Here is a 68,702-nt window from a genome sequence, read left to right as displayed (position 1 = left end):
AGGTGGCATCCCAGAAGGGGGGTCCAACCCATCACACACACACAATATCCCCTGATGCACAGAAATCTGAAACCTCTGCTTCAACAGGCACCAGAATAATCCATTAACCTTTGCATGAATGGTGAAGGGGAGGAACATTATGAAATTAAATGCAAAGGTCCAACCATTAACAACCAGTAAAATGGAAACCTCAGAGCATTAGCAAGTTCAGGTAATTTATTTTTAATCGCTGCTCTTTATTCAAATCCCATGATATTTTCCCCTAAGCGTGACCCTCTCAGCCTGGGTCCTGATTAAGAATAAACGGCTTGGTCAGAAATTCACAGAGCCATGAGCACGGGTGTGTACCCAGCGTGGTTCACCCCAGTCACTGATACCTGTCCATTTTGTGGCGTGAGGGAGACTGTGGCGCATGTCTATCTGGAATGCACCACGTTGAAGCCCATTTTTCAGCTCCTCCAGAACCTCTTGTTGAGGTTCTAGCTGCACTTTTCCCCACACCTCTTCATATACACACACCCTGTCTGCGGCTCCATGAAGTCACGAGACCTCCTCGTCAACCTCCTCCTGGCGCTGGCCAAAGTTGCCATCTACAATACTGGGAGGAGGATCCTGGAGGGGAGGTGCTCTGTGATTGTGGGGCCTATTCCATTCCTTCCTTGTCTCATGCATCCAGGCGGAGTTCCTCTGGGCGGTGTCTGCTGACTCCCTACACAGCTTTGAGAAGTGGGTGCTGTCTGGGGTGCTCTGATCAGTGTCCCCCTCTGGAGCCCTGCTTTTGAACTTATGACCCCCCACTCCTGACCTGTTATTCCTTAGTTGTCCCTAGTATTCAGTTGAGTCCTGGGTCTAGTGGATCCTCCCCTACGGTTTGAGGAGGGGCCTTTAGAGGTGGACAGGCTTGTGCCCGCCTGCCTCCTGGAATTCAATAAGGCAAGCAGGAGAAGGCTGGGCTTGAGTTAAACTGTGTGGACAGCAGCAAAATCTGAATGTTTCTAGTTTCACCTCTCCTTTTCCCCTGCCCCCAGATCCTGACAGTTTCTAAAATAGCTCCTAACGTGTTCCTTCAGTTGAGTGCTTCACAATATCATAGAGAACTCTGGTTTCTGAGAAACCATTCTCTGAGCTCCATGTTTATGAAACCTACAGTGCTCACCGTAGTCGCTATGCTGTGTCTCTGCTTTCATCATTACGCAAGAAGAGCTGAAAGGAGACTGACACATTTGAGGGGTTCCAGTATTTTGTTGACATTATCTTCCGCTGTTATGTTTTCCTCTCACTGGTGTCACAGCAGTCCCCATCCAAAGGTCTATAAGTTTCCTCCCATGCCACAGTCTTGTGGCTCTTCCAGAAGTCTGACATCTACAGAAGTGTTTGTATTTTTGTACCTTTCTCAAGCTTCTTTTGGTTGTTTTATTTTCCAACCACCAGTAATTTTGATAGACAGCAACAGATAAGCTACAAATATCAGTAATAAGGAAAGATAAGTGTTAAAATTAAATGGTAGCCTTTTAAAGCACCAACCCCAATTTTAATATTAAAAGAAAAGTGCTGTGTTTTCAGCAGTAAGGGTGAATTTCCTTTATTTTCACCAAACAATATGTGGCCTTTACTTTCCCAGATTGGGTGTATTCCTAGATTAACAAAGCAAGAAAGGCAAAATGCATGGATGAAATCTGAAAAATATATTCCAAGTCATATGGATAGCACATGGATTTTGCTTAGAATATGAAGTGATTCCTTCAAATGCTGCTGATATTTCATGGAAAATCATCATCTGGAAAAGTGAGTCTGCCCTCTTATCTTATTTCACATTTTCTGTACTTTTCTATGCTTCTTTTACTTCTTTTCCAAGGACACTGACATAAAAGCAGGAGGGTTATTTCTAAAAAATCCTTGTGCTCTGGTGAGCTTCACCTAAATTTCTCCCTTCCCTGAAGTCAAACTCTTCTGTTTGTAGTATCATATTCATGTCCATAGGAATATAATAAGTACTGTGATCATTCCTTTATAATTCTGAGCTGTACAGTGATTCTGACTGGCAACCAATTGTGATATTAGAGAGGACTGTGAACTGATTGGGAATGAACAGCAGCAGATGAACACTTAAATACACGTCTTCATACAAATGTTCTTAAATAAAGAGCAAAGAGAAAGAATATATAGAAACAATTATATCTAAACAAGATACTACATTAAAATAACATTAAAGTTGTAAAAACAGGCACAAAGGTTAGGAAGTGCTAGAATTAAGAGGGAGATAAAATTCAAGTGGTAAATTGCAATAAATTTACTTCACTCATCTTTGCCCACTACTCCAGAACCCTGGGGCTTATTCTAACTATTCAAAACCCTGAGCTGCTTCAAACAGCTACCATTTAAAAAAAAAAAATCAACAGTCAGAGAAATGCTTTTGCCTCCCACCAAAAATTTCCAAGATACTCATCTGAGATTTGAAATTGGGACAGTGGAATTACTCTATATGTTGGGGTATCCACTCCCTCCTACAAGCCTGAAGAGAGAAAATAGGCCAATTAATTTTATCGGCTGCACCTGGAAGTCATGAGGCCTAATAGCTGATGAAGTCCAGCTGCGGGAGGAGCTGGGATAAACTTATAAAAAGAAGAAGTTGTAGGTAAGAGACAGCTGGTCTGGGCTTGGGGTTGCCAACTTTCTAATAGCACAAAACTGAATACTGCCACCCCTTCTCTGAGGCCCCACCCCCCTCAATCCATTCCCCCCTTCCTTTCACCTGGCTGAGGCAGGGGACTGGAGTGTGGGAGGGGGTATGGGCTCTGGGCTGGGGGTGTGGCCAGAAATGAGGGGTTTGGGGTTCAGGAGGGTGCTGTGGGCTGAGATCAAGGGGTTTGGAGAGTGATCAGGGCTGGGGCAGAGGGTTGAGGCATGGGAGGGGGGCAGGCTTCAGGTGGCACTTACCTCAAGCAGCTCCCAGAAGCAGCATCATGTCCCTGCTCTGGCTCCTAAGTGGAGGCACAGCCAGGTGTCTCTGTGGCATGCTGCCCTGTCCACAGGTACCACCATCCCCAGCTCCCATTGGTCATGATTCCTGGCCAATAGGAGCTGCAGAGCCAACACTTGGGCTGGGGGCAGTGTGTGAAGCCCCCTGAGTGCCCTTACATGCAGGAGCCAGAGTGGGGGCATGCTGCTGCTTCTGGGACCTGCGTGGAGCCATGGCAGGTAGGGAGCCTGCTTTAGCCCCGCTGTGCCACTGACTGGACTTTTTAACGGCCCAGTCATCAGTGCTGACTGGAGCCACCAGGGTCCCTTTTTGACCAGGTGTTCCGGTCAAAAAACAGACATCTGGCAACCCTAGAGAGGACTCTGGGTTGGGGCAGAGGATTGTGGTGCGAGAGGGGTTTTGAGGTTCAGGGTCCTGGTGGTGCTTACTGCAGCTCCCAGGAAGTGGCCGCCAGGTCCCTGCAGCCCCCGGCATGTGGGCAGCCAGGGAGGCTCATGCCCACAGGTGCCGCCCCCACATCTCCCATTGGTCATGGTTCCCAGCTAATGGGACCTGCTGAGCTGGCACTCAGGGTGGGGGCAGGGTGTGGAGCCTCTCTGGCCCCCCACGCGCCATGGGGTTTCAAGGACCTGGCAGCTGCTTTTGGGAGCCACGCAGAGCTAGGGCAGGCAGGGAGCCTGCCTTCGCCCTGGGCCCCCGCTGCATCGCTGACCAGCTTTTAATGGCCCAGTCAGCAGTACCGATTGGAGCCGCCAGGGTACTTTTTTGACTGGGCATTCCGGTCAAAAACTGGACGCCTGGTAACACTAGCTGGGCTATGGAACTGTGGCTGGTTGGCTGGGGTAAGTTGAGAGCTTGTGCTGGCTGAACAGAGCTGGAAATACTGGCTGAAAGAGAAAGGCTGGAAGTTATGTTGGCAAACAAGGGAGAAGAAGCAAGGGATGAGGAATGGCTTCAGAGCAGGAAGAAGGGGGGGAGGAAATAGAAATATCTGTATCTGAAAAAACCGGGAGCGGGTAGGGAATGGGAAAAAAAAGCAAGGAACAGGATCAACATTTTAATCAATAAATCATTAGCGGAAGATAGAATCATAGAATCTCAGGGTTGGAAGGGACCTCAGGAGGTCATCTAGTCCAACCCCCTGCTCAAAGCAGGACCAATTCCCAACTAAATCAACTAAGATACAAGAACAGGAGATGTTAATCCCTTGAAAAAAGGAGAATGGGTCAGATGAAGTATTGCAGGTCTATTAAGAGCTAAAAGAATGCAGCTTGGAGACTTATTTGCCAGCCACTTACATTTATGACAAGCAAGAGTGGTAACATAGGGATCCACTAGGTATGACTGAGGACTAAATTAAAAGGGTATAAGTGAGGACCAAGTGCTGTTTGTTAAGTGACCTATTAGCAAGAGAGGGGAGAACACACAACATCTACAACTCTCTGAATAACATTCAAAGGTGCAGTGCTGCCTGATAGGGTTAATATAGGATATTTCCTCTTCTGGGTTTGTCATGGGTCTACCCTCACTTGAAACTGGGGGGTTTCAAGGTGAGGACCCGCATGTCAAAGGTCTCACCCCCACTTGGAACTGTTGGGCTCCAATGTGGGGACCTGACTTGGTTTCCCTCTAAACTAAAATCCTAGTTTAGATCTAGTAAGCTGCCACCATGTCATGGGATCTCACCCCCACTTTGAGCTTGTGGGTTCAAAGATGGGGACCCGCATGTATTCTGCCACCATGTCCTATGGGATCTCACCCCCACTTTGAGCTTGTGGGTTCAAAGATGGGGACCCGCAGGTATTCTGCCACCACCCTAACCCTTAGGGTAGGGTTCCTTCTCGCTGCCACCACTCAATTAGAAAATGTGAATTGAGACACAGTCCTTCCCCAAAATCCTAGGGGATTCCAAGAGCCCCAAATCCATGGAGTTCTTACACCCAGGAGAAACAAACCATTCCCCCTGCTTCCTCCCCCCTCCCTTTTCCTAGGAGAGATACCGGGATCCAACTACAGAGGGATACCTCCCCCTCCCCTTTCCCTGAGAATCCACCCAAGGAAAGACCAACAAGTCCTTAATAGAAAAGAATTTATTAAAGAATAAAAAGAAAATACAGAATCTCTATGAGCCCAAGCTGGACACTCATAGGGTATAACCTTATCAATCTCTGGAGAGAATCCCCTCTCCCCCTTTTCTCAGTAAAAGCAATATCAGCAAACAGGAATAAAGCATTTCCTTTAGCAAACACACAATGGCAAATATAGAAATCAAATCATAAGACTAATTCGCCTTTCTAATTAATACTCACTATTAATTAGTAGAAACTACTCCAGGAGAACTTGGAGACATGACTGTCCTCTTAGATCCAAAAACAGTTCTCTCACAGACAAAGGCTTCCCTCCACAGAGATTTGAAAAAATCTTATCTCTGATTGGTCCTCTGGTCAGGTGGTCACCAGGTACTGCATGTTAACCCTTTACAGGTAAAACAGACTTTAACCCTTAACTATCTGTTTATGACAGGGTTAAGATGCCTAGCCTGGCCCCTTTGAGATGTTATAAATGTCAAAGATTTGGGCATGTGGTGGCTCTCTGTAAGGGGAAAACAAAGTGTGGGAAATGTGGAGAACACTTGTATGAGAACTGTGTAAGAAACAACTAAAATGCAGCAGTGGTGGGGATAAGCACAGTGCAGCATACAAAAGGTGCATGGCAGTGGAATGAGCTAGAGAGATACATAAAACTATCCATAAAATAGCCTATGCAAAAGCTACCAAAAATATTCAAAGCATAATGCGGAGAAAGAGGAAAATGCTAATGAGGGAAAAGAGCTACTGGTAAAATAATATGCAGTTCAGGGCAGGAAAGATAACATAAGGAGAATAGATGAAGATATATAGCTTGTAGGTAATGAGAAATTTATAGCATTTATGATAGGAGTGATTAATTGTACTGTACAGACAGGGAAGAAGACTGAAAGAATAAAAATTATAACAAAAGCCACAGGAAAGTATTTGCATATAGCCAATCTTGTGATAGGCTGCATGCATGCAAATTTAAACTAATATAAAAATGTAGTTTAAGCAATGTGGTTCTAATGGTGGGGTTTTTGTTTTTGCTGGAATGCACATAGTTTAATAACACATGGACAGGAATTAAAGAAAACAGTTTTCTAAAACAGGAAAGCAAACCTGACGTGATATGAGCACAAGAAACCTAGGTAGTGAGAAAGTTACATTTGTTTAAACTGGCAGCATACGATATCCTCAGATGTGACCAAGAAATAACAGGAGGAGGGGTGTGTGTGTATATTTATAAAGGAAGGTGTTTGCTATATTCACATGGATATACGGAATATAAATTTTGAGTTCAATACTGTTGAGGATCCTCTGCAGAATAATAGCACCTTAATATGTATCTAGGATGTTTACAATCCATGTAAAAAAACTAGACAATCTAGAACTGGAAGAGTTAGTTAAAGGTGTCAAAGGCCCATATATTATTTGTGGAGACCTTAATAGCCATAATGATTTATGGGGAAGCAAAAAAACTGATTATAATAGCAAATGCCTGGAACAGTTCATTGACGTACACAATCTGATATAGCTCAATACTGGAGCACCTTCTAGGTTTAATTCAGTGGCTGGAACATTTTCATGTTTAGAGCTGGGAATTGCAACAAGCGATGTAACAATTAAATGTAGCTGGGAAATCTATAAAAAAGATGGAATGGGAAGGCCTCTGCAGGAGTTCCTACCTGGAGCCTTAGAAATTAAAACTGGGGACTCTTAAAGAGTAAGTGTGCTGAGAATCTAAGTACCAATTGTATAAGTAAAAATCTAGAGGAATTTCTATGATAATATAAAGGGAGTTGTAGCAGCATCCAACCTATAGGTAAGACATCAAATTGCTATAAAGATTCCAAGTTTTCAGAGTTATAGAAATAAGTTAACAGAATGAATGGAATATGAAGTAAAATCAAATTTACACCTCTCTATTATAAATGATAAAGCTGAAAGCTCTACCTTGGGTGGGGAGGGCCAAGGCTCTGAGGTGGGACCAAGCATTCTTTCTCTCAGGTGCTTGGCTAGTGGGTTTCTTTTCACATGCTCAGGGTCTAACTGATCACCATATGTGGGGACAGGAAGGAATTTCCCCCCAGGTCAGATTGGCAGTGACCTTGGGGTTTTTTGGGCTTCCTCCGCAATGTGCAGATGCGGGTCATTTGCCAAGATTATCTGCATATATCTCACTTAATCATTTCCCTGTCTTTGTGGGGGCCAGAGGCATTGGTGCTCCCCAGGCCCTTCTGTTCTCTGCCAGGGGCACATAATAGTCTAGCCTTCTGAGAGCTTAATACTTTGGTCCAATTTTTGGTTGTTGTGTTTAGTGTGAGTGGTGGTGGCCTGTCACGTAGAGGAGATCAGACTAGATGATCTAGTGGTCCCTTCTGGCCCTAAACCGACTCTAAGTATAAACACAGAATTTGACCCCCGGTCAGATGTTGAGCTCTGCATGTTTGGATACAAAGTTCACGCTTACATCTGCAATTCCAAGTGCAGATGCCATGTGGGTTGTTTATTAAGAACCCTCTGAATGGACAGAAGTATAGTACTACCGTCATTTATAGTAGCTGGGTACTATAGATGACCAAAAGTCTTTTAGAACTCTTCTGAGTTGGGGGAGGGGAATGCATGGAGTCAGCTTGTGTAACTAGCACATAATCGGGTATTACTTACATTATTTGGAATTTGTTATACTTTGTGTAAAAATAATTTTCCTAACTTGTATCTTGCCTGACTGACTGGGATCATATTCTGACTTAACACAATAGTCTGTGTAAGACTCTTAATTTCAGCATGGTTGCATGCGGTGCAAGTCCAGGCAGAGTTTGGCTCATATGTTTTGTTTTTATAATAAAACATAAGACATTTCCATTGTTGTACAAAGAACACTGATTCTCTTCGAATGCAGCTGGATAGTTAAGGACATGATCCTTCAAGGTGACTCTAAGAAGGGGCACTTCTGAAAATCAGGTCACTTATTACATTCCCAAATATTCATTTTGGAGCCAACTTTAAGCACTCATTTTTACTATTCTCAACTGAACTGTGTCAAGGACATGTGACAGGATACTAGTGTGCCAGAAGTGGGACATTTGTATCCAAAAAGGCCTGTCCACAAACAAATATCAAGGAACTTGATTACACCATGTTTGTCCCCTAACGAGGTAATAAAATGGTTCCAGTTTTGTAGTATAGACTGGATCTTAACCTTGTTTCATAACTAAGCTAAAAGCTTGGACATTGAGACAAGTCTTTAGATGTTTTTGCTGAATGGATACCATTTGGAATACAGGTTTCAGAGTAGCAGCCGTTTGAGTAGAGACTTAATGAATTAATGGACACAAATCTGACATCAGGAATCATAACACTCAAAAACCAGTAGGAGAACACTTTAACCTGTCTGGTCATTCAATGACAGACCTGCGGGCGGCAATTTTGCAACAGAAAAGCTTCAAAAACAGACTCCAACGAGAAACTGCTGAGCTGGAATTGATATGCAAACTAAATACAATCAACTTAGGCTTGAATAGGGACTGGGAATGGCTGAGCCATTACAAACATTGAATCTATCTCCCCTTGTAAGTATTCTCACACTTCTTATCAAACTGTCTGTACTGGGCTAGCTTGATTATCACTTCATAAGTTTTTTCTCTTACTTAATTGGCCTCTCAGAGTTGGTAAGACAACTCCCACCTTTTCATTTTCTCTGTATGTGTATATATATCTCCTCAATATATGTTCCATTCTATGCATCCGAAGAAGTGGGCTGTAGCCCATGAAAGCTTATGCTCAAATAAATTTGTTAGTCTCTAAGGTGCCACAAGTACTCCTGTTCTTATTTGGAATACAGTACATTGTGCATGAATGAAAAGCACAATTATTTTTTATTAATGCATTACAACAAAAAGTCATACTAATTTGTGACTTATTTTAAATCATTGCCAAAAATGAAGGAAATGCATTTTTCTAATGCTTCTAATGCTTCTCTACAATGTCTGCTAATAGGTATTCACACTGAATAATGATGAATGTACTTAAGTTAATTATTGAACTGTAGGAAGCCACATTTTTAAAATATTTTACTATCCATGAAGAGTGAAATTACTGTACTTGTGAACATTATTCCATTCCCAGTCCAAAAGAAATTGGGATTTTAAATAATTAAGCACTTTGAGTGGAAAACTAATGTGTGCAGGAAGCCATGACTTCTGTTTTTAATTAATATATTGCTCTTCTGGCTTACCACTAAGGGCTTTAAGAAGTTGTTGCTCTTTATATTTCACTTCGAGTTTCTTAAACTCCATTAAATGAACTATAGCAGAATAGTGACGTTGTTAGTGTTGGTCAGTAACCAAGCAGTCTGAGGATTATTCAGTTTTCCTTCCTGGTACAGATAATGTGTGAGATGCTTCTACTTCTTGCTGTTAGCCAAGGAATAATACAATATACTAGCAAAGTGTGCATCACATTCCCCTCTAGAAGCTCACCCATCACTGCAACCAGATCAAGGGCTTACTCCTTGAAATCTGTGTTGTAATGATGACCCATGTGAGAGGTTCATAGTTTTGTGTTACTGCAAGAAGTGGCTTCCCTGGATTAAATCCTGTGGCAGCATGAGACAGCTTTCAACAGAAAGAGAAAAAATGGGTTCCATTTTATGTATTCTACTGATGCAGATGCATAGGGTCAGAGACTCAGCTGAGAGAAATTGATGTAGCTTCATTGACTTTAGTAGTGCTACCCTGATTTATACCAGATGGGGGGTTGGCTGTCAATCTGTATAACACTATTCATGACAGAAACAAACATGTTCACACTAAAATATTAGAATTTTAGATGCACTTTAATTACAAGAGAGAGAGAAGGTTTTATTTTACAATGCACATAAATTCATGTAAGTACTTTTTGTCTCATGGATAACTTGACCATTTAATTATATACAGCAAATACCAAACAGTGGCTACAAAATACCGTATTACCACAAATTATCTACATGAATAGTTGTCTTTGATACCAGAGAGCAGGTTACATGGCAATTGCTTCTGTACAGCCTTTCTTTTGTACATTTTAAAGTGCTTTAGCAGCCAATAGAAAATGGAAATACAGACTACAATTTTATTACATTGGTTAGAAAAGCATAAATGTTACGGGCTTGGTTTTAAAAAATTAATTTACTCGCAAAATGTAACTTTACTGTTTTTCTTTTTAAAAAAGGCCTAAAGTGTGTTCTGTATTTGCTTAAGCTCTTCACAGATTTAATAATAGTGATTTACATTTTATATAGCTCCTTTCATCCTGAAGGATCTCAGAGTGCTATACAAAAAATGAGTATTTGGATGAGTCTGAGATGTTGCTGATTGCACAGTTGAAACTGGAGAAACTAGTTCAAAGAGAATGTATAAACACACTGTGCTAGCTCTGAAAGGATTAACAATGTACATATAGTCACAATGGAATTTACAGAAAAAGCTGCGGTCCCTTTATTGATCAATTTTACAAGCAACAACAACCCAGAGGACCATCAAACCTTCCCAACTGTTATTCCCACTTACTTCTTCCTGAACAAAGGAGAATGCATTATTTTTATTATTAAAATATTTGTGTATGCTAAAAGTGGAAGAGGAGGTTACGGTTTGGGTTTTTGAAGTGAGCATTGAAAAAAGTGAGTAATTTTCCATTAAAATGCTAGAAAGGGACATACTATTTTGAGAAAGTTATCTGTGTCACACAGGTAGCTTTGATCTCCTTTGTTACTGTAGATGACTTAGTGATGATTTTTCATATAAAAAACATATGTATTGTAACCAATACAAGAAACCACCATTATAAACCAAATTTCTAGCTGAAACTGTTCCAAAGTATCCCTAGGTGTGTTGTATGCAATTCTGCTTCCATTTATTAGAAAATCACCTCCATTAAACAGCCTATATTTGCCCATCCCTTGAGTTTTTGCTTCTAACCTAATGCTACTGTAACCCTTCAGAGCAAAACTTGGGCCATCTGATCCCAGTAATGTCCTGTAGCCCCCTTTTAGATAAATGTATATATTCTGGATGAATATGTATATTTTTGTACACTGGAGCATGGTAAACCTTCATTTCATCTGACTCTGCCTGCTATTAGGTTTCATGCTCCTGTAACATGCAATGCAGAGTTGCCATAGTGGCAAATCACTTTGATGGATCTTAAAGCAAGCACTTTCCTCCAGGGGGGAAAAAGTGTCTCCTACACATTCCCCACAAACACACCTTGGCACTGGTGTTGTGATTGCTTTGAGGGCTATGCAGCAGGAGACCCTCTCATGGCAGTGGTGTGGCTTCAGCTTCCAGAAGTTCCAACTGAAAGGAAAGAAATTGTAAATACCATGAGTACTTCATTGATTTCCCCTCCCAGGTGTTTCTTGCAAATATTTTTTTGGGTGAATTTACCCAGCATTTGCTGCTACTATCTCACTGTGCAAAGCTGAAGGCAAGAATTTCCTTTCAGTTTACATCATGAAGGTAAAGGAAACTACCACAAAAATAGTGGTTTTAGCTTCAGGACTATACCTGAGAAGATCTTTAAAGAGAAATATGCACATTCCTAGTTGATCTGACTCTGATTTCAACAGAAGTGTAGTTCTTCCACTTAAAACCTCTTGCTGGTTCTCAGTAACATAAGGTGGCAACAATTGTGTTCATTTATTTTTTTACCCACATATTTGAATGGGCTAGAACCTCAGCTGGTCTGAATCAAATAGTGAGTTATGTTGATTTACACCAGCTGAGGATCCAGCCCAATATGTTTACAACAGGGGAATTAAAATAGAGAAACGTCTACTCCATGTCATACACTATGTTACCATGTTTAAACTAGAATACATTACGTGCCAAGCACATAATGGTGGCAGTTTTCTTTCTATACTGAGAATCCTATGTGAATTTCATTAGTACATAACAACTTTGGTCCTTTCAATGCACTCTTTGCAGACATTGCTGAAAAGTTAGTGTTCTCTGTGATACATGAGCATCTTCTTCTAAGATTTTTGCTTCCTATTGTGCCAAATACAATTGTCACTCTGCTAAGTTAAGAGTTTTAACTTTTTAAAAGTTCCTCTGTAATAGTCCAAAAGTTCAGTTTGAGACTGAAAAGATGGGAACTAAACCCCCTGCCCACAAAGCGCCCAATAGCATATACATATGGTAGATACAGTTTTTATGTGATCTGTGATGCACCTGCACAGAAGTGCACTACCAACAATTTCAACAGCAAAACCTGCCAGTTTTTCTCTCCTTGAAAGCCATTGATCATTTCTATGTTCTGACAAGGGGCTGTATTTTTCAAGGCAAAACACCTTGCAAGTGAAGTGTTTGTTGCTCAAGAAGTAGAGCTCCTGATTAGATTTAGACCACTGGCTAAAGCGGCTTGAAACAGGAAAGGAGAAGCTCTCCCTGCACCAGTCACAGAGGAGGAGGAGGTGCTTCAGGGCAGCCCTGCTCACCCAAACGAACCTCTAACTTTTCTTTCAGCACGGAGGTGTTTTCTTTAACTCTTGGTTTAAAATATGATCTGAAGTCAAATCCAAGCTCAAGTTCAGGTTTAGCAGTGTCAAAATTTCACCAGCTTTATTTCAGCTCTGTCTGCAACTCTGTGGTGGAAATTCCATGAGCAGCTACTTAGTTAGAAATGGATTATAATCCTCAAATCTGAATATCCCTATGCTTTGGGAAAATGTGCATCCAAAAATGAATGTTGTGGCTTACGCCCATCTCTAAGTTTTACAGATCAGATAAAGCTTTCCATTTTTCATATACTAATGACCATGTATGTTTCCTGATCATTTAGTTAATTTCATACTTTTAAAAAATAGCTTCAGCAAGTGCGTGCATTTTTATAAGATAATCAGTTAGTTCCAGTCCATCTAGTGTCATTTATTCTTGATTTTCTTCATGAGTAGCAAGCCAAACAGATTTGAGAATCACATATATTAGAGAAAAAGTAATGGGCTCATTTCTAGAGCCACTCCATGTACAACAGCTATCAAGCTACAGAATAGGGGCCAGTTCTAAAGATCTGTTGAATTTAGCAATAAACATACACAAAATGACACTTTTCTGCCAAGGTTATTTAGGAGTATTCCATTAGAAAAAAACACAATGCTTTATAGTAATCGAAGTATGCTATTATTTATAGTGTGGCTATGCCCATTCTTTAATAATATAATACTATAAGGCTCAGTTCTCCCTTAAGATATACAAAGCAGAATTTGATCCACAGCATACTTCTGAGATGGTGCAAAATAATTTAATGGGAAAAACGATGGTGGCTACTCTACCTTGCTAACACAGGGCATAATGCAAGGGTGGCATGCTCAGCTCCTGGGAGATGAAGCAACTTGTGCCACTCTTCGGTGATTCTCCCTGGATGACTGAAAGGATGGAGCTGATGGGTTCTGAAGTGAGTACTTGTTTAAACCTCCTTGGTTAAGGGAAGCTTGGCACACTTTCATTTTGTTTGACTGTGGGGCTGTGTGTAAAAGTATAAATGCACTTACAGTGATGTGTAAGTGAGGAAGGAATAAAAAGTGAAGAAGGAATGGAGGGATCCCGAGGAAATTCCTTTCCCAAAATAAAACTGCTTAATGTTAAAGTACTTTGGACTCTTCTCTGAGTGACCCAACATAGGTTTGGAGTATAAAGGAAAGGCCAGACACTCAGCTGGTGTAAATGGCATACTGGCTTTTTGTTGAATTTGATGGGACTATTCTGGTTAATATTAGCTAAGAAGCTAGTCCAAAGATTTTAAAACCAGTTCTTACCCCAGTCAGGTGACCATTATCTGCAAGATTCTGTTTCCTAGGTTAAAATCTGCTTGAATATTTTTCTGCACCAAAGATGCTAATGATCCTATTGTTACTGAAAAAGACCTTTTTATTATTCTTTTTTGCCAGCTGCTGATTATCTTAACAAAGATCAGCTGTTAATGAATTGTGTTGATGATTGCTGAATTCTGAAAAGTCCAATTCATTTTGATGGATTCATTTCTAGCTAATTGATTAAGTCATCACCACAGTATCTAAGCAGCTACTTCAATGAACGCAAGTGAGATCCTGCCATCTTTTCAGAACAATTCAATGAATTGTCACTTTCTGACACACAATTCTTTGTCAAATTCCCAAGAAGCTCTAGTGTCAAGCACTTTGGACTTAATGTTGCTGGGGTTTTGAGTGCCTTCAGTTCTCATTTAGTGAGAGTTAAGAGCATTCAGTCAGCACTTTGTTAGGGCCCTGTCTGTTCCACTGAAAATGATATGAATTGTGTTGAGCAGTCTAAGGGCTGGTCTGCATGGGGGGGCGGGAATCGATCTAAGATACGCAACTTCAGCTAGCGTAGCTGAAGTCGAAGTATCTTAGTTCGACTTACCTGGCCGTCCTCACGGTGGCGAGTCGACTGCCGTGGCTCCCGTCGACGCTGCTTACTCCTCCTGCCGAGTGGAGTACGGGTGTCGATTCGCGGATTGATTTATCGCGTCTAGACGAGATGCAATAAATTGATCCTTGATAGATCGATTACTACACTAGAAAGGTTTGTTGATATAGCTATAGTGATAGTTGTTCTGTCAAACCTCCTAGTGTACTGTAGATGCAGCTGATACTGGAAACAGAGTGCTTTTGCTGATTAAGGGCCAGTCTACACAAACACTCAGGTTTGCAGCAAGTTGGGGAGTGAATCTATCCTGCATTAGCAGGTTTTGTGCCCTTTTTCTTTTGTATGTGAATTGTAAAGAAGACTCAGAAGATCTTGAGGTTTATTTTTCTGCTTCATTTCTTTGATTACAGGAACGTTTAATGTTTTTCTTTCCCCGTGTAGTTTCTTGTTTCCCTGGGAAGACTCAGATGTGGAATAGAAGCTCTCAGACCTAATTAAAGGGGCATGGGTGTTGAATCACTAACAGAAGAGCTTCTCATCCAGCAGTTTGACAATTGAATTAAATACGTGTCAATAAAAAAACCACAAAACAAACCCCAGCATTTTAAACTGCTTGAATAAAAATCTCTTCCCCTCTCAGTAAATCAGGTTTGATTTCCTTGGTATCTATGATGCCATAAACCTACTAGTTCTTTAAGGCCAGACTTCACACACAAGTTGTACTGCATTAATTAAACCAGTATAGCTGAAGTGGCACAGACACCTCCCCCACAACAAGTGTGGACACGGTTATACTGTCATAAACTTGGCTTGCATTATAATAACTTATTCTTCTATGGGAAGGGGTTACAAAGCTTCTTTATACTGGCAGAACTGTGTCCACACTGGGGGTTGCACTAGTATAACTATATTGGTTAAAAATATCACACCTCCAACCAACATAGTTGTACTGGTACAAAAACTGTGTGACGACTGGGCCCAGGCTTGCATAGACTTCTAGGAAAAACAGAGCCTTTCAGAACTTCTTCATACACCATAAAGAAGCAAAAGGATTGCGCAAATATATTTTCTGCCTTTGAAAGTCACCTTTAAAATGGAAGGAGGATAGAGATCTATTTGGCTTACCACCATGCACTAGTGGTGTGAATTGAAAAGTCTATGATCCGTCATCCGTCAGTCACAGAATGTTCATAAGTTGCAAACATTCTGTAAGTAAGACCATTCAGTTTCTTTCTCTGGTGTACTCTGTGTGTACTCTGTGTGTGTGTGTGTGTGTGTGTGTGTGTGTGCGCGTGCGTGCATGCACACACAACCACACACACACACTAGGCCTGATCATGCAAGGTACTTTTGAGAACCTCTTACTTCCAAACTTCATTGGGTATTGTGAGTGCTTAGCATCTCACTGGATTGGGTTGTATGTACATGTACACCAGCTGTAAAGATAAACCAAGCTACCTCCTGATAGCTATAAATCAGTAAAGACTGTAACTTCAGAACACATGTCATCTCCAGGAGGGAGGCCTGAATCCAGAGATGACATCTCCACTGCTAGTCATACCTGATGGTTAGTCCTATCCACAGTATTGGCAGTGGAGGCATGATCACGAGTGTTTTGTCGGATGCGGGTGGAGTTTTGTTGCTCAATAGTGGAGGAAGTGGGAATGCAGAATTCTCTGAAACATCTTTTGAAGTTTTCATCTAGAAATGCATAAAGGACTGGATTAAGGCAGCTATTTGTGTATCCTAAAGCGATACAGAAGTGCCAGGAGACTGTTTGGAACGTAGTTTCTGGAATATTGATCAAGGCTTTAATGATGACATAAATGTGGATGGGAGTCCAGCAGACAATGAACACCGCCACCACTACGAGGACCATTCTTGTGATTCTCCTCAGGTTCCTATCCTTCTCTTTGGAGCCAGACAGCATGCGGACACTCTTCAGGCGTAAAATCATCAAGCCATAGCACACGGTAATGATCAGGACTGGCATGATGAAGGCAAAGATGAATACACAGATTTTCAGTAGGTTCTCCCAGTACCAAGCTGGGTGAGAGAACGTAAGTGTGCAGTCAATGGAACCTAAAGTAAAACAAAATTACAGAGAAGAGTGAACAGTTCAGTGTTTAACTTGCTTTGCTTTAGTCTCTTCCTCCCCCTATCCCCCTGCCCTGCAACATTGTACAGCACTTTGATGCAATTTTATAAAATGAGTAACTGAACAAAACAGCTTTGAATGGCTGATGCATGTTTGTTGACAGCCATGCAGGTACCTTACCACAGGCCAGTACATCTTCTGAAGAATGCAGTGTTATTGCTAGAGATTTGTGATGTTTTCGTTAGAAAGCCAAAACCAAAGGATTCTTGGTTTATTTTTGTTTGTCAAAAAGTTCACTTAGGGTTTGGAAACAAACTTGGGCCAATTTTCAGTTTCAGCATGAAATCTGTTGAAATAGGGCAGTTTAAACAGTGTTTTGTCTTGAGGGTTTGGGGGTTAAAAGGACAATGAGGAAGAAGGATGGTTTTCCAGCTGTAGAAAGCAGCATGAAAAAGACACAAAAGCAAGAAAAAGGGAGAAGGAGACCAAAGGGAGCAACAAGATGAGTGGGTGAAGCAGAGGGAATGACAACAGATGAGTTGCAGGCAAGGGACCTCAAAAGTCAGGAGAAATTTGAATTTTTTGCAAAATGAGACAAGACGGCTTTGGAGGAATTTGGGGCTCAGTCCTGAAAGGTGCTGACCTGCATGCTGTCCTGATCCAGCAAAACACACAGATACATGCTACGCACACTGAAATCAATTGGACCATTGTAACAGGGCAGGTTTGCAAACAGTCTTGGATGCCTCTTTATTGTCAACACCTCTGTTTTCATTTGTTTCCTCCACCAAGCTATCATCAAAATTCCTGTGCAGCACTTCCACCTACAGTGTCCTTCAATCCTCAGCCCTGTCTCCAGGGAGGAGGAGAAGATAAAGCAATCTCACCAGCCAGCAACCTGGCTTCCCTAGGGCCCTGCTAGCCCTCTCTCCTCCCTTTGCACTTCCTTCTTTTGGTTTTTAACTATCTTTTTAGCGCATGGGATAGTTAGCCTCATAGCTCATCAGCCCACGAACTTCTGCCCCCCAATCAGGCACTAAATACTTTCCCCAGCGAAGCCCTAAGGGTACGTCTATGCAGGGATAAAAAACCTGTGACTGGCCCAAGTCAACTGACTCAGACTCACAGCTGAAAAATTGCTGTGGAGACGCTGGGCTCGGGCTGGAGCCTGAGCTCTGGGACCCTGCAGCCTGAGCCTTTCAGCCCAGAGCCCGAGCCCAAGTCAGTTGGCCCAGGCCAGTCACCATTTTTTTTATCCTTGTGTAAAAGTGTGTTAAGTAATCAGAGTGCTGGGCCAGCTGCTAGCTCCCAGCAGTCTGTCACAGTCACCTACATGCTCACAGTAAGCATGTGCTTAAGTCCATCCCTAGTTACTACAGCATTTAAATTTGTGCTTAAGAGCTGTGTTGAATCAGGATCAGAGAGGTCAGCACCTTGAAGGTTTGAGGCCTTAAAGAAGTGCATGGATGCTCAAGAGAGGGAAAGGAAGATTAATTTAGTTGCTGATTGTTAGAGTAGAGAGGCAAGAGCCCAGGAGACTGGAGAGGAGAGGGTTATACAGTCTTATTAAACATGGATAATAATATACACATTCAAAAACATAACTCACTGGCTGAAATGATCAGTAAGATGACATCAGTCAGATCAAATGTGATAAATATTTCCACTGAATGTTGGGAGTGAAGGTGATTTTGTGTGTTTATATGAAATCCAAAATGGTAGAACTCAAGCGTTCCCATAAATATTTTTGATAGTGTTTTCTTTGCAATTTAATGTATTTAACACACATGAAATATATTGGCAAGGCAGCTCTTCTTCTGTTATCCATATAAAGGCAGCAATTGCAATGCAAGATTTTCCACACTGCCCTCAAACCATAAAATGGGTCTCTCCACACCTGTGGATTTTTCAGATTTCTCTCTCATTTGTGTTATTGCTACACATGGAGTTCTTAATCTGCATTTCTACATGCGTGTTTAAATTATTTTAATCATGCCGACTCGTGTGTTTAACTCTAAATTGTGACAATAATGGTGGCTACGTTTGTTCCAATGTGATGTTCCTTTCTTTTGTTTGCGCTGGATCTACTTCTGCATTTGCTAGAATTATTATGCAGATGAGTTTTCTGCATGGCACCGGTGTTGTTCTGGGTAATATTTCCTGTTAATGTGCTCGTTAAAAAGAAATTCTGAAGTGCTAATATGCTATTATATTCTCGCATACGAGGGAAATATAATGTTTTATATTATGGTGAATGTAAATCACTAGGTGGGTGTGCTTGGTTACAAAAATAGGTTCTGTAATAAAAACGGAATATTCTTATAAAGGAAGAGTAGGCAAAGACTGGGTTGTATTGTAGGTGCTTTATATGTCATGGGAGAACTTTATTTACAGCATTTCTGTGCATCTAATATGTGTGTGCGCGTGCATACGTACATACATACATACATACAGTGAGAACAAAACTCTTTAGTGACCTAAGCCAAAGTTCTCAAATATTTAAAGATAGAAAGTGACATACAACCCCTTCCATATATAATATACACAAACAAATTGTGCACACAGCTACTACCATAATGCAAGTTAACATAACACCTTACAGTTTCCATATGAGGACAGATTAATAAGACTGGGACTTTTCAGCTTGGAAAAGAGATGGCTAAAGGGAAATATGATTGAGGTCTATAAAATCATGACTGGTGTAGAGAAAGTAGATAAGGAAGTGTTGTTTATACTTCTCATAACACAAGAACTAGGGGGTCACCAAATGAAATTAATACGCAGCAGGTTTAAAACAAATAAAAGGAAGTATTTCTTCACACAACGCACAGTCAACCTCTGGAACTCCTTGCCAGAGGATGTTGTGAAGGCCAAGAGACCATAACAGGGTTCAAAAAAGAAGTAGATAAATTCATGGAGGATAGGTCCATCAATGGCTATTAGCCAGGATGGGCAGGAATGGTGTCCTTAGCCTCTGTTTGCCGGAAGCTGGGAATGAGCGACAGGATGGATCATTTGATGATTATCTGTTCTGTTCATTCCCTCTGGGGCACCTGGCACTGGCAACTGTTGAAAGACAGGGTACTGGGCTAGATGGACCTTTGGTCTGACCCAGTAGGGCCATTCTTATGTTCTTAAACCATATCTTCAGATTGTATGCAGTATCACTAAGCTAACTCATGCTCTTGTATCTATAATCCTATTCTTTCTATCATCCTTCCTCTTCCCCCCGCTTTCATATTTTTACTTAGACTTGATCTGCTATATGGGACTCCTGAATCCCATGAGGAGTTCCAATAAAGTCAGTGCAGGCAAATCTGTTTGCAGGATTAGACTATAAATGCTTTTGTTTGTACTAGTGATGCCCTGTACACTTTCTGATAGTTAAGGCTTGATCCAGTGCATTAAGGCTCTATCCTGCATCTTTGAAATCAGTGGGAACTTTGTTACTAGCTTCAGTTGGCTCAGGATCAGATCCTAGGTCAATGAGAGTCTTTCCACTGATTTCCTTGGGCTTTGGATGAGGCTCTTAATAGGTCAATAATAATTTTTCTTACATGAAAACTGGAAGCATATTTTAAGAAACAAAAGCCCTTGAAAGTATGTTCCTTACTTGTCAACTATAGTTTGTGGACATCTCATGATGTGACAGGCTTCATCTACATACATGTTCATCTGCAGTACTTGGTGTATCTTTTGTATAGATAGATTTTTGATTTTTGGAGGGGCAGAGTAGATGTGGAGGATAAGACTTTATACCACAGAATCAAGTATTGTCCTTATGGAACCCCACTGGCTCCAAAGGACTTGCTTGACTATAATGGAGTGCCTCAACATTGATAGCTTACAGTGAATGCTAAAGCTGGCCAACATTTTTCTGAATTGTGACGAAATATCAAAAATTTGAAATTCAAAAAATAAACAGGAAAAATTTAGAGAATTTTTAAGAAATTCCCCTGCCTCCCCCACCACACCATTTTTTGACCAACTATAGTGTTGGTTGAAAATAGAATTTGAAATTCAAAAGATTTTGAATTTTGAAACTATTACCGTTCTCCCCGCCCCCAAATTCACAGTTCCCATCTTATTTCCTGCATCAGCTTTGGTGAATACACCGCTGCTTACATATACCCTCTCTTTTGTCAGCCAAACCACAGATCTCATTTTGTTTTCCCCCGATATGACAATCATCATAGGTCTAGAATACCAAACTATACTTCATATAGAAAGCCTTTCTATAACATTACTGAATTTGTGGCAGGTATTATTTTAAACATGTTGAAGGGGCCTGATGCTGCTTTCATTTCCACTAATTTCATACCAATGATTTCTCCTGATTTATACAGCTGTGAGGTCAGAATTGAGGCCCAAACCTCTAAAATAAAGAGAGAAAGTGCTTAGGTCTTAAGAAAGAGAGTGAGCATTTAAACATTCAGTTTAACTCAATCCCAGTTATGAAAGTCAGACTCACCGTGCCTGTATTTTGTGGTTGCCATGAACATAACCGGCAGACCTATGGTTGAAGAAAGAATCCAGTTGCAGACATTGACAATTTTGGCATTTCTGGGAGTGCGAAAATCAAGAGCCTTGACTGGGTGGCAAACAGCTATGTAGCGATCCACACTCATGGTGCAGAGTGTAAAGATACTTGTGAACATATTGTAGTAGTCTATGGACATAACAATCTTACAAAGGACTGGACCAAATGGCCATGTTCCCATCAAGTAATTCACACTCTGGAATGGCAGAGTACTTGTTGCTAGGGCATCTGCCAGGGCAAGGTTGAAAATATAGATATTGGTGGCAGTCTTCATTTTGGTGTACCTAGAAAAATCAGCAAAGTGGGTGAATGAACACAGCTATCAGTATTAAATAAAATCAATACCAATGACTTACCTGTAGGAAGCATCTGTGAAACAACAGTATTGGCTTTGAGATTTTCAGATTCAATTTATTTAATCAAGCAACTGTCTAATGCACAGGCTTCAAATGAAATATTTTTAAACACCTCCATGAATGTTTGTAAAACAAAACGAAGCATTGTTCTAATAAGTGACAGTGCAATCTAGGAGAAAATTTGCAGAAGAACCATTATGGCTGAAGCACAATTGAGTCAAAAACTGATTGAACAAATATCTTTTAGTATTCACTGGGCACCACACTAGATGAAAAGAACTGCTGTATCTACTAAGTATTGGAACTGTGGTACATAAAAATGGAGACCTAAATCATATATATTGTGGCGTTGCAATGAACCAGATTCTTGGTGAAGTAAACAAAGAGAAATGTCCAATATGTCTAAAAATCCAATTTTATTTTAAGAGATTTTGGCCTGCTACTAATTTTAGGAAAGTTATATTTAAAACTTACAATATTAAATAACAAATTTACTATAATTAAGTTACAACAGTGGAAAATGTAAGACGATCTCATATCCTGAGCTGGTATGTTGGTCTGAGTGACTTACATAATTAGGAAAAATTGAATGAGAAGAGAGCTGCTGTTAATATAAGGACTAACTCTTTAGAAGTGTAGTTAGTTTTAAATCTATCAAGTACCTTTCAATCACAGCAGAACAGGGAGGGTTTTGGGGTATTTTTTTTTGTATTTTAATTTGAGTTAGGCCTAGTCTGCACCTCAAACTTAGGTTGACCTAGCTACATTGCTTAGGGCTGTGACAAATGTTGTGCCCTATATGACATAAGTAGGCTGACGTAATCCCGTAGACACAGCTAGGTAAATGGACAGAAGGATTCTTCCACCTAGCTCCAGTCTCTCTAGTGGGTGGATTTACAGGGATGGTAAAACCCCTTCCTTTACTGTAGCAAGTGTCTATGCTATAACTCTCCAGCAGCATCGCTGCAGCGCTATAACTGTGCTCCTGTAGTACTTGTAGTATAGATGGACCCTTAATATTGCTCTGAGTGGTGCATTAACTTCCTCTTTGTTTCATTAACCTTTGTGAACATCCTATAGTTTAGTATTCACTAAGCCATTTGATACTGCATGAGGTCACTGAGTCTAAAAGGTTTGCAGAGGTAAAATGAAACTTTCTCTCTCAAAGTAAGTTTCAGGCTATTCTGCTCTGGAATCTGATTGCTTCCTAGGTTGCTAAGCCCATTGTTTGTCCAGTTCTCAGTGGGTCATATGATTTTTTTTTAATTAAACTCCTTTGTGGTCCCACAAAATAACATATAAAGTGTCTTACCAAACAGAAAATGTCTTTACATTTTAAGGACTGATTTGTAAAAGAAACAAATTACTAAAGTTCTTTTTAGGAGGCCCTCCGGGGAAAGACGTAAAAGATGTAAAGGAAGATATTCTATGTTTCTTTCTCTTGCCTTGCTCTGTTTAGAAGTTTTACTGAACAGCAGCTGGTTGTAAGGAATTGGCAGCCACCATTAACTAGTTTAGACAGATCTGCACAACCTGAACATGGTCTCAAGAACTTCATTGAAAACTTCTGATCTAGCAGAATATCGGAAGCAGCTACTAATCTCCTAATTTTCTCATTTTATAGTACTGTGTATCTACAACCATAAGCAAACTACATTTAATGTTTTTGTTTTTTTAATAGATTTCTAATAGTTTAAAACTAAAACAGCAAGCTGTTGGAATCATACTCATAGTGCTCTTTTGGGAAATTATGATACATAATTCTGTATCTAAATTATAAACCTAAGCACAGAATGCATTCTGAAACAAAAAAGTACCCAGGCTGCTCATTCTACTGCCACTCCCCACTCTGCCAGGACAGAATGGTGAGTACTTATGTTACTCAACAAACATAAACGTGATCTGAGAGATGCATAGGTTCTGTGCGAGATTCTCAGAGTACCCATACTTCTTTCCTGTGGAGAGGTACTTAGACGAAGCTGCTGGGATCCTAAGTGATACTGAAGCTGTTGTGGGAGATTCCATGTGGGAGAGATTCAGAAAAAGCCAGAGCTATCAAAACAACAGATAGGGAGGAGGGAGAAAAAATTGGCTGGTAGGTGATGGTTTGCTGGAAGGAAAGGGTTAGTATGTGCCTGAGAGCCAGTTAACCAGCCTGCTTGCACCAGAGGGTGGGCCAGGCCTAATTGGAAATAAATCTCAGCTGGGGGAGAATATAGCTTGTTGCCATAAAGAGGTGGGTGAACCCACCTGAAGGAAGAAGACCCACAGGAATGGAGGTGGGAAGTGTACAGTGTACTCACTTGTGTATGTACATGCTTGTGCTCTCTCTCTCTCTCTCAAGCAGCCTGAAAGAAGGCTGAGATGGAGGAAGGAGAGCAGATAAGCTACTCCAGGGGTGACAAGGGTCTTGAGAAACTGTAGTCTCCATGAACCCCTGAGTGAGGGGAGGAGTGTGCCAGCCCCTGAACAGTGGGGATGTTGAGGGAACAGGAGCCCAAGGCTTGGGGTAGGGACAAACGGTAGCAGATGAAAGCTACTTGTGAGGAAGAGGTGGCTGGCTGAGCCCAACTGAGCTGAAGGTTTGGTTTTCTATTTGTTTTTTGTTGGACTTTGGTAAAGGAAGCTGCACCCATGACAGGGGTGGGGCTCTACAAAGTGGTTTGGCTGAGGGCCAAGGTACCCCAAAGGATGGTGGGTGGGAACTGAGGTAGCACTGCCGCAATGCCACATCTGGCCACAGGGGGCAAGCTGGGACAACAACATGCCATACCACATAAAAGGGCTTTTCTACACTTTAAATGCTGCAGCTGCACTGCTGTAGTGCTTCAGTGAAGACACTATCTGTGCCAACGGGATGGATTCTCCTATCAGTGTAGGTAATCCATCTCCCTGAGCGGCGGAGGATGGATCGATGAGATTTTTTACACCCCTGTGCAATGCAGTTATACCGATCTAATTTCCTAGGGCAGACCAGGCTCAGATACTTTCATTCTTGCTGTCATTGTCAGTAGGGCCTTAAAAGTTCGTAGACTGTGAATTATTTCATTTCATGAACTATATAAACCACTGATGGAGGATCTTACTTGATGCACTATGTAATCGTCAAATATCTAACTGATCTGTTCTTAAATATAAAGGAAGCAGAGCATTCATGCTTACTGAAAGCATTTGGCTCTCAAGAGCCTGATCAGGTCTTAAATATCTGTCTCTACTGTACATTTTAAAGATTAAATCAGGGGTTGGCAACCTTCAGCACATAGCCCATCAGGGTAATACCCCAGCGAACCACGGCCACTGGGAGCTGCGGGGGGGCCGCACCTGTGGATGGTCAATGTAAACAAAATGTCTTGCGGCCCACCAGCCGATTACCCTGATGGGCCATGTGCTGAAGGTTGCCAACCCTTGGATTATATAAATGGCTTTTTTCTAAAAGATGCACTGCATTAAAAGTGATTATTTGTCCAAATAAGGGGATTATTCATATGTCCAGCATCATGTCGGTGTGCAAATAGATTACTGAAGTAACTGGTTTAAAAGAATTTTAACATCATACAAATATAACAATAATTCCCTAAAATATAGATCTCCAAAGACTTCATCACAGCTGTTATGTATGTTTTCTGTTTAGGTATCAACCTGCTTGTGTGAGTATTGTGCATAGACTCTTCTGTTATCCAGTCCTACGGGCAGCTATGATGAGTTACAGTACCTTGAAGGTAAGTATGTGTGTATATGTGTATTGTAGGACATCTGCATAAGTTAAAATATATGTAGTAACATTTGTAAAGTAATATGATAGGGGGTTTAAATTATTAAGAATTTAAAAAGTTGGAATTTTATTTAAGGCAACTTTGAAGCCTGAAAAATATCTTTTTCATTTAAATGCTTTTGCATTTAAAAAAAAAAAAGCTTTGCATCAAACCTGTGAAAATTTGAATGTCAACATTTGGCATATGGAATTTCAACAGCTGAAATTCTGAAAATGCTGAGGAGTTTATATCGCAATAGGCCTGTTTGTAAGAAAGGGCAGGATTTGACTTTGCAAAACATTACTTATATTTTCACAGAATTGCAATACTTCAAAAAAAAATTGAGGTTGTGAAGAGGGGCGTCTCTAGCCATTTCGCCGCCCCAAACATGGCGGCACGCCGCGGGGGGTGCTCTGCCGGTCGCCGGTCCCGTGGCTCCGGTGGACCTCCCGCAGACGTGCCTGCTGATGCTCCACCGGAGCCGCGGGACCAGCGGACCCTCTGCAGGCACGTCTGTGGGAGGTCCACTGGAGCCGCCTGCCGCCCTCCTGGCGACCGGCAGTGTGCCCCCCGCGGCATGCCACCCCAAGCACGCGCTTGGCGTGCTGGGGCCTGGAGCCGTCCCTGGTTGTGAATATTTTATCCCAGTGCTGGTTTTAATACTTACCAATCAGACAGACCACGTGCAAATTACAATATCAGCATCCATTAATAAGACTTTAAAAAAAAATCTCATCTTTATTTAATTTTGAGAGCATTGTGGCCAGACTTAGCACAAGAAAAGGTGGTGTACCTTTCTAAAGGGGCTACAAGGTAAATTCTGCCCTCATTTAGCCTTCAGTCCAGCAGAGTATTTAAAATACTTGTTTAGCTTTGAGCATGTCAGTAGCTCCAATGACTTCCATGGGACTTCCTGTACTTAAAATGAAGCATGTGCTTTGTTGGATCACTGCCATGCTGCAGGAGAAGAATATTAATGGACACAGACATCCCAGCTCACCATGCATAAGATTCCAGACAACTGGAAATTATTTGACTAAAGCAGATGGCATGGCCCATGTGGTCTCAGTGCAGCAACAATGGGAATACACTGGTATTTTGGAACAAAATAAACGCGAATTTTAAAACTTGTTGTAATATTGATGAGACGTGAGTCATCGTTTGTCAATCTTCCTTGGCAATTTAATGCATGACTATTACTTTAAACCACTTTTATCTTCACAGTAGGCCTTCAACTCTATTTGTCATGCTTTAAGTTGCATTCCCTTCTCCTGCATAGCTGACACTCACTCTCTTACTGCTTATGTAAAAACTTATTCTACTAGCAATGTTGTCTCCTTTTTCAATGAAAAATGGGAACCAAACTACTATTCTCCTGGGTACCCTTAGGAAATGGATCCAAATTTCTACAGGACAGAAATGCATTCATTTTTTTAAATTGAAACTACGGGTTGCAGGTGTTGAAGTTTCTTATTTGTAACAGGTTTGCTTCTCCAATGCCTTGCATCTTGTTTAGTTGTTTATATCTGTCCAAAAATGGGCCAGATCCTAAGCTGCCCTCGACATCATCTCAATACAAATGGGGGCAAGACGCAGCAGTGTGAAAATCGCAGCTTTCATTAAAATACACATTAGGTTTCTCATCCTCAGGATTGCACAGAAATGCTTGAAAATATAAACCCTAGAAAGATTCAGAACTTAAAGCCAGAAGGCAACTAAAAAGTAGCTTAAGTATCATGATTATATGACTTTTCCAGGCTTGACGCATGCATTTTGAATACTGCTCCTGCCTCACCCAACTTTGTTCCTAATGTTCCCTGGGTGTGCTTGTCACATCAGAGGGGGGTGGAGCTGGTGGAACTCCAAGCTAGAGGAATCCTTGACTGTCCTATTAGAGCAACTTTCTGGCTTTAGGGCCACCAGATTGGTACATAGGGGCCAGAGCAGGGGCCAAGATCTGGTCTGGTGAGCGCACAGGAGGTGGAAAATAAATGAGAAATTGGCTGTGATGTCATTTTAAGAGTTTCTTTGCAGGAAGAAGGCTCTTATGAAAATGTTAGGCTGCTGCTGTGCTCACTGAAACAAGACAAGCCAGCCATTAGGAAATGTGCAGGAAAGACCTGTATACAAATAACAGACATAATTCCTACAAATCTCTCTCTGCTGTGCTCGGGGACATTAAATTATCTCCCCAAACTAACACCCTCTGTGCACAAATGACTTGTTAAAACAAATGAAGACTTATTACATTCAGATGGATGCATGCATTAAACTAGTTTATGTAGTTGAGGTCTCCTTGAGTGGGCTTCAGATGATTAAAATGCATGAAATATGCCAAGCTGAACTAATTTAAATTAGCATTTATTTTCATGGCTGCTCTGATTAATCTTGTATACAGGCCCAGATAATGTATTCCCCCTAATAAAGCAATAATTAGCAAGGACATGTTTTCTTTTGGGGCTTTTACCATTGTTAATTCATGGCACTTTAACACAAGTGGTACAACTTACTGAAGTTGCTGTTCCTTTCCTTACTGAAAGGAACTGCAAGGAATCATTCAGTTCAGAGGTATCAGATGAGTGTTAGTGAGAGATGCTTTTTATACTGACACGTACAGCAAACCTTGCAGCACAATGGTGTGGTAGCAACAGTGCTCTGTATTATATTGTTAAAGAGATGGATTAGGAAATAGACACTTCTCCAGGCCAGCCTTGTCCAACAGCCTAGTTTTGTACCTGATGGCATGAGGATATGTGCTACATGTCCCCCAAACTATACAATAAGCACAGTACCTGTGGCCTACAGTGGGCTCAGGGCCCAGTTCTGCACAGTTCTTAGTGAGTCTTTGAGTACCAAATACTTTCAATTCTTACTGGGCTTTTAATGCTCAGAGCAAAGTCCACTTTGCATTTAGTACTGACTTCAGGGCCGGCTCTAAGTTTTTCGCCGCCCCAAGCTCCGAAAGCGCAACTGCCCAAGCAAAAAAAAAAAAAATGGCCGGAATGCTGCCCCTGGAATTGTGCTGTCCCAAGCACGTGCTTGCTTTGCTGGTGCCTAGAGCTGGTAATTACTGACCTCAGCATCCCCTTAAGTATTTCATCTTTGTGCCATGATAGAAGAAAAAAATTGCATGTCTGGAGTCAAAACTGTGTGTTCCATACTTAGCTGTGTGTGTGTGTAGAACCATATGATCCCTGAGGTATACAATCAAGTGGTGATCACACCACGGTGTTATAGGTATATCTCTTTACCCTTTCTTTGCATATGTACCACTTGCCAGAACAGAAGACCTGTGTCCACTAGTACAGTATATACTCAACTCAGGTATATCATTTTGTCTCAATCCTAGCTGCAGTTATATGCTATGGCACAGTATTATCTGCAATAAAGCTTTGATATCCAACATATAGTTGGCGAGTAAGATTTATTTGCGGGGGCATTAGGCATGGCTGCAGCTCTTTGAGCCTGTTTCCAGCCTTGTATCTGATCATAAAACAGCACAAATATGTAGTGCTCAGAAATCTTTTTGCAAGCATCTGTCCGTTCTGCCGTCCCGCCCCCTTCCCCAAGCCCTCCTGTTCAGAAACTGATGTCATTAAGAGACTATTGAAAGGGAAAGTTTGAGCCCCAAAAATGCATGCTCAGGTGGGTGAGGGTAAAGTCAGGTGAGGGCTGGGATGTGAGGGAACACAGATTCTCTGTGCCAAGGAAAAGAAGTGACATGGGCTCCCTGTGTCATGGCTGCCTGGGTGTATTTGCATGCTGAAGCAACAGTTTAGAAGGAGCTCAGTGTCTCTGCATTGGTGCTTGATGGGCTTTGTACAGCACTGGTGCTTTTGGGCTCTGAGGAAGTGAGACAGAAGCACCAGGGCAAGCCCTTCAAGTACCACTATAGTGGCAAAGAAACACAGGGCTTCCTTGCTCTGGGCCTCTCACACGGACATTGCCTCTGCATGCAGGCTTCTCCATTTCAACTAAACCCCTCCCCACCTCCCTAAAACTTGAACCCCTCATGCTCCATGCCTGACTCACCAGCTCCCTCAGTAGCTCCTGCCATACCCCTTACTGTCAGGACTGCTTCCCTGGGTCACCAGGGGCATGTACAGAACACAACTAGGGAGTTGGGAAGAGCTGGCTGAAATAGCATTTTGACAAAAGCTGAAAATGGACATAGCTGAGAGACCTGAGCGGTTTCGTCAACTTATCCTGGCCCAGTCCAGTTAGATGATGATGAAGTTAACTAGCTATGTGTCTAATTATAAGAGTTCAAAATGGCGCGTGTGTGTGAGAGAAAGAGAGAGAGAGAGAGAAGAATGTACCTCTGGGTTTTAGGGACTGTGGTTGTTTAGTTAGAGGACTCCAAAGAAGTGTGGTGGTGGTTATTAGGGTGGTGGGTCAGGACAAATTTCAAAGGAGAGACTTAAATGTTTGTTCTGCAAAAGTTTAATAGATATGCAGCCACTTCTGGGATGGAAGAAGGCAATTTTCTGGACTACATCAGTTAGGAGAAGGATACATTTTGAATAGGATGTTGGGCCAAACCTCTGTTCTAACAAAATGCAGTCCTTATGATCCAGGCCAAGCTGACAAGACTCTGTTTGTTGTCCATGGACTTTTGCTAGCCATAGTCTAGGAGGCATGTGTAAATGCAGGGACAATACTTTGTTTCTACTTAATAGTTACAAAAATGATAAATGCTGTATGGAAGCCAGGAAAACTGCACTGATTCTTAGATAACTGCACAATATGTATAATACAGTCCAAATGGCTTCTTTGGAAATGTGGAACTTATTTGCTTTCCACTACCTGCTCTGTAATTCAGCAATGAGCCATGGAACATCACAGAAAGGAAAGAGTTGCAAAGGCATAGCGTGCAGCAGAGTGATGGGAGGGCATACCAGAACGGTGAGCACACTGAACAGTTATAGTTCTTGCTGTGCTCAGCATGGAATGCAGTAATGCCACCAAATAATCCAAATTCTGGCTTTACTGCTGGAGACAACCCCCTTCTCTCCCCACATAACTGCTAGATGATGTGCAGCTTCTCAAAGGAATTTCTGCAGAGGCATTTGAAAAGATATACAGTAGATCTGAATGTAGAATGTACTGGACCAGAGCATAGCTACTATATTGGTGTAGGTCAACTGGTTAGGTTAGGTTAGACCAGTCTTTGTCCACCCAACTCCTCCCTCTCATTTCTTTGGTTTTTTATTCTGTGGATTCCCCTCCCCGCAATATCCTTCCTTCACCTCATTCTTTCCCCTGGACTCTATTCCCCTGCCCCAACGTGTCTCTTCCCCTACATTTTTTTTCTTCCTCCAAGGCTCTGCCCTCTGAGCTACTCTCTTCCCATACTAACGCTAATCCCCACTCTGTGGTCACAAAACACCTGCAGGGTAGGAGAAGGAAGTAGCTTTAAAAGACTAAAAATTCCTTTGGAGAAGCCTGTGTGTTCACTGCCCTTTCTTGTGCATTCAGGGCCAATTAGCAGCTTCAGCAGCGACGCAGCTTCTGGAAAGGAGGGCATGAAAGCTGAGGTAATTGTTGGTCCCAGTTCATTTTTAGCCACCTGCCACTGGTCTTGTAGGGAATAATGTGACACCCACTTGCACGTCTCACTGAGGCTGTCTGATATTCAGTTTTTTAATTAATTGTTTTAATGTGTTGGGCCTTGGGCTCAAGTTGCCCATTAAATTACTTGTTGCTTTTTTTTTAATGGCGCCTCTCCCCCTGGCTCCCATCACTTTCTCCCAATGGAGGTACAACTCACATTTTGTCCATGATTTATTATGAATTATTTACTGGTATTAGTCCTCCCCCAGATTGAACAAAAACACTTTTTTCTTCTCACCACCCTAGTTCTCAAAGAATGGCAGTTTATCTCCATTCAGAGAGGACATCTTATCTGCCATTTGAGGCAACATTTTTTGCTTTGACTGCAAAGAATCTAGCAGTCAGCGAGTAAGGAATTTATTTTAGCTAGAATGTGTAATTGCTGCAGAGCTTATATAATGTAATTATTTTACCACTGTTTTTATCTCCTGATTTTATTTCCTCTTTTTTATTGCACATATATGTATGGAAAGAGCCATGGCAGGAGCCTGCACTAAATAAAAACAATTTGATAATGTGTTCTTTCTTTATTACAATACATCTGTAAAAGAGAAAGAAGTGCCAGGGGAAAAAATTCTTTAGTTTTCTGTTTCAGTGCAAAAATATTCTTATTGTCTTAATCCTCCTCTTTTCCCAGACTTGCAGTGAAGAGAAATTTCATTTTAAAAAGAAATTACTGTAAAGTGAATGCTCTGATACACAAACTAATAAACAGTAAGAACATTTGGAGCCATATCAACTCTAGTGTAAATGGGTGAAACTTCCCTGCAGTCAAAAGTGTTTAGACTGTCGAACTTCCCTGCAGTCAAAGGAGGTAAGACTGTCAAACCACCTTTAACTTAGTCCCATTATAACTAGGTAGATGACACAAGGTGGGTCTCCAGTAGTAGCTGTTGCTGCCATACGAGTTGTGTAATACACCACTGAGAAAAGATGAATGTTGCTAATACATACAGTATATCCTCATTATCTAGCAGGGGGCCTTTCTAGGGTATATTTGCTTTGCCAGAAAACCACTCTCAACTTCAACTACTCACCTTCCTTCCCTCCCCCATGCTTCCAGTGAAACGTATTTTGGAGAAAAATCAGTGGTTGCATCCATGGTAACAAATGCAACATTTGCGGGAATACTCCACAGGACCTGTGTGCACACAAGCAATGCTTCATGGCTGCTGGGAAATTTTTTAATTCAAAATTTATTTAATAATATTTTAAACACCAATCAAACATGGTTCAAGACAAAACACTTCCCTTTTGTCTAAAAGAACCCTTTTGCTTGCCCTAAAACAATTCAATTTTTTGACTTGTCAATTTGCCAACAATTTAAAAAAAAATCAGTTTGAGCCAAAATTATATCTATCTATTTTTGGAATGGCCATCAAACCAAAACAATTCATTATTTTCCCAGCTCTACTTATTCCATAATTAACTCCAGGGTTTCTTGCTTTTTCCTCTAAACCCACTAGTATCAGCCACTGTGACATTTTGGAGATCACCCAGACCCCCAAGGTGTTCTGTCACGGCTTCCCTGTAGCTTTGGGGTGCTTTAATTCTGTGTTGCTATGGCTCAGATCTCTGATACTACTATGCTACCTCCAAACACCAGGTCTCACGCTGGCTTCCACCACCCTAGTTACTCCTTGCAGGGTGACACCAGCAATATTTCAGCCCACAATCTCCTCAAATCCAGAGTTCCTAACTACCGAATTGTATCTTCTGATTTGTAACCCTGAAGGCATGAAACAGCCCCCGCTTATCAGCTCACTTCAGTACATGCACATTTCACATAATTTGTACAACAGAGACCTGCTTGGGGTAAAAATAAGTAAGTTTATGTCATAGAAAATCCACAGATTCAAAGATGAACTAGTAAGGGAGAGCAAACGCATACAAGTTACACAGAAAATAAACATAAAAGTGCAACTTCAGGCTTTGCGCTTCCATACTAGATAAATTCCCTTTTCTAATACAAGTCACCTATTGCCTTTAAACAGTTTCTCAGCCCCCTACCCTGAGCAAGGATCCAGCATTTCACAGACAGCTTCCCACTTAGAGGCTGCCCCCCTAGTTTCTGGATGAAAAAAACTGTTTCAAGCCTTTTAAAGAGGCTTCCCGCCCCATTTCTCCCCTAGCATACTGACTCATGGTTATTCAGAAAGGGGGAAATTCCCTCTGGACTTGATAGCTGAACTTGATGGCTCAGTGTCTTCCCATTGACTTTAATGGTACACCATTGCCTTTTCCTGGGCTGGACAAGGGTTGGGTACTTGTTGAAGCTGGTTTCCTGTAAACACCTGCCTTGGGAGGTGCCCCTCCCTGCTGTGAGGAGTAGCTGAAGTTGTACTAGTTAGGAGCAGTTTTCTACAGATTCATAATCACAGTCTATAACATGTACCTCAGAATGCCCATCAAGTTGAGAACATCACAAGCTTTGATAAAAGGCCTCACTCGAGATAGTTTTGTAGTACAATAATAAAGTATGCAATCAGTTGGTTCAACTGCTCAATTTGGGGGCAGGAGTAAATCTGTTCTCCTCCTGTGCTGTGTGGACCTGATTGTCACAGCCATGATCAGACAGCAAACTGGACTAGATGAATTATTGGTTTGAACTCCGATGGAAATTTCCATATGAATCATGGTCCATAAAAATAGAATCATTCTGTATTTAACAGCTAATTACTTTGAGTCCTGGGCTAAATCCTGTCCTTAGGCTCACCAGGGTAAATTCTGAGTAATCCTTCTAGAGCAAATTGATTTACTACAAATTTCCATTAGTGGAGGTAAGGGCAGAATTTGGCTCAATAATTACTCTAATTTATTAGTTGAGAACAACAAGTAGCAAAGTGGAGTGACTTTGGCTTTGTAATATATGGGTCAAAACTGGTCATCACATGTGCATGCAGCTTCATGGATATAATTTGGTCCTTAGCTTTAAGGAAAATCAGCAAACTCATCACTCTGAGTTGTATGTGAAGTGAATACAAATGCCTTAAATCACTTAGTATGATATCTGCAAGACAAATAACTTTAGATGATAAATGTTGATCTCATCCTGGCACTGTTATCTGACCACAATTACTATAATTAACAAAGAGTTGCAGGATTGTTACACAGTTGCATCTAGTGACAAAGCTAAATAAAGCTAATTAGGCAAAGTAAGACATGGGTTACAGATGTATTGTCCTGAGGTTGGTCTGAGAGGCATTGTGCTTCAGGGACATTCCTCAGAAGCACAGTTCTTCCCAGAGTTCCTGTGTTGCATGGTGGTGGTAATTTGTATAACATTCCTTTTATGAAATGCAACATTCTCTACACCCAGTATTTGCTTCCAGGTATGATATTGTAACATGCGTTGCACCAAATCATCCAAGGGTGTAGCAGAGGTATGGTATCAGATAACCTCACAGGATTAATCTCTAAATGGTAACCAACTTTTGGTCAGTGGCAGTCTGGACTAGATTTAAATAAGACGAAATCTTATGTGGTCCATTACCAATCCCCTGGGACACCCAATTTATTCTAAATGTGATATTTCAATGTAAAAAATGTTAATATAGATTTTGTTAATGAGGCTGAATAAAGATAAAGAAAAGAGCATTTGAGTCATGTTCATCCTTTGTTCAAGTTCTAATAAAATGAATACTAAGGTATAAATGCTTTTCATCAATTTGGTTCCCTTGATTTCTAGGGGGAAAATTGCTTGATAGTCAAACATTTACCAAGCTGTAGAGATTACACAGGCTAAATTTCAATCACAGATGGTATGCAAACACAGACACCTGTCTTTCTGTAAATGTAAAAGACATAGATCAATACACTGATAGCTACGATGGTGTTCAGGTTATTTAATGTGAAATACCAGGTGGTATTTTCTCATAACTGTTCAATAACTTCATAGTAATAATGCTAGCCATATGGACTTTAATGCAACATATAACTGGGATGCATTTTTCATATCACCAAAGGGCTAACTACTAATCAGGAACTGTGATGGTTTGAGTACTCAAAACATGCACTATTTTCTTCTCAGTTAATCTATTTTTGATAGAAACAAAAATGACCCTCCAACCCGCCCCCCCCACCTAACCCACAATCAAATACTGAAAATGTGTACCACATTAATTGCTATTTACCATTTATTTAACTTCCAAAGTGTGCTCAGCTTCTTTAAAAACACAGAAATGTCATGATCCCTGACCCAAAGAGTTTACAATCTAAGGACTTACATTCTACTGTCCTTCCTTACTCTGAGTACCTTGGGGATAATGTAAACAAGTGTGGCTGTCTCTGGACCTAAATAAAGAAGGGTTACAAATAGAGTTAATGATAACTTAGGAGGGGGAAGTTAGAGGACAGGGAGAATAATACAAAAGTAAGAATGTGTTGTACACACCATGTTATGCCAGCCTCTTACTCCTCAATGTATACAAAGATAAAAAAAAAAAGTTTAGATCTAATATATTTCTAACCAGCCCGTGAATATTGATAAAATCTCCTTTACAGTGATTTTTGTCTGGTTATTCAACCTATGCCTGCTCCAAACAGTTCGCATCGTAAGCTATGGCTACACTACAGATCTTACAGCGGCACAGTGTATAGCCACTCTATGTTGGTGGGAGAGCTCTCCTGCCGGCATAATTAAACCAACCCCAACGAGTGTCCACAGCAGCACTTTTGTCGGTGAAACGTATGTTGGTCAGAGGTGTGTTTTTTCACACCCCTGACTGACAAAAGTTTTGCCAACAAAAGTGCTAGTGTTGACAAAGTCTTAGTCTACGAATGCCTTAATTTGTAATCCCTTGATACTTGTCATTTTTAGCCCTTATTCTTCCCTGTGAATAATGACTAAAGCTTTACATCTTGTCAGAGAAAGAGTTGTCGAGTCTTCTTCCAGCACATGCACAGCATTCTCCATCACCTTCACTGACCTCCTATCTATATCAGAATTCAGACCAAAACTACCTTTTTTGGGCCCAGTCATCCCACCCCCTTGTGCAAAGCACACAAAGGAATGAAAAGGTATAAATTGGTATGAAACAAAGGGTAATTCATACCAAATCAGCAGCCCTGGGATGCTATCCCTGCACGATGCAATGCCAACAGTACAGCATGTCTGCAACACTCAATTCTTGTGCTGCTTCAAGACAGTGAGCAAGTAAAAATTAGTGCTGGAAGAGACATTTTTGACAAAGTGTCACTTTGTCAAAGCTGAAATACTTGAGAAAAACTTTATCATACTCTATAGCCTGCTGATCACTGGTTTGCACTGGACTGAGAGAGACCCAGGTTCAAGTCCTTGATTCACAGCAGAGTTTGCCATGCCAGATCACTCTGAGTCAAGGGACTGAAGCAGGATCTCCCACAGCCCAGCCGGAGCTCTATCCACCAAGCTATAGAGCATGAGAGTTGCTGTCTGTGGTCTGAAGTAATCAGCAAGCCCTGGACTCAAAACACCTTCCTGACCAGAAAACCTCATGTTTCAATCTGAAAACAGACATTTCAACACAATTCTATTTTTCATGAAAACATTCAAAAGGTTTTGGTTTTGTGCTAGTGCGGAACAAAAATTTTGAAAGCTGCCACAAACCAGAATTGTTGTCCTCCAGGCGGCTCTGATAAAATACTAGTATAGCCTTAAAGGAAAAGTTTAAGAAAGTCAGTACCCTGGTATGACTACTAAAACTAACAAATAATTAGGGCTGTCAAACCATTAAAAAATAAATCATGATTAATCGCAGTTTTAATCGCACTGGCAAACAATAATAGAATACCAATTTAAATGTATTATAAATATTTTAGATGTTTTTCTACATTTTCAAACATACTGATTTCAATTACAATGCATAATACAAAGTGTAGAGTGCTCACTTTATAGTATTTTTTATTACAAATATTTGCACTGTAAGAAAGATAAACAAATAATAGTGCAAGCTACAAGTCAAAGCATTAAGGGGCATACGAATGTTTAGCACATCTGACATGTAACTACCTTGCAAGGCCAGCTACAACAGTGCCATGCAAACGCCTATTCTCACTTTCAGGTGACATTGTAAATAAGAAGTGGGCAGCATTATCTCCTGTGAATATAAACAAACTTGTTTGTCTTAGCGATTGGCTGAACAAGAAGTAGGACTGAGTGAAATTGTAGGATCCAAAGTTTTACATTGTTTTGTTTTTGAGTGCAGTTATGTAAAAAATAATTCTACATTTGTAAGTTGCACATTGAGGATAAAAAGATTGCACTACAGTACGTGTCTGAGGTGAATTGAAAAATACTATTTCTTTTGTTTAGATTTTTTACAATGCAAATATTTGTAATAAAAATAATATAAAGTCAGCACTGTACACTTTGTATTCTGTGATGTCACTGAAATCAATAGATTTGAAAATATAAAAAAAATTCCAAAACATTTATAATATATTTAAATTGGTATTCTATTATTATTTAACAGTGCAATTAAAACGGCAATTAAGTTTTTTTAATTGAATTAATTTCTTTCAGGATAATCACTTGAGTTAACTGTGATTAATTTGACAGCCCTAAAAATAATAATACCATAAACAGAAAAAGGGATGTTAGTGTCCCAGACACCGCACATAGTTTTTATCCTACTTTGAAGAAAGTTAAAACTGCAGCACTATTGCAGCCCTCCTCCCCGAAAACATTCACAGTGAGATTTGGTTTTAGTGCTCTGCACTTGGAGTGATTGTTAGGTATAATTTCATGAGATGGGTTGTCCAAATAGATTTCTGACAGAATTCCATTGCTGATAACACCATTATTAGATCAGGGCCTCTGCACTGCAGAAACATGCACATAACACACAAAAACAACAACAACAACAAAAAACAAAAAAAAAAACCCAGTAGAATTTGCTAACTCACACTCTATAATTTGCAGAAAAATGCAGTTTCTTTCCATTACTTTGCAAATGCCTATTATCAAATACAGTTACACTGAGGAAACATACTGCCCAGAATTCATTCATTTTACAAATTCTGCTGTAGTAGTGTATCCTGGAACATTACCCAGTAATTAATAACAACATACAGTTTAAGTATTTGAATATATAAACCATATTTTGTGGTTCATCACCTTTGCTTTTCTACTGTTTGCTCCCACCGGGAGACTTCCATTGAATTCTCTGGGCTTTAGATCAGGCCTTTTGCCAATTTCAATAGCTCAGCAGCGGGTCTCTTGGTCATTAATAAGTTAATGGGATTCTAATGTACAGCATTCCAAACAACACACATTAAATTCTAACCCCTCCCATCCCACAACATTTGTAAACACTCCCAAAAACACTGTTTCACCACTCAAAAAAGCAATTAAGAAAACCAAGCAAGATAAACCCACTGTTGCCATTAGCAAAAAAAAAACAACAAAAAAACCCACATACCACATGTCAAAAGCAGAAAGAATCTGAAGAAATAATCATCAATATTCTCCACAAAATAAGCAAAGAAAAAATTACATTCACCCAACATTGACACATAACACAAGAAAAAGAAACACTGAATCCCCTTCCAAAAGCCTTCCTATAAAAATACACATCAGCATCAACATTTTCAATCCCTTTGGTACCCCACTCTGAGCCTGGATTGAGGCATAGGCACTTTGGCTCCCGCTCCTGGAGTCCTGCGATTACGTGAGACACTTGTCTTTCAGTTAAAAAAAAAGTTTCTAGTCTTCTTGGTTGTGAAGAAAAATTTGAAAATGCACCCGCAGTGCAGCTGATGCAGAGACATTAGTCTGAGTTTGCAGAGACCCTGAAATTACACTCTGAGAGGGGTGAATCTCACAATGCATCTCAAGGAGGTGTTAACAACACCAGTCCAGCAAATCACTGTATGGGTGGCAGGAGCAGAAGAGTGCAGTGTGTCCAACCAACTCACCCAAGCAGATGCACCTCCATTATTGAGCTAGGTACTGGGGGGAACCCCAATGCTGCCACCCTACCTCTTCAGAGGAGAGAGATGATCTGGGTTGCTACAAAAGGGGTGCCATAGCATTAGGTTGATTTCTAATGGTGTGGTGTGCTTAGTGCCCTGGATAGGCTTAATTTGACCCTAGACTTTCTCTCTGCCTCCCATCATAAGCTCTGAGGGGCCTTTCTCCTTCACCACTGCCCCTCACTATCCTGCTAAGCCCATTTTCCTCCTTTACTGCCCCTCATCCAAATCCTGAACAGACTTTCTTCTGTCTCCTGCTTCTGATCCTTGAGGACTCTTCTTCCTCCTCTTCTCCTGCCTCATGCTAACACAGGATCACCTAGCGAGGGGTCATGGCTACTTGCATTACTAGAAGCCAACCCACGCTGAATCAGAATTCCCAGCTTTCACATGGAAAATGTTGGTAATAGTTTTGATAAAAAAGTGGGATAAATGTGAAAAATGCCATGGCAAGCAAAATTCTTAGAGAAAGTTAAGGGTTTTGTGTGAAATGTTTGGTTTTAAAAAGGGCAATTTTTCAACCATAACTTTAAAAAAAATTTTTTGACCTGTTTTAGCTGTAACTAACACACACAGCTCAGCCATGTGCAGTCTGGACTGGCTGTTGCCTGCTGCTCCCCTTCTCCATCTGATCACAAAGGGATGACTCTGAAATATGTCCTGGTAATAGGTTGGGTTCTAACCACCATATCTGGACTGAAAGAACAAAATATAATTTTCAATTGTTTGAATATATAAAGCATATTTTGGATAAAAAGTAAAAGTAATGTTATTTTTGTTCCTACAGAGCCTGATCCAAAACCCACTGAAATCAACTGAAAGACTTCATTGATTTCACTGGGCTTAATCACAGCTTCTCTTCTCTTTAAATCATTAGTAAAAAAAATGTTCTGAGACATCTGAAGGGAGGAATTTTGTTTTCTATCATTTGGCAAAAACTCCTTTCATCTAAGCTTCTACTGCCAGAAGCTGGGAGTGGATGACAGGGGATGGATCACTTGATAATTGCCCACTCCTGTTCATTCCCTCTGAAGCACCTGGCATTGGCTGCTGTCTGAAGACAGGATACTGGAAGAGACGGACCGTTGGTCTGACCCAGTATGGCCATTCTTATGTTGTAATTTCAAGTTCATGGTACTAGACAAATCATTTACCGTCAAGATACAAGGCATTTCTTGAAAGAACACATCAGCAAGGGTACTTCAGTCTTAATTTATGAGAAATGCAGTTAAGGCTCCAATCCTGAGAAGTGTGCAGTGCCTTCAGTTCCCATTGACTTTACTGGGTGTTGTGGGTACTAAGCTCCTCTCAGCACCTTGCAGGATTGAGCTCTGAGGTAAATATTCCATCTTTCCAGACATGCGTGTAGTGTCAAGGATGGTTGACTACATTTGTATTATATCTTTCTAACACTGGACGTGCTAAAGTCTTAGCCTCAGATCCTCAAAGGTATTTAGGCAGCTACCTCCCATTGAAATCTGTGGAAGTTAGGTGCCTAAAGAGCTTTGAAGAACTGACCCTTAGACCACAATCCTTCTCCCATGCACATCCATGACAAATCTCCCACTGACTTGAATGGGAGCAGGACAGCGCCCACAGATTGCTTTGGTAACTGAATTCACTGTGTTACTAATAGCACACTGTATCTATGTGCCACTCAATAGCTAGAAGTCACATTTGTTGTTGCCTAACGTTTGCCGACTAAAATATTAATTTAAGAAGAAAATTATAATTCGCCTTCATGTCTTTTCAAAAGCATTACAGCACCCTATTCATTTTGGAATTAATATTCATATGGAATCCATAAAGAAAATAGCTAACATAGCACCACAATAGTCAAAAAATCAATGGAGGGTGATAAAACCTGAGTTCTATTGTATCACCGAGAAACACAGCAGAGGAGCTGCTTGATCATCACTGACGGAAACAACTTAGAGTTGGCTACAAAGGACTTGATTGGACAGGACGCAGGTACAGAATGGTGTATATATACATTCAAGTTAAAAACTGATGAGAAAGTCAGTGTGTGCTGGAGAATCTGATCCTGCATCAATGAGAATGCTGCCGAGTAGCTGCCAAGTCACTCCTCCGTAGTGGCAAAAATTTGGTCAAGGAAAAGAGCAAACAGATAATCAAAGCACCTAATTTGCATACTGAGATTCACATTTAAGCCTATGTCTGCCACTCTTCGACTTGTCCTCTTAACTCATTGCTCAGGAGAGTAAGGGACCAGATGCAGAAATGGCTTGAGTAGTAGCATGGAGGATTATAGTTAGCCCTGAACATTATGCAAGGACTTGCACAATCAAGGCCCAAAACTCATAATTTTAACCCCCCTTTTCTTAACCTTATCAAACTTCCTGAAAAGATAATGTACCCAGGGATGAGATGTGGTGTGCAAAATTTCAGAAAGAGCTTTTCTTTTTGGAGGAGCTAGGGGGGTAGATGTTTGAATACTTCTAATACAGCTTTCAGCTTAACTGTGGGGCAACTCCATGTGCTTTTGACCACATTTCCAAAGGAGCCAGGTTTATTGGGAGTTATTGAAGCTCAACATCTCTGAAGATCAACTCATTACTGTTCTTGTTGGGCTTGATCCTCCAAGGTACTCCCATTCCTCAAAGGTATTTAGGTGCCTAACTCACATTGAAATAATAGAATATTCTGGTGCAGATCTCCCTTAATCTCTCCACTTGAAGTTGTACCATTTTAATTAAATAAGTAAATATTAATTGAGTCACAAATAGTTAGAATGACTCTACTGCTTAGTGGTTAAAGCACTGAACTGCAAAGTGGCAGATCTCTATTTAAATCCCTTTTACATATCAGGCAGAGGGGGGACTTAAACCAGGAGTCTCTCCTATTCCACCTGCATACCCTAACCACTGGGCTAAAGATTATAAGGGAGGCCTCATCCCCTTCATCCCTTGCTGTTTTGTGCGAACTCACCTGAGGAGCCCAATCTGGTAGGCAGCCTTTTAGCATGCCCACTGCATCAAATCCCCCTCCCCCCCACCCCAAACTTAAGCAGCCAAACATATACCTTCCTCTGGTTTGTGAATCACTCTGGGGCTTAGGCAGGAGGTCGGTACCCAGATACCCAGAATGAGGTAGCAGTGCACATGTCCACAGGCAGGAACACAGGCTCATAGGGAACTTTTACTGCAAAAACATAGGTGCTGAGTGACTTTAGCCACTTATAAGGTTATGTGGCAGCCAAGCAGGAGTTTGGTGGATCTCACTGGTGCCTAAAACTGAGACTTAGGTGCCTAAGTACCTTTATGGATCCCACCCTTAACCTCTTTGTGCCTCATATCCCCATCTGTAAAATGAAAGTAATAATACTTCCTTTCTCCCACTCTTTGTCTTGTCTATTTAGATTGTAAGCTCTTTGGGGCAGAGACTGTTCCTTAAAATGACTATTTACCGTGTCTAGGACACCGAGGCTTCTTGGTGATGTTGTAATACAAATAATAATAAATGCAAAGATTGTGAAAATGGTACTATCGGTTATTGGATATTTAACAGGTTCAGCTGGCATAACTAAACAACCTCAAACCAATACTTATTTACAAGCATCCTTACTCTATTATATTATGCATCTGATTTTCCCCAGTGGAAAACATTCACTACATGTATCAAACAAATATGGTCATCATGCCATTTAGAAGTATTTGTACAGCTGGAAAGTTGCCAGGAAACGGCATGTTTTGCTGATTAGATAAAATCACGGAGTGGTATAGGATCTTTCCAGCTATTTCAATTTAAAATCCAGTCCCTAAAGGGTAATTTGAAACAACAGCTCCCTGGCCTGGGATAGGACTACTCCAGTTGGAGCCACTGATGCATATTATTGAATCTCCATTTCCATTAACCCTGTCAGCCAAGTTGGCTTATTAATTGGTGTGCCATAAATTCACTAGCATGCTACTACTGCTCTTAAATATATACTGTGGGTGAGACAAATTTCTACTCTCATCAATATCTCAAATCCTGTACTTTTACGGTTAAGATTTTCAGTATTGGGAAACATGTCCAATGTGAAGTTTCTGTGGTTGCTGCTGTAATGCAAGCAGTTGCTGTGGGACTGTCTCCATTCTGCCCTTTCAGTTACAATATGGCACTCATCACTAGCAACTAGTTTCCATGCTATTCCTGCTAATTGTGCCCTGCTGCACCAATCTGTCAAATTAGTCCCAGGTTGAATCAGACATTAAAAAGTTCCCTTCTGCTTGTATTCCCTGGAAAATACAAATGTATTTTAAAATGACAAGATTAAACTAGTGAAAAACAACAATTTTAGAAAATAACTACTAATCTGCTTTTGCCTTTGGTAAGGATAACAAGTCTTGTGGCTAAGGGAGAAGCGGTGGATGTGGTATACCTAGACTTTAGTAAGGCATTTGATACGGTCTTGCATGATATTCTTATCAATAAACTAGGCAAATACAACTTAGATGGGGCTACTATAAGGTGGGTGCATAACTGGCTGGATAACCATACTCAGAGAGTAGTTATTAATGGTTACCAATCCTGCTGGAAAGGTATAACAAGTGGGGTTCCACAGCGGTCTGTTTTGGGACCGGCTCTGTTCAATATCTTCAGTGACGACTTAGATATTGGCATAGAAAGTACGCTTATTAAGTTTACAGATTATACCAAACTGGGAGGGATTGCAACATCTTTGGAGGATAGGGTCATAATTCAAAATGATCTGGACAAATTGGAGAAATGGTCTGAGGTAAACAGGATGAAATTTAACAAAGACAAATGCAAAGTGCTCCACTTAGGAAGGAACAATCAGTTTCACACATACAGAATGGGAAGAAACTGTCTAGGAAGGAGTACGGCAGAAAGGGATCTAGGGGTTATAGTGGACCACAAGCTAAATATGAGTCAACAGTGTGATGCTGTTGCAAAAAAAGCAACCATGATTCTGGGATGCATTAACAGGTGTGTTGTGAGCAAGACATGAGAAGTCATTCTTCCGCTCTACTCTGCGCTGGTTAGGCCTCAGCTGGAGTATTGTGTCCAGTTCTGGGCACTGCATTTCAAGAAAGATGTGGTGAAATTGGAGAGGGTCCAGAGAAGAGCAACAAGACTGATTAAAGGGCTTGAGAACATGACCTATGAAGGAAGGCTGAAAGAATTGGGTTTGTTTAGTTTGGAAGAGAGAAGATTGAGAGGGGACATGATAGAAGTTTTCAGGTATCTAAAAGGGTGTCATAAGGAGGAGGGAGAAAACTTGTTCACCTTAGCCTCTAAGGATAGAACCAGAAGCAAGGGGCTTAAACTGCAGCAAGGGAGGTTTAGGTTGGACATTAGGAAAAAGTTCCTAACTGTCAGGGTGGTTAAACACTGGAATAAATTGCCTAGGGAGGTTGTGGAATCTCCATCTCTACAGATATTTAAGAGTAGGTTAGATAAATGTCTATCCGGGATGGTCTAGACAGTATTTGATCCTGCCATGAGGGCAGGGGACTGGACTCGATGACCTCTCGAGGTCCCTTCCAGTCCTAGAATCTATGAATCTATAAGGCATCATATTATTTTTATTTATTTAAAACACTAACGGTTTATAACTTCAGGACCACTCAGGATAACAACATATTACCTTGCTTTAATATATAGAATTATTTCTATTTCCTCTTCTCATCACATCATGAAAACCTAACCTTTACAAATTACATTAAAATTAATGCAAGAAAAGTGTTGTTTCTCCCAAGAATATGTATTCTAAATGAAACCCCAGTTTCCTACAGCAATTCCATCTGTTGCAATCATTGCTTTCAATAGATGGTGCTGTTTTCTCAGAGAAAGTGATTGTAATCTGATTTCTCCTAAATGTTACACAAATGTAAGGAGCAAATTTCATTCCTCTCTTACTTGCCTTGTATTAAGAAATCTGATTTGTAAGTGTAGAGGACTCAGTCATGAAGGAACTGCAACTTATTTAAAAAAAACTCTTAAAATCTTAAATTGCTCCTTTGAATAACAGTTGTCCCACTAGTAAATATATTTCTCTGGAATTGGGATTATCTGTGAGAAAGCTAAGAAAGAGTGCAACAACATCGAAAAAGCAGTAATTAGTTTTAATGGGCCCGATCCTTTCCTTAGTAGAAGTCAGTGGGAATTTTGCATTAATTTCAAGGGGAAGACTACAGAGCCCCAGGAAGAAAGAGAGAGAGTGTGTGTGTGGGTGTGGGTGGGTGTGGGTGTGAGAGAGAGAGAGAGAGAAAGGTTAGGTGTTATAATATTCACCTGTGTGTGTAGTAAAGAATCATAGTTTTAATCCTTCTGTCTCCATAGCTAGTGTGCTAGAGTTCCGTGTGAAAGCACATCACAAATGTTCTGAGCAAATGCATTTATCTCCACTTATTTGTTAGCATTTGTTCTGGACTCTCAGGTAGTGATTACCAGATTATAAATCACAGCCATGAAGATTATAAATTGCCACCTAAACAAGTAGACGTCACTTTTGCTTCTGTGGCGCGTTGTGTTAATTTCTTTCTCTCTAATTTATTATTATTCGTTTAGTCAGCTCACCTCTGAGCCTTGCTGAAATTTCCTTCATGAGGCAGAAAGGTCAGTTGCCTTCCTTTGAGCTGATCTTTGTGAAATATTTTTCTCTCGCTATCAGACCTAGAGTACAACTTTTCCCCAGAGCCTCTTCAGTTTACCCCTAGCAGAGGCGTCATGCCTCCCATAGGGTATTTTAGCAATACATTAATATCGTCTGCGATTAGCCACAAAGCAGAAAGAGGAAAACAGAGAGGTCTGTCTAAAGGATCTTTCCCCCCACGTCCCGTGTCCCTGAAGCAGGAAGAGGCAACTTGCAAGAATCTCAGCTCCTCTCCAAGTGGCCAGCACACCCAAGCAGGACCCTACTTTCAGCCGAGCCAATTCAAGAGTGATTCCCCCGCCCCCCTTCCAGCCAGACTCATCAAGGCAAAGACATCATGTCCCCTCTCTCCCCACCCCGGTGTCAAGCAATCGCACTGTCTGGCGCCACGTAGCTGCTCCCGGGTTGCGAGCGGTGCCGAGGAATGTGACTAATACGAAACAAAGTGGTTGGCGCTTTATAGCCTCCCTGGTCTCTCTCCCTCCGGCCCCCCAGCCTCCGTGCGCGAACACAGCCCCCCCTGGCCCCGGGGCAGCCTCCGTCTGCCCCCTGCCCCTGCCCAGCCCCTTACCTGATGATGACATACATGACCAAGAAGTTTCCGAAGAGCCCCACCACGCACACGACGGAGTAGAGAGCCATGATGGTGATGGCTGTGATCATGGAGGGGCTGACCCCGCTCGCCGGGCACGGGCTGCCGCCGCCGCCTCCCCCCTGGCTGCTGTTGGTGCCGCTGCAGGGGTCGGACTGGTTCCAGCCGGGCTCCTCCGGGCGCCCGGACAGGTTGCCCCAGACGCCCGGCGGCAGGGGAGGGCAGGCGGCGGAGGGAGGCGCGAAGGGGCCGCAGGCGCTGGAGTTGGCGGGGAAGGAGCTGTCCATGGTGCTGGGCGCAGGAGCGCGCGGGACGCGCACCGCCGGAGCAGCAGGTAAACCGCGGGGCGGGCAGCGGGCGGGCTCAGCGGCGTCCCTCGCAGGCCGCCTGCAGGGGGAGAGGGAGCGACCCCAGCCTGCAGCCAGCGAGGCGCACCGGGCGGCGGGGAGAGGCGAACTGACACCTGCACCCCGCGCCTCGCAGCGCCTGACACGCGATTGTCTTCGGCTGGAAGCTGCCACCTCAGCCCCCCCCCGCGGAGCACCCGGGAGCTGCAGGGGCGGGCCGGGGAGGGGCGCCGGGGAGCAGGCGGCTGGCTGGGGCGGGAGGGAGGAAACGCGGGATCTTGCGCAAGAGAAACGCCAAAGCTTCGCTCGCTCGCTCGCCCGCCCGCCAGATGCGCGCGCCCGCACGTGCGCTCCCACAGCTGGATGGGCGGTGGCACGTGTGTGTGCGGGCTGGGCGAGCGCGGAGAGGCGGAGCCTGCGGCGGGGGGCGCGGGGGGGGGGAACGGGGAGGGACGCGAGTCGCCTTTTCTCTCTTGGCGTTTGTTCTTTTTAACGGATTTGTACAAGGACTAGGACATGTGACCCGGCTGCTGTGTCCCAGCGTCCCAAGGCTGGGTGACTATCAACTCTCCCCACCCCTCTTGTGCAGCTCCCGGGCAGAGGAAACGGGAGATGAAAAGGGGGAGGCTGAACTCCCGTCTTACAAATCCCCTTTGCCTTCGTTACCTCCAGCTTTGTTCTGCTCACTCCTTCTTCCTCGCTGAGGGGAAGGAGGGACAGAAGGGCAGCTATTAGGACAAAACACACAGCTATCTTTCCCAAATGCAATATATTTTTTTGGATCCAGCCACTGGCAGCAATGGCACTTATAATAAAGTCATTTCCAATCTGCCCTTCCCCAGGAGATGGTACCTGCTCCTGTTAGATCTTGGAGCACAAGAAAGCACCAGCATCAATAGAGAAAATGTGACCTGAAGCTAGAGATTCAACAGGCTCGGCTTATAAGGTGTGTAAGATGCAAATTGATTAACATAATGAGCCAGGGGATCTTAATGCTGGGTTACCCTCTTATTAGATAGTTTCCGTGGGAGTTTGCTGTATCTAGTAAAATGTGATTTACCATATGGCAACAGGTTGTGAAATGATTGGCAAACAGACTTGTGTTCTGCTTTTCATGAAGCCTAAGGATTGTGACCAGAGAAAGTTGTGCTTGATCAATTTAATGACCATTTTAGCAAGGTGTGGAGATTTTACAAGATTTGCTAACATTACAAGGAACAGACCCACATTTGAAGGCTGTAAGCATGTATTTTATTTACACACTTCTTGTTTGGATAGGTTGGCATTTTTAAGTGGAACATTCATTCCAAAGCTGCACTGAAATACTCCTGTGCATTTCCAGAAGCAGCCTGCCTGCTCAGCATTTCTTGTACCAAATTCTTTTGCTGTCACATCCCTGAAGTCAAAGGGGCTCCACTGAAAATAAGAGAAAAAAGTTAACTCCCAGTGAAAAGGAAGCAGGAAACATAGCTGACAGTGTGACTGCTCCATATTCTGCATTACCTTGCTCAGGCCTAGCTCAGCCACTGCTCAGCATCAATGCACTTCCTGCCTGCAGAGCAGGGAAAAGTGGGTGTGTCTATGGTGACCAGATAGCAAGTGTGAAAAATCAGGATGGGGGACTGTGTGGGAGTAATAGGGTCCTATATAAGACAAAGCCCCTAATATTGGTACATCTGGTCATCCTAGATGTGTCAGAGTTGCATAGGAGTGTGTAAGGCTGGGGTGCCATGGGGGGAGAGGGGGGGGCGGATACTTCCCCCTGAGGTTCTGTACAGGAAGTGTGCGAGCTCCCAGATGGAGGTTTCAACTATAGCACAGCATTAGTGTGAAATGTAAATTCTGTGGAGATGTGCCCCTGGGCCAGGGAGTCAGTATTTTGTTTATAAACAGAAGCAGGGTGATTAAGATAAGAAAGGGATGGTGATTAAATTAAGGATCTGAAAGTTTAGCCTGTAAAACAGGAATCCCTCTGTGGAGGGGGAGGGGCGGGGGGTTCTTTTAGAGGGAACACAAGGGACTCAGAAAAAATACAGCCAAGCAACTCTGAGCCAAGGTTACATTGAGAAAAGGGGGAGATTTGGGGGTGTAGGTGAAAAGAAGGGGCCAAAACCAAGAGAATTCCACATTTTAAATGTGGCTCAGATATTTAAGTATGAAAGGTATAGTTATTAAGCACATGTTAATATCTGTGAGTGGAGGCACTGATGGCAATAAAGTTTTACTGGATTAAGGACTAGAAGATTCGATCCTCCAACTTCCTTTCAAGTGGAAGAGCTGCCCAGAGCTCCTGTGCCTGTTTATTTTCCTTTCCTGCCTGCAGTGGCCCTGATGTACCTCAAAAGTCTCATTTTTTTCCTCAGCTTTAAAATGTGGAATTCTCTTGGTTTTTGGTTTTAAATATTCTCCTGTGAGAACTGCAACTCAATCACTGTAGTGTTGTGTTTAAGAGCCCTTTGGAAAGTAACTAGCATTTAAACAGAAGTGAAAGCAGTGTTGTCAACTCTCATGATTTTGTCATGAGTCTCATGATAATTATTTCAGAGGGGTAGCCGTGTTAGTCTGTATCAGTAAAAACAATGAGGAGTCCTTGTGGCACCTTAGAGACTAACAAATTTATTAGGGCATAAGCTTTCCTGGGATATAACTCACTTCATCAGATGCATGGAGTGGAAAATACAGTAAGCAGGTATAAATATACAGCACATGAAAAGATGGGAGTTGCCTTGCCAAGTGGGGGGTCAGTGCTAACGAGGCCAATTCAATTAGGGTGGATGTTGCCCATTCCCAACAGTTGACAAGAAGCAGTGAATATCAACAGAGGGAAAATTATTTTTTGGAGTGATCCAACCACTCCAAGTATTTATTCAGGCCTACCTACACTACGCTACAGGCTGGGTCACTTCAAAAAATAATTTTCCCTCTGTTGATATTCACTGCTTCTTGTCAACTGTTGGGAATGGGCAACATCCACCCTAATTGAATTGGCCTCGTTAGCACTGACCCCCCACTTGGCAAGGCAACTCTCATCTTTTCATGTGCTGTGTATTTATACCTGCTTACTGTATTTTCCACTCCATGCATCTGAGGAAGTGGGTTATATCCCACGAAAGCTTATGCCCAATGTGATACAGCATGGCCAGAGGGCAGCAGGAGAGGGTTAGAAGGGAGCCTTATTCCCTGTAGAGGGAAGAAAGTTTGCTATAGATTAATTAGAGTACCTGAAGCCAATTAGAGCACCTGAAGTCAGTCATCTGATATAAACCCCTTGCTTCAATCTGACAGGGGAAGGTGTTGGAGCAGAGAGGATTGGTGTTGGAGCAGAGAACAGTTTGAAGGAGTAGAAACAGAGTGGACTGGAGTTGGAGCAGAGAGCAGTTTGGAAGGAAGCAGAGGAAAGTTTGGAGAAGTGCTGTGGTGGGCTAAGAAGACTAAGACCCTAGGTAAAGGGACAGCTGGCTTGTGCAAAGGGAGGGTAGGAAGCTCCCACAAGCTGAAGGGCAGGAGAGGGAAGTAGCCCGGGGGAAGGAAATGCTAGTTCAAGTGGTTTACTGCTATCCCTAGGGCCCCTGGGCTGGGACCCAGAGTAGAGGGCAGGCCCAGGTCCCTCCCTCTCCACTAGGACTCTAGTGGGGCAGTTAAAATCCTAGTTCAGGGGCAAGAAATGGCCTGTGGAACCCGCCCCCCCCAAGAAGAAAAAGCGTGAGACCCATCATACTAGTACCGGCAATTTGCCACACCAAATAAATTTGTTAGTCTCTAAGGTGCCACAAGGACTCATGATAATTACTGTTTTCCTTAAATCACTAGCTCTTAGAGTCAAGTGGATATGTGATGATTTCAGCCTTCATTCTTAAAGAAAAATGAAGTTTCTAGTCCTCGTGGCTATGGAGAAAGCTTCAAAATTTGACCCTAGTGCACTGTAAAGGCTCAAAAAGCAGAAGGCAAATAAAAACACTAAGTCTGTCATTTTTACATAATCTCATGATTTAAAGCCAATCTCATGATTTTTGTTGTGCCTGATTCATGATTTTTGAATATTTGGGATTGGCAATACTGTGAAAGTGACTCAAAAGTATCATTTTTTTCTCCTGTTGAAGGTCAGTTTCTAGTCTATTATTTGTAGTGGGGTAACACTCCTACAGCCCCAGGCAGGTGCAGTATAAACTCACAGGACCTTGCCCTGGTAGGATCTTTCCAAAGTTAAATGATCTATTCCAAGATGGTAGAAAGTAATCCAGATTTTTCTACAATTGTTTCAATTGTTGTATTCAAGAGTTAGCAACAAAGTAAGAATATAAATTAAAATTTTAAACCTAAGCAGTGTCCCTTAAGTGACTTGACACAAGATGTGAGAACATGTTAATATTAGAGTTGAGTGGTCTAATATTTATTTAATTATCTTTTTTATATAGGAATTTGATATAGTGCTCCTATGAGCTAATTTCTAAATTATTATTTAAAAAAAACCCTACAGTTTTCAGGTGCCTAAGTAGCCCCTGGAATCATGGTTAAAGTTGCCTCCCCTCCAATCTGAAATGGTGCCCCTTGTGTAAGGATCTAAAGTCTAGTCAGTGTACATCCAGGAAAGGCAAGATGGCTGAGTAGCATCCATTTTGGGGGTTGGGAGTTATTTTCACTCCATACCAAGAACAATGTATCTCACACAGGTGCTATATTTGCATTCCTAGTGGAGGTTAAAGTGGCTACCATAGAAGAGGAAGCAGCAAATTCTGATGAAGTACCTTAGTTCATTAGCAGTGGGAGGAGGAGGGGAAAAGATGCTATAGGACTTCACAGTTGGAAAATAATTATTTGAGGTATATAAGTCTGGATAATGGGGAATATTCTTCCATTTTCTAAGGTGACATCTCATCAGGGGGCATTGGAGTTGTAAGGGAAATGGAGGAGAAAGGTCAAAGAACCTGCTGTGTGTGCAAACTGGTGATTATCAGCATGCACTTTTCTACACCCAAGTGATTATTTTCAAAAGCCCTTTGGCCTGTGTGGATTGGGCATAGCCAGTTAGAATAATATTTTTAAATGGTGCTTTAGAATAGGAACATCCCTATTCAGTGTGAAAATCTACAGGAGGGGGAAAAGTATAGCAACAACTCTGAGATTTTATCCTTTCAGAGTTGATGCCTCATTCTCCCTAATGAGAAGAGGGACTTTCTGGCATGCAGAATTAGTAGGGAATAAGGCCTTGAACAAGGATCGTCAACCTTTGGCACGTGGCTTGCCAGGGTAAGCCCCCTGGTGGGCCGGTTTGTTTACCTTCCGCGTCTGCAGGTTCAGCTGATCGCAGCTCCCACTGACCGCGGTTCACCATCCCAGGTCAATGGGCGTGGCGGGAAGCAGCGCAGGTTGAGGGATGTGCTGGCCGCTGCTTCCCGCCGCCCCCATTGGCCTGGAGCGGCGAACTGCAGCCAGTGGGAGCTGTGATTGACTGAACCTGTGACCATGGCAGGTAAACAAACCAGCCCGGCCCGCCAGGAGGCTTACCCTGGCGGGCCGTGGGCCAAAGGTTGCTGATCCCTCACCTTGAAACTGGGCCACTGTCAATGCAATGGATCTTGGAGAATGTGTGCAGTGGAGCAGCCCCTCCTTTTGCTCCCTCAGCCCCCATTAAAGCCATTTGACAGCTTAACTCAGGACTGGAGCCAGGTTGTCATTAATCCTTCTGATGTGCCTGTGCCTAGCCCCTTTCTAGGAACAAAACACACAGAAGCTAATGCAGCTAGGAGAGCCTGTTCACATCCCTTCTCACCCCTTAACTATCACAGCCACCTGTTGCCTGTTTTGGTCTTTGATTTTAATGAAGATCAATGTCTCATCGGACTGGTCATTAGGAAGACCTTTGACATTAAAAATGAGTTATTGATGCCTAGATAAAGGTGATGGAACATAATAATCTCTGTTACATAACACAGAAAAAATAACACGTTAAATGAAATTGACCTTCTGACAGGTGAAAACCTTGACTGCACTGAGGACTGGCAAGAAGCCCCAGGGGTTAGTCCCATTAAAAACAAGCCTCATTAAGCAAAATTTCAGAGGTAAGTGAAAGAAAAAGAAAACTGGTTAAATATAGCATTTTACAAACACAGTACAAACTTTATTACTCAAGTGGCATGGGAGACACTGAATACATCTGAATAATCAAGGTTTCAGTTAATTAAGTGGATTTTTAACATGATTAATGCATGTGACCCTCTTTTTGATAACAGGGGATTTAGGATAATTGAGGCCTGGATAATCAAAGTTCTGCTGAGTATACACTTGCAAGGTTGCTGAGTCAGGTGAGAAGGGATAGCTGGCACACACAAGAGGTAGAGACATCGATTTTAGCTTGCACACCCCTGAGAACCTATGGACAATGTCATTCTGAACCCCTCAAATTTTGGGGGTACTTGTGATATTTCCACTTAAAACAGGGATAGTAGGTGAACTCCTGGCCCCACTACTCAAATGGACCAGGGTTTCACCGGTGTGTTGGAATCTCCAATGCTTTGCACATTGTAATTTCCACAGGTTCAAAGTTGGTGTAAAATGCTACCCGAACGAAATACACAGGTGTAAACAACTATATAAAGTCAAAGGGGGTGGACAATGAGGTCCCCATATCTGTTTATTATGTACAAATAATATAGTGTATCCACCCCAAATGTACAGAATGAATATTCCTAAAAATTTACAAATAAATAGGTTAATTGATTTAATAGATTATAAGATGAGAAGGGACCATTATGATGTGATCTCCAGCATAACACTAGCCATAGGATGAGGAACTGAGACATGGGGGGTGGGATACACAAAGGTACTTAGGCATTGCAATGTTGAATGTCAGAGCACCAAGAAAATCCACGAACAATACTGCGATACACAAGGCTGATTTAGGCACCCAAGATCCCTCTATATTGAATGGGGAGAGAGAGGTGCCTAAGAATGCTACCCACATCAGCATGCTAGGTGGGAAAGTCATCTAACCTAGCCACTGGGAGACACCAACCAGAGTGTGGGGCCATAAGCTCTGCCCCCTCTCAGATACCAGTGCATAAATCCAGGCTGCAGGCAGATGCCTATGTCTGTTTAGCTATCCATAAATGGGAACTCACCACCTGCAGTCAGATGGCTTAGGCACCTAAGGCATTTCTTGCAGGAATAAGTTAGGATGACCTTTAAAAGAGTCCTTGAGTTATTTCAAGGAATAAGTCACCTTGGATACTGCCAGTGTCCTCAGTCTCTCTCCTGTGGTGTTTGTCTCTGCTCATTTGGCTCAAGTCAGAGCATAATTTCTGGAAAAAAACAGCATTTGATCCATAGGGTATTTATGTGAAAGCCAAGTTCCATATGTTCATGGCATATATTTTAACATTTTGTATGAATTGATGAAATGATCAAACACTAAAGGAAATGTTGATGCCTGGAAATAAATGTGCAGCAATGCAAACATAGATGCGTGAATTTATCTGGAAGACTGCACTTTGGCATGCCTTTGAAAGTTAAGGATAGTGTGGGCCTGGAGAGTCACAGTTTATAATCTCAGTGTACCTAGATCAATTTTCTTCAAATTGCAGGGATGATTACACACAAGCAAAGTTTTCAGTTTAGAAAAAAGAGCCATTCTGAATTGTCAGAGTTGCATAGGGAGTGCTGAAAAATACGTATTTGTCTATTATACAGAAATGGCCAAACAGAATTTTTTCAGACTTTCTCTCCAAAATCTTCACCTAGACTCAGAACAAGTATGATACATTTCTAATCAAAAAGTATTTTTTAAAGGAATATTTTATGTGCCTGGATATAGGAACTTTAAATACATCATCTGTGACAGGGTAGACAAATCCTGCACCAGATAGGAAGGGGTTAAAAAGCAGCCCTTGGCTCAGTTTGCCCCATCCCACTACACTTAGGCTGTGGGTGTCAGACTTAAGAGGGGGAATGCCAAGCAACTGAGGACTGTCAGTGAAGGAAAGCAGGCAGGCTGGTCCTGTGTAGAACAAGGAGCCTGACTTGCACTAGGGACAGTAAGAGGGCTGTGGCCTGCTTGAGCACTGGGAAGGAAGGAAGGCAGGCCTGGCCTGGTTTGTAGATTAGAGAAGAGCCATATTGCTGGTCACTAAATGGGAAGACATGGGGATGCTCAGAGTGCTCAAGGGTTGGAGCAGTGTTTTCCCCAGGAATTGAAATTGGGGGGTGGGTGTTCAAATTTACTGGGGGGAGGGTAGGACCAATGAGGGGTGAGACCGTGAGGGTGAAGGTGGGCTGTATGGCACCATAGTAAAAACTGAAAAATGTGTCATGACCATTTTATTAGATTTAACTCATGTTTTAAAATCATCACACAAATTAAAGTTGGCTACTCAAGCCTCCTATGAAGCACTACATCTACATCCCTCTTGGTTTGTTGTTATTTTGCACAACTCTGATGATGAACTTCTTGAATGCAATGGTTCATCTTTGGTAGCTTCTCGTGTGTCCAGTACTTTACTTCCATTCCTTCAGTTGATATGCTCATTAGTTCATTCACATGATCAGGCAGAAGGCAACTTCTTTCAGAACACAAAATTCTATTCAATGATGAAAAAGAACGCTCAGCTGTAGCTGTTGTGACTGGGAGTAGCAAGAGATGAATTCCTACTTCTTTCATCCCAGGAAACATAGCACAAAGATCGAATCAAGCCACTAATGATGATAAAAAAGAAGTTGAAGTCAAATCTTCATTCATTCATCGTATGATATTCCACTCTGTGTTCAAATTCTTTATTCCGTCCTGAGCACATGGCAGCCCCATTGCTGGTACTGCCTCACTCCACTCAACTGTCGGTGTTTTGTAGGACAGGGATCTGTAAAAGCTACATAGAGGTTGAATAGAATCTAGAAGTCACTGTTGTAGATTTTTAAGAATCAAGTCTGTGTACTTTTTCAGTTGTCTTAACAAACATTTCTTGTCCTCTTCACTTAAGGATTCAATATAAATGCCTTCATTAGTCAACTTCTGGACTGAAGTCTTTGCTTCTTCCAGTACTTTTTCAATGGATAGCTCTCTGATCCAAATTTAGCTTCTATTGCTGGACAGAGATCTACTACTGTTGTAGCAGATGCCTGGATGGCATTGTTTAATGAACCAAGTGGTTTCAACATTAGACTTAGAAGAGAGAGAATGGCAATAGTCCTCTCTGAACGTAGTAGCAAAAGTAATCCACCAGCCCCACTATTTAGATCCATCCCATCTTGGTAGATACTTTCCAAAGCCAGTAATAATGGCTGGAGTAATTTTAAGACAACAGCCAAGGATCGCTCATGAGAAAGCCAGAGGGTTTTCCCAGGTTGGACTAATTTGAACTTCAGTTCCAGTGTATCTTCTATATTTTCCAAGATATTCAGTCTTTTTGGACTCTTGCTGAAAAAAGAATATAATGAAGACATTACATTTGTAGCTTTTAAAATGTCTTTTGAAGAGTCTGCAGCTTGTACTAGCGCTAGTTGGAGTAGATGGCATCTGCAGTGTGTATAAGAGAGATTAGGGTTACACTTTTCTCTGAGCAAAGCTTGTACTCCTCCATATTTTCCAGAGAAGTTTGCAGCTCCATCAAATGCACAAGCAGCCATCTGTTTGGGGTCCAGTTTTAACAAGCATTTAACTCTTCTAAGATGTGGGTTGTCACAGATGCAGCCGATGTGTCTTCTATAATGAACATCTAGAAATGCATCTACTGGCCTACCATTGACATCAAGATAATATATACAGTGGCTTAATACTTGTTGCCCATTTGCATTGGTGCATTCATAATCCATGTAGGCAAATTTTTTGAATGTGGTGAGAGAGTTCTTCACTTCTTCAGCTGTTGAGTCTTTCGCTGTTGCACCATATGCTTCTAGCCAGTCGGTTGAGTTTCTTGCAGAAAGATAGTGATCATTTGCTGGTCTTGTTCGGAGCCTGTGTTCAAGTTCAGGATGAACAAGTGACAATGCACTCAACACTGGCTTCCAGTTTGTAGTGTGTGGTATCTCTTGCTTAAATAGAAAGTGTGATGCCACAGCCATGTGTATTCGCATGAACTGTGCTGTGTCTCCAGCATTCTTAACAGACTCATTAACACTCACTGGTGTTGTCCTTGGTCAGTGGAGACTCAGAGTTCAGAGGTGCTTTCACATGAGTTCACCTTCCAGGTGGGGGGCAAGAAGGCACTTTGCTCATTCCTCCAGCTGCTCACTTTTTGCTTTGGCCACTGTTGTTCGTTGTGCCACCGTTCACTCCATCGATCTGTTGCCAAAGGCCCTGCACCGTCACCTTCTACTGCCACCTGCCACTGTGACCTCTGCGATTTGGTCTCTTGAGGTTCCACCCAGCTCTCAGTGATTTCAGTTGAGCTCTCAGTGGGGGAACCTCGCTGCTAGTGCAGACTGGGCCATCTCTTCCACAGAAACACTGTCCCCACAGCAGGTCTAAGCACTTAGACCTGATTATCAGTGATTTCAAGCTATAGTGGTCACTTAACAAAACAAGAGAGTATCTGTGGAGCCTAATCAGCTCTCTTTAAACAGTGGAGAGGGGCAGGTCAAATAGTACTTGTGACTCAGGCAGACCATCAAGTAAAACACCTGTCCTCACCTATTCTCTTGATGCCCTCAATCAGCACAGGCTAAGTACAGTTCTGCTGCCCTTTACTCATACAATAAGAATACTAAAATTTCATTTACCCCCCAACCGCATCAAGTGATTTGTAACCCAACCCCAGCCAAAATCTATCCTTTGGGCAACACAGCTCTGTTTGCTGGGTACCTAGGTAGATTAGGTGTGAATGTAAATACAATCTGTTCCTGAAGCCTTTCCTCACAACCCCCCAGCTCAACATTAGCTGTCAGGGAGAGCTCATTTAGACTTTGCTTACAAATCATAATTTGAAATTATTAGGTTGGCCAACATCACCACTGACATTGTCATAAAAAAACAACTGTATAAGGAAGCTAGTCTATGTTCATACTTTTCAAGTCTATTATACTTTTTCAGATACACATTTTTATCATACACCATATATGCTTTTAAAGTGTGTATTAATGTTTCAATTTCAATTCAAATTTCCAAACAATCACTAAATTGGCAACTAGCATGTAACTAGTTCACAAAACTGGAGGGAGCAGGAGGGTGGTGTTGGGGAAATTCAGGGGGTTGTAGGGAAATCCCTGGGTTGGAGCGTCCTTATTGTTGACTTGTAAAGAGAGAGAGTGAGGGCTGTGGCCTGGAGTACAGTGTTAGCATTGTCAGAGGCTGGTGGTGCTGGAAAACTGACCCACAGCAGGCACAGAAAAGGCTTTCTCACGCTAAGGGCAGGTGGTTGGTAGTGAGATGCCTCAAAATCCTGGATATGCCCAAAAAGCGTCACAAGTGCCTTGCTGGGAGAAATGTGGAACTGCATTGTTCCAGCGGGGAGTCCTGGGAAGGATTGCACTTCAGAAAGGCATGGTAGAGCATGATCAGTGCTCCCTGTCCCCTTTGGAGACGCAAACACTGTCAGTAGCTTTTGTGCTCACTTGAGTGCTATAACTCTCACTATGCCCAACCCAGTGTAAAGCTGCAAGATTTAATAAACACTAATTGCCTTATTATTATCTATAAGTAGTCTTCAATATCATTGACTTCTGTTTAATGTATAAAGCATAGAAGGGACATAGTTTTAGAACTCTCTTAGAAGATTGTTCTTTTCTGTCAGAGAAAGAGGCACAATTTAACGTCGTGTTGCTGTTATTGCTTTGCATTATCTTACAAGTGTTAGGACTGATCTCAGGTCACTGGGTCACCCCCTGAGCTTGTTAATATTCATAGAGAAGATTAGCAGGATTTCATCAAGGAATCTTTTATGAACACATTTTCATTATTTATCCAGCTATAGTCAGAATTCAATCCATAAAATGTCTGAAATGGGGATTTAGAAGCACTGCAGTTAACATACTCTTCTCTCTAAAAGGCAGCGCTAAATTACACAACCAGGAAGTTCAGTTATGGATCAGTAGACTGATGTCCCTGTAAAATAATTCAATAGGCCTCCCCTTATAATCTTAACTCACCCTTTTTCCATATGCATAAGAACATAAGAATGGCCATACTGGGTCAGACCAGTGGTCCATCTAGCGCAGTATCCTGTCATCCAACAGTGATCAGTGCCAGATGGTTCAGAGGGAATGAACAGAACAGGACAATTATTGACTGATCCATCCCCTGTTGTCCAGTCCCAGCTTCTGGCAGTCAGAGATTTAGGGACACCCAGAGCATGGGGTTGCGTCCCTGACCATCTTGGCTAACAGCCATTGATGGAGCTATGCTCCATGAACTTATCTCATTCTTTTTTGAACCCAGCTATTCTTTTAGCTTTCATCACAGCCCGTGGCAATGAGTTCCACAGGTGGACTGTGTTGTGTGAATCAATACTTCATGTTTCTTTTATACCTGATGTCTGTTAATTTCAATGTGTGACCCATGGTTCTTGTCTTATGTGAAAGGGTAAATAACACTTCTTCATTCACTTTCTCCAGACCATTCATGATTTTATAGATCTCTATAATATCCACCACTTAGTTATTTCTTTTCTAAGATGAACAGTCCCAGTCTTTTTAATCACTCCCTATATGGAAGCTGTTTCATAGCCCTAATCATTTTTGTTGCCCTTCTCTGTACTTTTTCCATTTCTAATATATATTTTTTGAGATGGGGTGACCAGAACTGCATGCAGTATTCAAGGGATGGGAGTACAATGGTATTATATAGTGGCACTATGATAGTTTCCCACATTGCTAGTTTTTTGACTGCTTATGCACTTTGAGCGAATGTTTTCAGAAAACTATGCACAATGACTCCAAGACCTTTCTTGAGTGGTAACAGCTAATTTGGACCCTATCATTTTGTATGTATAGTTGGGATTACATTTTCTAATGTGCATAACTTTGCATTTATCAACATTGAATTTCATCTCCCATTTTCTTGCCTACTCACCCAGTTTTGTGAGATCCCTTTGTAATTATCTTGAATAATTTTGTATCATCTGCAAAATTTGCCACCTCACTGTTTATCCTTTCCAGATCATTTATGAATATGTTGAACAGCACAGGACCCAGTACAGATCCTTAGGGTGACCCTGATATTTACCTCTCTCCACTCTAAAAACTGCCCATTTATTACTAACCTTTGCTTCCTGTCTTTTGACCAGTTACTGAACCATGAGAGGACCTTCTCTTTTATCCCATGACTGCTTACTTTGCTTACCAGCCTTTGGTGAGGGACCTTGTTAAAGGCTTTCTGAAAGGACAAGTACTCTAGATTAATTGGATCACCTTTGTCCACATGCTTGTTGACACCTTCAAAAAATTCTAATAGATTGGTGAGGAATTTTTTCCGTTTACAAAAACTGTGTTGGCTCATTCCCAAAATATTATGTTCACAGATGTGTCTCATAATTCTGTTCTTTACTACAGTTTCAACTAATTTGCTTGGTACTGAAGTTAGACTTGCCAGTTTGATAGTTGCCAAGATCACCTCTGGAACTTTTTTTTTTAAATTGGGGTTATATTAGACAGCTCCCAATCATCTGGTACAGATGTAGATGAAGTACAGTGCACCTCATTTATCAGGACCTGTGTTAGTTTATGAAAATTTCAGAAGTTCTAACAGACTGAAAAAGCAGTGATCCATAATAAATAGCTGCAGCAGGTAACAATAATAAGGACAAGTGGATGCAATTAAGCATATGCATTGCATGGACTTGTTTCTCATCATTCCAGAGTGACCTGTGTTGTCAAGTTAAATTTTCTTTATTGTAGTAGATGAATATTTAGGTCAATTAGTACAAGAGAAGATTCTTTATTGGACTTGACCATTTCTTGCTCTTGACCACAATTGCTGTTTTATACTTGAATTGCCTGCCATTACAATAAATACTCAGAATGCAAACTCAGTGTCTCATTGTAGAGCGTGTGTGAGAGAGAAAGAAAAAGAGAGAGAGTCTTTACTGCAGGCAATGTGCCTTGCTTTTCACAAAATGAATTTGGAAGACTTCCCATTTTCTGTGCCTGTCCATTTTGCTTGCATTTTACAGAGGGAGGCCAGAAGATGGAGGCAATGCTAAAGACCAAATAAAACACAAGGAGTGGTCTACTGTTTAAATATGCCTTCCAGAGAGAAATTTCTCCTTTCATACTTCTGTAACCACCTCAGGAGGCCTGGTCTATACCTGAAAGTGAGATAGGCATTGCTACATTGATCAAAGCTGTGAAAAATGTTGCATCCTGTGCAATGTAGTTAGGTCAACCTAGCCACTCCCCACCCCTTGTAATTGCAGCTAGGTTGATGGAAGAATAACTACTGCATCTCTAGGGGGTGGATTTACTACAGCAATGGAAAACCCCCTTCTGTTGCTGTAGCTAGTGTCTACACTAAAGTGGCATAGCTGCAGTGCTACAGCTGCGTCACTGTAGTGCTTGGAGGGTAGACAGGAATTTTCTAGCTCCTAGAACACTGAACTGAGCCTCTGAGATGCTACCCTCTGGACTACAGCAGCAGTGGCTCCATAGCCTCCAAACACCATCTCTCAGACTGCTTAGGATCTTGGGTGGGGACAGAATACACTAGAAAGGCCTACAAAAGCCAACGGGGAGCTCTGGATGGAGTGATTTATATAGACAGTTTGCTAGGTCAATGAGAAGCAAGGGCTGCTTAGTCTCAGGGGGTGGGAATGGGTGAATTCAGGCTACCTCAGAGACACAAGGACTCATTTTGATTTCACTTTCAGGCTGTTTGAGTTTGGAATACTAAAACATCATTGGCATTTCTAAACATTATAGAAAACAATTTCCTAATTCAAAAAGTGTTGCAGGCACCACAGGGGAATTCTTTATTTGACTGTATCTTAACAAATAAAGAGGAACTGATCACCTCTCTGAATCTCAAGGTGCTATTTTAACATTTTTGTCAATAATCTGGAAGAAAACATGAAATCATCACTGACAAAACTACCAGATGGCATAAAAATTTGGGGGAGCGGTAAATAATAAAGAGGACAGATCACTGATTCAGAATGATATGGATCACTTGGTAAACCGGACACAAGCAAATAATATGCATTTTAATACTGCTAGCATAAATGTATACATTTAGGAACAAAAAAGTAGTCCATACTTATAGGATGGAGGACTCTATCCTGGGAAGAAGTGACTGTGAAAAATATTTGTAGGTTGTGATGGATAATCAGCTGAACATGAACTCCCATTATGAGACTGTGGCCAAAAGGGCTAATGCAATCCTGGGATGCATGAACTGGAATCTCGAGTAGGAGTAAAAGTATTATTTTACCTCTGTTTGGCACTGGTGTGACTGCTGCTGGAATACTGTGCCCAGTTCTGGTGCCTACAATTCAAGAAGGATGTTGATAAATTGGAGAGAGTTCAGAGAAAATCAACAGGAATGATTAAAGGATTAGAAAACATGAAAGAGTTCAATTTATTTAGCATAACAAAAAGCCAGTTAATGGGTGACTTCATTGTAGTCTACATGGGGAACAAATATCTAATAATGGGCTCTTTCATCTAGCAGAAAATTGTATAATAAAATTAATTGAAGCTAGACAAATTCAGACTGGAAGTAAGACACTGATTTTTAACAGTGAGAGTAATTAACCATTGGAAAACTTTAACAAGGGTCATGGTGGATTCTCCATTATTGGCAATTTTAAAATGAAGATTGTATGCTTTTCTACAATATCTGCTCTAGGGACTATTTTGGGGGAATTCTTTTGTCTTTGTTATGCAGGTGGTCAGACTAGATGATTACAATAGTCCCTTCTGGCCTTAGAATCTATGAATCTATGGAGCGGAGAGAGGAGCAACTCTCAGCTCCCATTCCTCACACAAAAGGAGACTTTGAATTATTGTGGGATTTAGTATGTGGTCAGGTTGTGCTAGCCCTTGTGGTAAACCCAGGACAAACAGCTACAAGGGAGAGGGAGTAGTAATTAGTCCCAGGGGGTTAAAAGGCCTCTCCCAATCCACTGAGGGGAGATAACCATGGGGAAATAAGGTTTAGCTGGAAAAGGGGTTACTAGGGTACTAATTAGGTTCAGCTGGCTCCAACTGCTTGAGACCTTTTTAAACCCTCCCCTGCATGGAGGGGAGGGTGAGACAAGCAGGGAAGTGCCTAGTGGACTGGGTGCAGCAACACACCAAACCCTTCAAGGCTGGCTGCACTCTCTCCTTTCCTCCCCAGAAGGGAAGGAAAACAAGCACAAAGGACTGGCTGGGGAAAGGAATAGCTGGACCTTGTGCTACTGGTAAGGATTTGCTTTGCCCAACCCTGTGTCTCCAAGGCAAAAAAGACCGAGCCTTCTGAGGAGAAGGTACTTTGCCATATCCTGCAAAAACCAGATTAGGGAGGCAGAAAACCAATCCACTACTGACTACCTAGAGCCAGCCAAGACCTCTGCAGGACTCCAGATAAGGGATCTAGGTGAGAAACCTGTCCTGGGGTGAAAACACAATACGGGAAGCCCTTTCTTTTTGTCAAGCTGCCCAACATTCTAGTGCTACTGCACTTATCCTCAGTGTCCCATCTGCCTGGAAAGGAGGTAGGCAGGGAATGGGGGTATGCGTGCAGTGAGAGGGGGAATTTGTTATATTGTTCTAGTATTTTAGATAATCTTAATACTTACCTTGCCTAGATCCTTTGTTTCCTGTCTCCAGTCAAGTCCCCTGTGTTATGTTGTTCTATCTGTGTGTGGCATTTCATTGGTGGGGTATTGTTTTGTTCATGTGATGGATTATATTCCTGGTGAACAGGGAGGTGATATTAGTTATCTTCCCAATAGGCAGCACCTCTTCTGTCCCAAGCACACAGAGGCGTCACCTTGGCTGGAGGCATCAGGCTGAAATAAAGAACCCAGGTCCTAACCCCTGCAAGGAGTGTGGAGATGCTCACTAATCAGAGAGGCATGAGGGAAGAGGTTTAAGCTAGGCCTTGTGGAAGGGACTACTCTTGCTGCTTTCATAGACCAGGTAAACTCAAAACAAAAGCAACCCATCTGGATCCTAGTGAAGACTACTAAACCTATATTTTGTGCCATTTGTTTGAAGTGAAATCAAATGGGTTATGAGGACACTATGGTTCAGTACATCTTAAATTTAAAAACTAAAGGTCAAACCACACACTCAGTCACAAAGTCATTTTGTTTTTGCTTTCTCCCTACTTTTTGTCTTACATCTTACCTCATTCATTTTTATAGTAGCGAGCAGCACATTTGGAAAACTAAGTCCAACATTAAAGACAAATGCCTAGATTCCTGCTATGCTTTGGCTGCTTTGTGCCATTCCAATTGATAAAAAGTAGCTGTAAACCCATCTTAACCTGCCAGCTAAACTGGGTTATGGGTGCTTTTGCATCAGTAGAGTAATGCAAAACAGGCTTGTGCTGCTGAATCTGGCCCAAGGTTTATGTTTACCATTTGCTAAAGTCTTCTATAAAAACACACCCAACCCTGTTTTATTTCACATTCCCTCCATCCTGTAGAGTTCTGCTTCTACAGATGATATGGCATTGAAGTGGGGGTACCTCAGCTCACCCCTCCCCTGATCTTTGCTTTATATCTTATGGGAAAAGACATCACTTTCCCTTCAGATCTTGTCCTTTTCCACTCATTCCTGCTGTATTATAGAACACTCAGGGTTGCATAGTAACCTCTATTCAAACTTATTGAAATGTCTCTGTGCCTTACCTTGCACCAAGGACAGGCACATAGATCTCCTGTTCCCTTCTTTGGTGTGCACCTAGTTTTCTTTGGAATTGTGCTTCCATCTCTGTCCAGCTAGCTCCATGGGCTGAAAAAGTGTGTGTTCCTTACATATCCATCTTTGGGTCACTGACATCCCTCAGGAGCTACAGGAGGAGTAGTCTTCCCCGTGCTCTTTTCCTGGCCCTGGTGCAAGGGATGCCTCACCTTTGCTCACCCATACTATAGCCAGGAATGGTCTGGTCCATAATCATTAATGGGAGCTATTGGACTGAACACTAGACATGCTTGAGGCCTAGCACAATGTGTATGACTTAGGAACATGAGGTCCTATCTCTCCCTGCACTATATGGCTGGGGACTTCAATGGAACACACAAATGTGTGGTGCTCATTCAGCATTGGTCACAGATGTTGGGGATGCACAGTCTATACTCGGGGACTTTGCCTAGAAATTGCCCAGATGGCTCTGGGTTCACCATCTTCACAATATTCCACCAAAAGGGAGGCATGTAGGGCCCCTGCCGATAGCTAAGTACTTGCTGGTTTCCATGGCTAGTGCAGGATTTATGTACACAAAATATTTTAAGAGTTCTGTAATATGTAGAATATTGTGTTCCAAAGCAACTGAAAATTGAGCTGGTTGACCCAGAGCAGTGTGGTTCTCAGAGCTAACTCAAGGAAAAGTCAGAATAACTAGCATCTTCTGACTCAACCCAGCCAAATGCTGACAATCTTGACAAGTTGCAGGCTTGTGCCTTTTGAAAGCACAAAAGAGCCCAGGAAAAAGATCTTGAATAGGGGAACCAGCAGGAAGTGAAGTTAACCAAATGCCTTGGGTATGAAAAAAGACAAAAAAGGGTGCAAGAAGACATCTATTATAGAGGTGACTCTCTGAGAGAAAAGTGGATCCCAGCACTCTCAACTGGACAAGTGCTGTTCAGACTGACTATTGGGTGAGAAATACCTGATTAGACAGGAAAGGGATTTATTAATGATTATAGGCTCTAGATTACATTTGATATTTTTCTTGTTTCTAATCCCTGTACTTCTATTTGAATCTTTAACTTGAGCTTTGTCAAACTTTTCTTTGGTTTTACTATAGACATGACTAAGTGAAGTGTGCTAAGGTAAAACTAAGGTGAAGGTAGTGAACTGGCTTTCATGAAAGCAACAACTGTGTGCATTATGGGTGTCCATAAGTCAAGGCACTGGCACTTGAGTGTAACAAAGTGGGGTGAACTGACCAGTTGGAGGGACCTTCGCCCCCGGAGTTCTGTTCTGGCCCTAGGGCAAACTATCTCCATAGATTTAGCCACAGGCTATTATCTTTGCTTTGTCCCAAGGACTCACTAAGGACTGGAGTGTACAAATCGCTATCCTGCAGAGGGAAAGAACAGGGCTTGTGGATTCCAGCCGGGGGTGATTTTGTTGCCAGCAGCTGATAGTTTGGGGTGAGTTTCCAGCAGTGGGCAGACAAGGCTGGTTTATGTTATAAGCAGATGGTAGCAATTCACCTTGTAGCCCTGTGCAAGTTATTTAACCTCTCAATGTTATAGTTTTCCCACCTGTGTAATGGGGATAATACTTGTTAGGCTTGATGATAAACTCTTTTGTGAAACTTTTTTCTTGTTTTAAATTTTCCAGGAAAAAAATTTGTAATATTCAAATTTTTTCAGCAAAGAAAGCTGGAAATCTTTCAATTTTGTTTTTCCCCCTTTTCTCTCCTTCCCTACCTTTTTATTCAGTGGCAAAGTGGGACTTTTTTTTTTTTATTTTAAAAAAGGTAGTGGGGGTTAAGAAAAAAGAAGGGAAGGGAAAGAAACCCCATTGCTTTCAAAACTTTTTTTTTTACACGGGAACATTTTTTAAATGTTTCCAAAGAGTCATTTAGTTGAGAAGTTTCAAACAAAAAAAACATGTGACTAGCTTTAATAACATCTGTATCACAAATCATGGTGAAGTTTGATCAATTAATGTTTGTAAGTGACAATGAAAACATGAAGAGCCATGCAGGAGCTAAATATTATTGTTTAACAGGTCAAGTAATCTGGGTGCTAGCAACCATTAGAAATAGTTAGGTTCCTTGCTTCCTAAAGACTACTGAAGTTTCAAGGAGGGGAAGATCATTATTTTTTTGATATAACCATAGAAATGATAAAATTTTTAATTGTTTTTAAAAAATCATCCACTCAAATTTGAACAAACTTTGGTAATACCAGTAGTTAGCGTCTCTGTGGTTTCCCCCCCAGCTCATTATGAAACGTTTGTAGTCCAGTTTTCCTTTAAGCTGGGATTTCTGTAGGTTTATGGCCTCTGGTGCATGAGTATATTTGTCTTTGCTTGAGAGAGTTAAGAGTCAGGAAGAGTCTGGGTTTATGCCTGATGGGTAAGAGCGAGTATGGGGAATACAGGAGGAGGAGATGCAATGATAAAAAGCATGGCTGATCTCATTCACAAGATTATTTTTATAATTCTTTTTGTATGAATTCAGTGCCTCTGAGTGGTCATTGAAATGAGATTAACAGCATTTGTGTAACTCCAGTGAATACTTGCTTCTGCTAAGCAACTACTTGTAGCAGACTTGGCCTAACAGTAATTAATCAGTACTCAGGTGCCATCATCTTTATGTACCATATATAATATGAAAGAACACATTTTGTCATGAGTGAATTTAATGTGGTTGAGTCAGGCCTAATTCTGCTCAGTTATGCTGGGGTAAGTAAAGAATAACTCAGTTGACTGCAATGCAGTTACACTGTGTGAACAGCATCAAATGCATTATTCTTATCTTGGGGAAGGCTTCTAGTGAGTAATCTGATTGTAAAATTTTTAGACAGATTCTTTGTGTTATGTATACAGTGCCTAGCACAAAGGGCTGCGGCCCTCAATTGGGGGGCCTCTCTGTACTACTACAATACAACCAAATAATAATGATAGCAGGAAGCACTTTCCCTATACTATATTCTCTGTAGCCATGCCACGTTGGGCTGTGATCCTGTTAATCGCACAAAATCAGGAGGGGTTGAGCTGAATCAATATTTAGACATGATGCCTCCAAGAAGCAGTGATGGTGCTCCAGTAAGTGGTGCGGGTGTTTCAGTAGCTGACCCTCTTCTGTCAGAGTCCAATATCCCAATATTAGAGGGCACTGCTACTGGAGATGGAGCCTTTCTGATAAGCACTTGTGGTCATTAATGATTCCACAGCCTCATATATAAAAATAAAGTTGTTAACCCTGGTGTTCTGTTTGAGGCCTCTACAAACTACTGCTACCACAAAACAGGTAATTATATTCCCTACACATGATTTCAAACGGATACGTTGTTCTTCATTTCATGGACTAAAGCTGTTGTGGAGTAGTGTTTGTGTGCTGTCAAGCAGTCGCCTTGTTCCACCCCAGAGGTGGCTGTATTTAAATGGTGGTTTAGGGATCTCTATATATCCTTTTACAAATATTAACTACATAACATCCTTAACTAGTGTTTTTGTGGTCCCCAGATGAGTTGCTGTGGAAATGCACAGCATTATTATTCCATATCATATGCAGAATTTTTCATACATATATACCATTTCATCAAGTTACTCTTGGCAAAAGCATTCTCTTTGGTTAGAATACCACATGAAGTTGTGCAGTAGCACTATTCAAAACCACTTTGAAGAGGTTAAGGATTTTTTTTTTGCTCATTGAAAGCCGTCAGTTTTGAAGTGGAGATGGTCATTATTCAGGCACGTGTGAATAAAGTGTCTGAATAATGACTAACACAGGTTAAGAATTCTCAGTCTTGAAATTTGCAAAAACCTAAAAGGTCAACACCAGTTCTAATGCAAAGGAAACAAAGGCTAAAACTGGCACTGTGATAGATTCTGCTTGACTTGAGAATCTGTCTTCCAGGTCCCTGGAATGCTTCTTAGGTCAGGAACAACAGACACAATAATTAGAAAAGGGATTAGAGATCTCAGGTCATTATCAACAGACAAAAGTTTGCCCTTTGTGGCTGATTGTGGGAGGGCAAACTGGGGGAATCTGAAGTGTCATTGCTGCCTTAGTGACTAATTTGTGGAGCTGGAAATCTTGAAGTAGGGTTGCAATCTCTGATATATAAAGGTTTTTCTCTGGTTTGGAGAAACCAGTTTGAGAGAGGTTGGGGGAAAAAAGCACTCAATGACTCACTATCAATAACTCATTCAATTAGTCACTTCATTTGATAGACCTCCCAGAGCATTGTACCATCAACTAGAATTCATGAGCAGAGCACAAGCACAAAATAAAAATCTAAGCAAATGCTCAGACAAGTGTATAACACAGAAGATTCAACAGCAGTCAGGGACTCTCCTCTGATACACTGCTAGATATTTCTAGAGGCAGATTGTGCACCACACTCCCACTCAACTTACCACCACTATTGCAGAGAGAAGCAAATTGCAACACATTGACACAGCAATGGCATTCCCTCACCTGTGGGTTCTGGTGGGGGAGGGAAGCTTTCATTTGTGGTTGAGATACCATAGAAGTGTCACCAACAGAGATTAACCCTATTGCTATTGTTGTAGTACAACTGGCTTCAATGAAACACAACCAAAATCAGGGCTACCTTGTGCTAGGC

General features: G+C 41.7%; 1 protein-coding gene across 2 annotated transcripts; it reads right to left on the bottom strand.

Annotated features, from left to right (window-relative positions):
• Positions 1-10,055: 10,055 nt before the first annotated feature.
• Positions 10,056-46,381, bottom strand: OPRM1 (opioid receptor mu 1). Of its 2 annotated transcripts, XM_045008537.1 has the most exons (5): positions 45,959-46,039; positions 35,039-35,105; positions 21,023-21,375; positions 16,015-16,535; positions 10,056-11,384 (listed from the first exon to the last, which is right to left on the bottom strand). In XM_045008537.1, exons 1-5 carry the CDS (start codon positions 45,969-45,971, stop codon positions 11,346-11,348), a joined length of 993 nt encoding a protein of 330 aa, XP_044864472.1. In that variant the 5' UTR covers positions 45,972-46,039; the 3' UTR covers positions 10,056-11,345. The 2 variants fall into 2 exon arrangements, with proteins under 2 accessions (XP_044864472.1, XP_044864471.1); XM_045008536.1 differs by lacking the exon at positions 35,039-35,105 and having other exon boundaries at positions 45,959-46,381.
• Positions 46,382-68,702: the final 22,321 nt, after the last annotated feature.

This window comes from Mauremys mutica, chromosome 3 (genome assembly GCF_020497125.1).
Source record: "Mauremys mutica isolate MM-2020 ecotype Southern chromosome 3, ASM2049712v1, whole genome shotgun sequence".
NCBI classification, from domain to species: domain Eukaryota; kingdom Metazoa; phylum Chordata; order Testudines; family Geoemydidae; genus Mauremys; species Mauremys mutica.
This window is presented reverse-complemented; position numbering and strand designations above follow the sequence as displayed.

Bases quoted from the DNA above. Each gene is read 5' to 3' on its own strand.
- OPRM1 (XM_045008536.1), bottom strand. From the start codon at position 46,266: ATGGACAGCTCCTTCCCCGCCAACTCCAGCGCCTGCGGCCCCTTCGCG. The intron at 21,376-45,958 runs GTAAGGGGCTGG...TGATTTTTCTAG, and splicing joins GTCATGTATGTCATCATCAG to GTACACCAAAATGAAGACTG. The intron at 16,536-21,022 runs GTGAGTCTGACT...GTTTTACTTTAG, and splicing joins AACCACAAAATACAGGCACG to GTTCCATTGACTGCACACTT.